The following is a 72,089-nucleotide window of genomic DNA, read 5'->3' on the forward strand; positions in this document are numbered from 1 at the left end:
ATTTTGTCGCACTGGGAAAGAGAATACAGAAGTTAGGACAATGGTATCTATATTTCAGGAACATGTGGAATCAATGAATTGTAAAGAGCTAAAACTGGCCAGATAAGAAAGCCTCCAGATAAAGGGCTACTTTAGTAATAAATTATCCTTTACACCAAGAAAAATGAGTCAATGACTGGCAATAAAAGAGGCTGTGGACAGCACAATATCTTTATTGATTATATATATAGGCAGAAACATAGGAGAACTTAAGAAAATTGTACATTTTATTAGAGTGGCCATCTGTACAGACTCGTGCAATTCATTGCAACTGGGAGGGAACACTGGAGAAAGATACTGTTTGAGGTTATTTTGAGCTTTCAGTGTCTGTGGGGTATCCAAGGGAGGAGGCCTGGAAGACAGGCACATATTCATCTCTGATATTCAACACAGAAATATTTTAAGGAAGATAGATGTTAGGGAAAATCCAGTATATGGTGGCTATTGGAATCACAGAATTGGTGAATTATCCCTCTGAGAAGAGAAGTGAGTAATGGGAAATAATAGTATCTTATATAAACATCTCATATAATTACATATATTAGGTAATATATTATATAATATATATGTATTATACAGTTTCAAATATTCTTTATTTTATATGGTGTCATATATATTTTGGTTAAATGGTTTCTATCTTAAAGAATTATACACAAAATAAGAAACATGAAAACAGAGGCACCTGGGTAGTTCAGTCGGTTGAGCATCCAACTTCAGCTCAGGTTATGATCTCACAGTTCATGTGTTTGAGCCCCGCATCAGGCTCTGTGCTGACAGCTGAGAGACTGGGGCCTGTTTCAAATTCTGTGTCTCCTTCTCTCTCTACCCCTCCCCCACTCGTGCTGTCACCCTCTGTCTCAAAAACAAATAAACATTAAAAAAAACCATAAAAACAGCAATACACTGCATGTAGAGTACTTAATCACAAGAGTTTCATAAACTGCTTGGAGAATAGGATTGATGCTGTACTAAAACCCTGGAGGCATATGTAGGGGGACAAGCAGGGATCTACTCAATCAAGATAATCATACACATCAAACGGTGCTTGGTTTTAAAAAACAGACACTTCAGGAGCTCCTGGGTGGCTCAGTGGATTGAGCATCCAACTCTTGATTTCGGCTCAGGTCATGATCTCATGATTTGTGAGTTTGAGCCCCGTGTTTCGCTCTGCACTGACAACACAGAGAGTCTGCTTGGGATTCTCTCTCTCTACCTTTCTCTATCTGTCCCTCCCCTGCTCATGCTCTCTCTCTCTCTCTCTCTCTCTCTCTCTCTCAAAATAAATAAATAAACACAAAAAACTTAAAAACCAGACACTACATCAAGTTGAAATATTTATATAACTTTCATTGCAGCTTTGAGTAACATTCAAAATAAATAACAGTCCAAACATAAAAAAATCATAAGTTAGAGTTAGAAAGAAATGTCAATATTTTAATAAGACCTATGCCATAGAAAATAATATGAAAGAAGAAGCCAGAATGAGATCATTATGAAGAAAATGTCATGCTAAGATGAGTGTTTGTTATATATTCCGATCATTTAAAGTTAGCTTTCTGGAGCCAAGCATTGAAAGAACACATTCTAATGAAAAACATGGTATATTATAAAATCAAAGCCAATAGTTTGTACGGAAGTTTTTGTATATTTATAGCATGAGAATTTACATCTATTATTTTACTTCCTATAACTGTGACCTACATTTTCTTTAAGTTTTCCTTGAATATTTGGCTTTTCATTGTTTTTTTAATAATAGGATTGTTTCCATAAACTAATAGAAAATTGTATTGACAGAGTTTATTTCTGTTCTTGCTATTATAACCATGAGAGGTAATCATTTTAAAAAATATGTACTTTTTTAAGATTATTCATTTATTTTGAGGGAGGAGAGAGAGCACAAGCTGAGGACAGGCAGAGAGAAAGAGAGACAGAATCCCAAGCAGTCTCCATGGCATCAGCACACAGCCTGATGCAGGGCTCAAAATCACATACTGTGATTTCATGACCTGAGCTGAGATCAAGAGTCAGACACTTAAATGGGCTGAGATCAAGATTCAGACGCTTAACCTGACTGCAACACCCAGGTGCCCCCAAAATATGGAAATATTTCTAATGTTCTCTATGACTATACCACAATATAGGTTTTGAGCTCATTATATTTACTCTGGTTTTCATATCTTTAAAAAATATATACTCAGAGGAGCCAAGATGGCAGAACAGTACGGAAGTTTTTTGTGTCTCGCGTCCATGAAATACAGCCAGACAAGCACTAAACCATCCTACACACCTCAAAAACTGACTGGAGGAATAACACAACAATCTGCACAACATGAACCACAGAATTCAGCAGGTACCTGGTGCGGAGAGGTGAACTTGGGGAGAGAGAAAACGGCGGTGAGCAGGGAGCTGCTTTTGCAGGCAGAGAGAGGATGGAGACTGGGGCCGGGCAGGGCAGGGGCGGGGGAATATGGGAAAAGCACCCCTCCCTAAAAGCAGCTGGAGAGAAAGGGGAAAATTGGAAACAGCCTCAGGGACTAAACTAAAAAGGGAGAAAGGAGAAAGGAGAGGGTTTAAATTCCATTAGGACTGTAAACAAGGGGAGTGCAAAGGCTGCAACTCCACAGCTCAATACCTGACGGTGCTCTGGTGGGAAAGGTGAATCCCCAGGAAAAGAGTGGGGTCTGGGAGGTTCTCAGGCCACATGGGAAAAAGCAGTTCCACTGCTGGAAGGACATTTGGTAGAGACTGTTGAAGCCACCTGGTCCCAGCAGAACACAGAAAACAGTCACATTCGCTGGTGCACGAACAAGGTTGTTAAGGGTGAAGTCTGGTGCCAGATGTGTGCTACGATTTTCAATAATCCCTGAAAAGCTGCTGCTACACTATCTCACGAACTTTTTCTGGGGCGGGCTGACACCTGGCCGCAGTCTCGGGGCACCGGCAGCAGCAGGGTCCTGCAAGCGTTCCTGGGTGCAGCTGGCATTAGGCCATTGCTTGGTGAGACCCTCCCGAAGAGGGGCGGAACAGGTCAAAGCCGCAGTCCTTCAGAAGTAAGGGGCCGGGGAAAACAGCTGCATCTAAGACAAAACTCAGAAGAGAGGTACTGCCTGGGGCTTGGTCACAGACAGTGAAGAAGCGGGAAGTGGACGAAAACTGAAGATAGAGGTGGGTGCGTGATTGCTGATGAGGGAGAACAGAGTTCTGAAAATAGAGACTGGTAGCTGGGTGACGCCATTTTCACCGTCCCGTGCATGTGCATAAGTACCTAAGAGCGCTGCAACAATCCACCCCAGGAGGCTAGCAGTGCCATCTAGTGGAGAACAGAGCCATTACACTGAGCCCCGCCCAACTGGGCCAACCTCGCTTTTCAAGAACATAAGTCTCACTGCCTACTTAGTTTATGGACTATAAAGTGCTATGCAGTCTGACTCCTAGGGGAAAACAAACTAGTTTCAATCCTACTTCTATCTGTTAGCAGGTCCATCTATTCAATTTTCTTTCTTTCTTTTTCTCTTTTACACTTCTTTTCTTTTTCTGAATACAGAAAGAGAAAAAAATCATTTTCGTTTTCAATTTTTATTAAAAGTTTTCTTTAATTTTTTCACTATATATTTTACTTTTGTGTAATTTTTTTTTCAAATCCTGTCTTACTTCCATCATTCTATTTTACTCTACTTCAGTGTATTCACCTTTTCAAATGTTCAAACAATTTCCTTTTTTTCCTTTTTTTTCTTTTTTCTCTTTTTCGTTTTTTTTTCTTTATTTGAATGCAGAAAGAGAAAAACTTCGTTTTTACTTTCAATTTCTATTAAAAATATTTTTCTTTAATTTTTTCAAATATTTTTTTGCCTTTATGTAAATTATTTCAAATTCTATTTTACTTCCATCATTTTATTTTGGTCTACTACAGTTTATTTACTTTTTGAAATTTTCAAACAATTTTTTTCTCTATTTTTTCTTTTTCATTTCTTTTCTTTTTCTTGAATACAGAAAGAGAAAAAATTCATTTTATTTTTAATTTTTATTAAAAATATTTTTCTTTAATTTTTTCTACTATATTGTTTACTTTTGTGTATTTTTTTTAAATTCTACTTTACTCCCATAATCTCCTTTCAGTCTACTTCAAGTATTAATTTTTCAAATTCTCAAACGATTTCCTTTTTTTTCCCCCTTTTTTATCTCTAATCTGTCAAACCACTTTCAACACCCAGACCAAAATACACCTAGGATCTAGCATTATTTATTAGACTTGTGTGTGTGTGTGTCTAATTTTTTTAATTTTAATATATTTTTTTAATTTTAATTTTTTTAATTTTAATTTTTCTAACTCAATAATACCTTTTCTCCCTTCAAAATGAAAAAACGAAAAGAATTCACCCCAAAAGAAAGAGCATGAAGAAACAACAGACAGGGATTTAACCAACACAGATACAAGCAAGATGTCTGAACCAGAATTTAGAATCATGATAATACGAATACCAGCTGGTGTTGAAAATAGATTAGAATCCCTTTCTGCAGATATAAGAGAAGTAAAAAATAGTCAGAATGAAATTAAAAATGTTATAACTGAGCTGCAATCACGGTGGATGCTGTGGCGGCATGGATGGATGAGGCAGAACAGAGAATCGGCGATACAGAGGACAAACTTATAGAGAATAATGAAGCAGAAAAAAAGAGGGAGATTAAGGAAAAAGAGCATGATTTAAGAATTAGAGAAATAAGTGAATCATTAAAAAGTAACAACATCACTATCATAAGGGTCTGAGAAGAGGAAGAGAGAGAAATAGGGGTAGAAGGGTTATATGAGCAAATCATAGTGGAAAACGTTCCTAACCTGGGGAAAGACACAGACATCAAAATCCAGGAAGCACAGAGGACTCCCATTAGATTCAACAAAAACCGACCATCAACAAGGCATATCATAGTCAAATTCAAAAAATACTCAGGCAAGGAGAGAATCATGAAAGCAGCAAGGGAAAAAAAGTCACTAATCTACAAGGGAAGACAGATCAGGATTGCAGCAGACCTATTCACAGAAACTTTGCAGGCCAGAAAGGAGTGGCAAGATATATTCAATGTGCTGCATCAGAAAAATATGCAGTCAAGAATTCTTTATCCAGCAAGGCTGTCATTCAAAATAGGAGAGAGAAAAATTTTCCCAAACAAAAATTAAAGGAGTTTGTGACCACTAAACCAGCCCTGCAAGAAATTTTAAGGGGGACTCTCTGAGGGGAGAAAAGATGAAAAAAAAATACACACACACACACACACACACACACACACACCAAAAGCAACAAAGATTAGAAAGGATCAGAGAACACCACCAGAAACTCCAAACCTACAAGCATCATACTGGCAATAAATTCATATCTTTCAGTACTCACTCTAAATGTCAATGGACTCAATGCTCCAATCAAAACACATAGGGTAACATAATGGGTAAGAAAACAAGATTCATCTATATGCTGTTTACAAGAGACCCACTTTAGACCTAGAGACACCTTCAGAATGAAAGTAAGGGGATGGAGAACCATCTATCATGCTAATGGTGAACAAAAGAAAGCCGGAGTAGCCATACTTATATCAGACAATCTAGACATCAAAATAAAGACTGTACCAGGAGATGCAGAAGGGCATTATATCATAATCAAGGGGTCTATTCACCAAGAAAACCTAAAAATTGTAAACATTTATGCTCCAAATGTGTAAGCACCCAAATGTATAAATCAATTAATCACAAACATAAAGAACCTCATCAATAGTAATACCATACTAGTAGGAGACTTCAGCAGCCCACTCACAACAATGGACAGATCATCTAATCAAAAAATCAACACGGAAACAATGGCTTTGAATGACACACTGGACCAGATGGACTTAACAGATATATCCCGAACATTTCATCCTAAAGCAGCAGAATATACATTCTTCTCCAGTGCACGTGGAACATTCTCCAAAATAGACCAAATACTGGGACACAAATCAGCCCTAAGTAAGTACAAAAAGATCGAGATCATACCGTGAATATTTTCAGACCACAAAGCTATGAAACTCGAAATCAATCACAAGGAAAAATTTGGAAAGGTAACAAATATTTGGAGACTGAAAAACATGCTAACCAAGTAGTTAAAAGAGGAAATCAAAAAGTATATGGAAGTCAGTGAAAATGGTAACACCACAATCCAAAACCTCTGGGACGCTGGAAAAGTGATCATAAGAGGAAAGTATATAGCAATCCAGGCCTTCCTAAAGAAGGAAGAAAGATCTCAGACATACAACCTAACTTTACGCCTTAAGGAGCTGGAAAAATAACAGCAAATAAAGCCCCCAAACAGCAGAAGACAGGAAATAATAAAAATTAGAGAAGAAATCAATGCTATTGAAACCAAAAAACCAGTAGAACAGATCAATGAAACCAGAAGCTGGTTCTTTGAAAGAATCCACAAAATTGATAAACCACTAGCCAGTTTGATCAAAAAGAAACAGGAAAGAACCAAAATAAATAAAACCAAGAATGAAAGAGGAAAGATCACAACCAACACAAAGAAATATAAACAATAATAAGAGAATATTATGACCAAATATATACCAGTTAAATGGGTAATCTGGAAGAAATGGACAAATTCCTAGAAACATATACACTACCAAAACTGAAACAGGAAGAAACAGAAAATTTGAACAGACCCATAACCAGTAAGGAAATCGAAGTAGTATTCAAATATCTGCCAAAAAACAAGTGTCCAGGGCCAGATGACTTTCCAGGGGAATTCTACCAAACATTTAAGGAAGACTTAGCACCTATTCTCTTGAAACTGTTCCAAAAAATAGAAATGGAAAGAAAATTTACAAACTCTTTCTATGAAGCCAGCATTACCTTGATTCCAAAACCAGAGACAGACCCCACTAAAAAGGAGAACTATAGACCAATTCCCCTGATGAACATGGATCTTTAACAAGATATTAGCCAACTGGATCCAACAATACATTAAAAAAATTATTCACCACAACCAAGCAGGATTTATACCTAGGATACAGGGCGGGTTCAATATCCACAAAACAAATAATGTGATTCATCACATCAATAAAAGAAAGGACAAGAACCATATGATCTTCTCAATAGATGCAGAGAAAGCATTTGACAAAATACAGCATCCTTTCTTGATAAAAACCCTCAAGAAAGTAGGGATAGAAGGAGCATAACTCGAGATCATAAAAGTCATATATGAATGACCCAATGCTACTATTATCCTCAATGGGGAAAAACTGAGAGCTTTCCCCCTAAAGTCAGGAACAAGACAGGGATGTCCACTCTCGCCACTGTTATTCGACATAGTATTGGAAGTTTTTGCCTCTGTAACCAGGCAACACAAAGAAAGAAAAGGCATCCAAATCAGCCAGGAGGAGGTCAGACTTTTACTCTTCGCAGATGACAGGATATTGTATATGGAATACCCTAAAGATTCTACCAAAAACCTGCTAGAATTGATTCATGAATTCAGCAAAGTAACAGGATACAAAATCAACGCACAGAAATTGGTTGCATTCCTATACACCAACAATGAATCGACAGAAAGAAAAATCAAGGAATAGATACCATTTACAGTTGCACAAAAAACCTAGGAATAAATCTAACCATAGAGGTGAAAAATCTATACACTGAAAACTATAGAAAGCTTATGAGAGAAATTGAAGAAGACACAAAGAAATGGAAAAATATTCCATGCTCCTGAATAGGAAGAACAAATATTGTTAAAATGTTGATTCTACACAAAGCAATCTACATATTCAATGCAACTGCTATCAAAATAACACCAGCGTTCTTCACAGAGCTAGAACAAATAATCCTAAAATTTGTATGGAACCAGAAAAGACCCCGAATAGCCAAAGCAATCTTGAAAAAGAAAGCCAAAGCAGGAGGCATCACAATCCCAGACTTCAAGCTATACTACAAAGCTGTAATCATCAAGACAGTATGGTACTGGCACAAGAACAGACACTCAGATCAATGGAACAGAATAGAGAACCCAGAAATGGACCCACAAACGTATGGCCAACTAATCTTTGACAAAGCAGGAAAGAATACCCAATGGAATGAAGACAGTCTCTTCAGCAAGTGGTGCTGGGAAAACTGGACAGCCACATACAGAAGAATGAACCTGGACCACTTTCTTACACCATACACAAAAATAAACTCAAAATGGATGAACGACCTCAATGTAAGACAGGAAGCCATCAAAATCCTAGTGGAGAAAGCAGGCAAAAACCTCTTTGTTCTTGGCTGCAGCAGCATCCTACTCAACACGTCTCTGGAGGCAAGGGAAACAAAAGCAAAAATGAACTCCTGGGACCTCATCAAAATAAAAATCTTCTGCACAGCGAAGGAAACAATCAGCAAAACTAAAAGGCAACTGACAGAATGGGAGAAGATATTTGCAAATATCAGATAAAGGGTTAGTATCCGAAATCTACAAAGAACTTATCAAACTCAACACCCAAAAAACAAATAATCCAGTGAAGAAATGGGCAAAAGACATGAATAGACACTTCTCCAAAGAAGATATCCGATGGCCAACTGACACATGAAAAAATGCTCAACATCACTCATCATCAGGGAAATACAAATCAAAGCCACAATGAAATATCACATTATACCTGTCAGAATGGCTTACATTAACAACTCAGGCAACAACAGATATTGGCGAGGATGCGGAGAAAGAGGATCTCTTTTGCATTGCTGGTGGGAATGCAAGCTGGTGCAGCCACTCTGGAAAATAGTATGGAGGTTCCTCAAAAAACTAAAAATAGAACTACCCTACAACCCAGCAATTGCACTACTAGGTATTTATCCATGGGATACAGGTGTGCTGTTTTGAAGGGAAACATGAAACCCCATGTTTATAGCAGCACTATCAACAATAGCCAAAGTATGGAAAGAGCCCAAATGTCCATAGATGGATGAATGGATAAAGAAGATGTGGTATATATATACAGTGGAGTAGTACTTGGCAATCAAAAGGAATGAAATCTTACCATTTGCAACTACGTGGATGGAACTGGAGGGTATTATGCCAAGTGAAATTAGTCAGAGAAAGACAAAAATCATATGAGTTCATTCATATGATGACTTAAGAGACAAAACAGATGAACATAAGGAAAGGAAAGGAAAATAATATAAAAACAGGGAAGGGGACAAAACAGAAGAGTCTCATAAATAGGGAGAACAAACTGAGGGTTACAGGAGGGGTTATGGGAGGGGGGATGGGCTAAATGGGTAAGGGGCACTAAGGAATCTACTCCTGAAATCATTGTTGCACTATATGCTAACAAATTTGAATGTAGATTTAAAAAAATAAGAAATAAAACAAGTAAAAAAAAAAAAATATATATATATATATATATACATATATATATATATAAAAGCACACTACATAGTATGGCTTATACTATTGTATTTCTTCAGTATGTATTTATTTCAAATGAAGTATTTTTGATGACTATACTTAATAGTCAATTGATAATTGTGTTTTAGAAACTTAGTAGTTGGATAAAATTTCATAGCATGGAGAATCAACAATTGATTGAACTGTTTCCTATAATGGACATTTTTTTCTAGGTCTGTTTAAATATTGCAAATACTGATAAAATAAATATTATTAAATATATCTTATATCTTGGTGCATTTGTTAATATAAAATGGATATAAAAAGTTAACTGTCACAATCATAGATTAATAATTTTTAAAGTATAATTAATACTGCCAAATAATATTCCAAAAATGTAATAGCAATAAATAATCCTTGTAGCAAGATAGGAACATGACTCTATGTATATGCTCTCACCAGCCTTTGAAATTAACTCACTTTAAGATATTTAAATATTTACTAATGAAAATAAAATTTACATGAAAATATAAAATATATGCCAGATAGTTTGATTCAGCCTTGGATGAAAATATGAATGAAAGTAATGTTGAATTTATATTTATATAACTCTCACTGCAGTTTTGTTTAACATTCATGGCTTATTGTAGTTATTGAGATATTTTTACTGTAAAGATTGTTGTCAAAAAGTTGTTGGTTAAAAATATAACGGATAAGTTTAATACAGATTCACTGCACTTGCACTATAAATGCACTAACCAAATAAAGTAAAAGTTGTTTTAATTTTATGTTCGCACATTCAATATGTCACAAAGAATTGGGCTATTTATTTGCAATATTCTCCTGTGAACTTTAATTGCAGTGGGTTTATTGTTATCCACTATTCAAAGCAATTCTTATATTTGATATTGTGTGATTACTACTATAACTATATACATATCTGCATTGAACTTTTTACATAAAATTGAATTATTCATCAAACTTGTTATATTATAAGTACTAACAATGACTGATCTTTTTATAATTATTCCTACCAGTATCCAAATTATATAGATATCTTCAGAGTAATAAAAATCATTTTTAAGGTGTTCTTTATTACTAGATTTATGAAAGACAACATACATTTGGAATAAAATTATTTTACACAAAATAAAATATCATTTTTTCATAATATAAATGAGGTAATGTTTACCTTTTAGCTCTTTAAATATTTTTATTTATATCTAGTAAGTATTTAACATTTGCTTACTTTCATGTAATTTTTTTGTGTGGACATCTTTTCACATTGGGATATTAACACTTTGTCCAGGGTATATATATCATAATTATTTCCTTTGTAATGTAACTTATTTACTGATTTTGGTTTGGTCTTCTTCCACACAGAAAATAAATCAATAATTTATTATTTTACATATTTTTATATTTCTTGCATCCCTTAACTGGGTCTTCACTGGAAACAGTTACATAAATTCCTTTCGTTTTTTTCTCATGTTACAGAGAATGTTTCTCATGTTACAGCAAATAAAGTCTTACAAATGAAACTATGAAACATTAGAAAAAATTAAGAATAATTTATATAACTGGTTCCAATGAAAACTAGAATACCAGTGGGAAATAATGGTTAGTTGAGTCAGTCCTAATTGATGAAATTATAGAAAAATACTAAGGTATATATAATTTTGTATATGAAATGTGTTTGGGAGTTACCTTGATATTATAATGGTAATTAATGTCATTATACTAGCATTATTTTGAATCTGAATACATTTTGTTTTATTTGAAAAATCAATTGAAAATTCTCTGAAATATATTCTTCCTTTTTAACTTGTGAATCCTTTTTACCAATTCCAAGAAACCATTTGAGAATTATGGTTTTAGTTTCTGTAAATTTCTATAATAAAGTAATTTCTATTTTCATATTGTCTTTAAATCTAGGAAAATTGCATGCCTCTTCATATAATTCAAGGATCCCTAGTTATTTTAATAAATTTTACAGTTGTATATAGAGGACCTAAATATTTTCTGTACAAATTTTTCCTATTTTATGTTTTTCCATTATTGTAAAAGGGATTTAATCATTATTTCTAATTGTTGGTATCGTCATAAAGTAGAATGCTTGTATTTTTAACATGTTATTTTTCTGTTTCCTAGAATTATCTACTAGGACATAAGACTGAGGTCAAAGATGCAGTAATTACCTGACATCTTCCCATTCATGTGGGAATCATCCTCTTACACACTTATTAAAAGTGTCTGAATCATCACTGTTTTCCTAAACATCATCATCTTTCCAGAATTTAGTTAAATAATGGTTAAAATAAGAGCCATCCCTCTACTTTTTCTGATTTTAATCACTGGGTCTTTATTGTTTTGTTTCGTTTGTTTTTAAATTGCATTTTATTTCATTTTGCTTATTTTTCAGGTTTTAAGTTTTTATTTAAATTCTACTTAAATATAGTATAATGTTGAGTTCAGTAGTTGAGTTTAGTGGTTCATCCTTTACATGTAACAGCCACTGCTTAACACAATGAGTGGCTTCCTTAATATCCACTACACATTTCACCCATCTCCCACCCACTTCCCTCCAGCTTGTTCTCTATAGTTAAGAGTTTCTTATGTTTTGCCTCCCTCTCTCTTTTTTTTTCCTTTCTCCTATGTTAATCTGTTTTGTTTCTCAAATTCCACACAGGAGTGAAATCATATAGTATTTGTCTTTCTCCGACTGACTTATTTCACTTAGCATAATGTACTCTAGCTCCATCTACTTATTACAAATGGCAAGATTTTGTTCTTTTTGATGGCTGAGTAGTATTTCATTATATATATATACCACATCTTTTTTATCCTTTCATCAGTTGATGGACTTTTGGGATCTTTCCAAAATTTGGTTATTGTTGATAATGCCGCTATAAACATTGGGGTGTATGTGCCTTCTCAAACCAGTATTTTTTGTTTACTTTGGGTAAATACTTAGTACTGTAATTTTTGGGTCATAGGGTAGTTGCATTTTTAATTTTTGAGGAACCTCCATACTGTTTTCCAGAGTGGCTGAACCGGTTTGCATTCCTACCAACAGTATAAGAGGATTCCCCTTACTCTTCATCCTTACTAACAACTGTTGTTTCCTGAGTTGTTAATTTTGACCATTCTGACAGGTGTGAGGTGGTATCTCATCATAGTTTTGTATTGCATTTCCCTGATAATGAGTGATGTTGGGCATCTTCTCATATGTTGCCATCTGGATGTCTTCCTTGGAAAAGTGTCTATTCATGTCTTTTGACCATTTCTTCACTAGATTATTTTGTGGTTTTTGGTGCTGAGTTAGATAATTTCTTTATAGATTTTGGATACTACTTTTATCTGATATGCCATTTTCAAATATCTTCTCCCATTTTGTAGGTTGCCTTTTAGTTTTGTTGATTGCTTCCCTCACTGTACAAAAGTGTTTTATCTTGATGAAGTCTCAATTGTTCATTTTTTCTTTTGTTTCCCTTGGCTCTGGAGGCTTGTCTTATAAGAAGTTGGTATGGCAAATATCAAAGAGGTTGCTGTATGTGTTCTCCTGGATTTTGATGTTTTCCTATCTAACATTTAGGTCTTTCATCCATTTTAAATTTATTTTTGTGTATGGTGTAGAAAGTGATCCAGATTCATTCTTCTGCATGTCACTGTCCAGTGTTCCCAACACCATTTGCTGAAGAAACTGTCTTTTTTCCATTGGACACTCTTTCCCGCTTTGTTGAAGATTAGTTGGCTATACATTTGTGAATCCATTTCTGGGTTTTCTATTCTGTTCTATTGATCTATGTGTCTGTTTTTGTGCCAGTACCATACTGTCTTGATGACTAAAGCTTTGTAATATAGCTTGATATCTGGAATCATGATGCCTCTGGCTTTACTTTTCTTTTTCAAGATTGTTTTTACTAGATTGATTTCGGCCGAAATAATTAGTTTTATTATACTTAATTTGTTTCATTTTATTTCTTGTTTAACTTTAAATTGAAATTAGGAATGATTATCATTTACTTTGTACGAATTTTAGCATCCTGTGGAACAATCATTCAGCTTTATACCTGTGGAACGATCGTAAGTTTTATATACTTTGTTCATTTAAAAGCATATGTTGATATATTTCTTAAATTGAAACAGCCTTGCTCTGCTGTACTTGATTTTAACTACTTGATCATAATGCATATTCTAAGAATATGCTTTTGAATTTAAATTTTATTTAATCATATTTTCTTTGTAACTATTATATCTACGATAATTTTTATCAATATATCATGTTGAGATGCTTTGCCATTAACTGTAAATATCTTTGATTTTCACATCAACTAAAACGGAGCTATCTTCTTTCCACCACAATAGAAAATTTTAAAAAGTGTTTTAAATAATGAAAGAATTTTTGTGTTAGGTGTAAAGAAAGATGTCTTAAGGTGAAACACTAAGCTAGTCTACAGAAAGAGATACTTCATATATGTCATGGGCTAATTTGTACCACCCCCAAAATTCATATGTTGAAGTAATAACCTTCAGTAAACAGAATGTAACTGAATCTGCAGATAGAGTCTTTAATAAGGTAATTAAGTTAACATGAAGTCATTAAAATGGGTCCTAATTCAGTATGACTGTCACCTTCATGAGAAAAGATTAGGACACAGACACGTGAAGACCATGTGAAGACAGAAAACAATCTACAAACAAAGAGGAGAAACATCAGAAAAAACAACCCTTATCATATCTTGATGTGTGACATCTAGCCTCCAGAATCATGACAAAATAAATTAAAGTAGTTTAAGTTACCCAGTCTGTGATATTTTTTTGTGACAGCCCTAGCAAAACAATACAATATAACATACTTTTTAAATTAAACACTAATTTATTTTTGATTCATTGAATATCTAAAATGCCATATAATTTTTATCAAAAATTTATTTTTTAGAACAGTTTTAGATTCATAGCAAAATTAAGGGGATGGCAACAGAGATTTCCCAGATAACCAATGCCCTCTACATGCATAGTCTCCCCCATCATCAACATCTCTTTCGGAATGGTACAACTCATGAAACTATGTTGATGTATCGTGATCACTTAAAATTCACAGTTTACATTAAAGTTTATTCTTGGTTTTGTACACTCGATGCATTTGGACAAATGTATAATGATATGTATTCATCATATGGTATCATTCAGAGTATTTTCACTGTCTTAAATCCTCTGTGTTCTGCCTATTCATCTCTCCCTGCTGCTCAAATGCCTGACAACCACTATTGTTTCCATTGTCTCCATAGTTTGCTTTTTCTAGAAGTCATACAGTTGGAATTATACAATATGTAGCCTTTTCAGATTAGCTTCTTTCACTTGGTATACAGATTTAAATTTCTTCCATGTATTTTCATGTCTTGCTAGCTTATTTCTTTTTAGCCCTGAATGATATTCCATTGTCTGAATATACCACGGTTTATTTATCCATTCACCTACTGAAGGGCATCTTGGTAGTTTCCAAGTTTTGTCACTTATGAATAAAGGTACTATAAACATCCACATGCAGATTTGTTTGTAGACATTAGTTTTCAAGTCCTGTGAGTAAATACCAAAGACCATGATTGTTGGATCATATGGCAAGAGTATGCTTAGTTTTGTAAGAAACCACCAAACTGTCTTCCAAAGTGGTTTGTATCATTTTGCAACCCCCCCCCCCCAATGAGTGAGAGCTTCTGTTGCTTTACATCCTCAACAGCATTTGGTGTTGTCAGTGCTCTGGAATTTGGCCATTCTAACAGGTGTGTGGTGGTATCTCATAATTGTTTTAATTTGCATTTCCCTGATGACATGAGATATGGAACATCTTTTCATATCTTTATTTGCATCTAAAGCATACCAAGATATTTGAAAACCATACCCAACACATAGGCCATGATAACACAATTAACCTCCACTGTGCTGAATTCTAATTTCCTAAGACTCAACAGGGAAATAAATGCAGGTCTAGAAATTAAAGAATCTCAATGTCTTCACTTCATACCTTTTCAGAGCAGAAAAGTAAAAGGATGATCTTATTTTGTAGAGGATTTCTGCCTCTATCTACCACTTTTTCCTTATTTTCACTGATGTGCCAGCAATCCCTTTTTCTGTTTCAAAAAGGCCATAAGCTGACCGTCTCCAATTACCCTGTAAGTAGCCATCCTTCTTAACATCCTCCCCACACTGCTAAATCAATGACTTTTCATTTCTCAAGTTAGTAATTTAGAAAAAAAGGAAAATATGATCTGAATAATATGCAACTCAAGTGAAAATCCTTGGCTTCTAGAGTTTGTTGTTTTTTGTTGTTGTTGTTTGTTTTGTTTTTATTACAACTCTCTCATGGATTTGTTTCCTTTAACAAAAAAATAAAATTAGTGTATTGAACCAGTTCCTATGATTTACTTCTTGAGGGAAGCGACAGATAACCACAGTTTTAAAACATATGCTTCATCCCTTGGAAACTATGATAGCAATTCAGGAAAGATATTGGTAGCTAATTTTGAAGAGAACAACTACAAGCTTAAATGGTTATTTACGTTTTCTTTACAGAATGTCGGGCAGAGACCTTGTCTTTTTCATCTTTTCGTCTTAACTGATTCTAATGCAGTAGCTTGAACATTGTAATTGCCCAATAAATATTTGTAGAATTAAGTTGAAATTTTTATCTCTTTAAATGACTCTTCTTGACACATTCTGACCAGTGGTGAGTTTAATAAACTGAACACTGCCTCAAACTTAAACGTTGAAAATAGCATTTCAAATTTAAACTAAATTTGACAAATTCTGATATGTTTTTAGAATAGTGATTACAACATCATAACTTTGTTATAAACAATTAATCTTCTGACTTTTATGAAAGAACATATTTATCATCTAAATGTTATTGAATCAAAAATATATGGTTTGGCATCAAACTGTTTCACAGAATGATTGACCAGTTTTTAGGATTCTGTCAATCCAACTAAAATAAATACATTCTTAAAAAAATGTGAAATACTTAAAATATTAATGGATCTTATACTTCTAATTTGGAGTATTCACAGTTTAAATGCACTTCAAAAGCTACTTAAAGTATACGTGATGATTTGATTGTTCAGATATAAGAAGATAGCTAATGGCAATAACACCAAGGTGTGCAACTCTGCATTTAAATTTATTATATTCTTATTTATTGAAATGATTTTTATAATTTGATTTAGTGTATATAAGCTATGTTTAAAGTCACACTTATTCATCTAAAATAAGCAAAATATGTATTTGGATAAGCTTTTTTTTGAATTTCTAGACTATTTTTTTTTCCTAAGGAAAGAAGCTGATTTACCTTAAATAAATAAAATAACAAATAGAAATTATCTGCTCTGGTGAATTAAGTAATGAGGTCTAGGAAATCATTTAAATCTTATCTATTTCACCAATGATTCTCAAATAATGGGAGGAGCTTATCCAAGATCCACTCATCAAAATCACTTGAAGGAATTATTTTCCTTCAAATTACACATAGAATATTTTGACCTATCTTCTATTTCCTCAGGCGGAAAATGAAACATAAGCTAATCTTTGAAAGCTGAAAGTGTTCTCTGGAAAGTTTCCAGTACCTAAGACAGAACATTTCTCTAGGTCTTCTTGTTCCTATTTCTCTTAACCACCTCCGTTTGTTTAGGTATTTTACTTTTGGTCCAACACTGCCCATTGCTGATCCTTCATTATGACCCATTTGGTCCATATACAGCTCACTGCTGATGGTAAGCTTTTCTGTGTTGCTTAGTTTAAATTCTCAGTAGACAGAATCTGCTGGGTTGTCTTCTGATACACCACAGATTATTATGGAATGCCTAAGATTTATTTATCAGAAGGCAAGGTTTAATCATCTGTGTTTAGAGAGAGTTCATGTAGCACATCAAACTGCCTCTCCCCCCCACCCTTCAAGTTTTTATTAAATTCAAGTTAGTTAACCTACAGTGTAATATTACTTTCAGATGTAAAATTGAGTGATTCATCACTTATGTACAACACCCAGTGCTCACCATTAAGAAGTGCCTTCCTTAAAGCTTCTTTGGGCAGGGCACATGCTATAGCTACATCTATTACAATCCAAATATTTTGTGTTTTACCAGCAAAAATTTACCTAGTGCCTACTACATATAATATATTCTGCTAAATTATAGTAAACACATAAACTCTTTACTGTGAGATTACAGTAAAATTGGGAGGACTGAATGCATCTATAAAACCATGGATAGTGATAGAGAATATTAATGTAAATTATATATATATATTGATGATTTGATGATTAAGTAATTTAGGGATTCAGAAGTAAAAATAATGTCATTGTAGACACTGTATGGTCAGGGAAGATCTGTCTGAGGGACTATGATTCAAGCTGAAACTTTATCAGTCAGAGGTGGTTGCCTTTCATTCAAAGTGATCGATAGAGCACAGGTTCTGACGAGTCTTTAAAATATATCCTTATTTCTGTAGGACTTCCATTTGTATGTCTCATATGACAAAAATTCCCATGAATAGTTCATTTATACTGTAATTTAATTTTGCATATTTTTTTCCATTAACAACACTAACTCCTTATGAAGGAATCAATTCCAGATTCCTTCATAGTAATCAGCACAGTACCAAGAACCACACTTGTGTTCAGTAAGTATTTAAGTATTTTCTCACTATCTCATTTTACCACAGATACAAGAAATATACTTAAAATATATAAAACTTAAAAATGTGTTCTATCTTCACATTTTCCTACTTTATTTACCCACCTATCTCATAAAACAGTGACTTAAAAGTTTAGTAAGTTATAATGAATCTAACATCCCATAAGAAATGAATTTAGTACTTTTCTATGTCAACATATTTGAACTAAACAGAATTCCATTTCCTGCCCCCTCAGCAACATTTTTATATAAGCTTTCAACAGAAGATATTTTCTTGAATTTTAAATGTTAAGCGCTTTTCTCAAATATGAAATAGACTTAATTTTGTGATCTCCAATGTTAAGTCACATTTGAAAGATGAGAACCTGAATGTTTTCTAGCTTGAGAAAAGTCTTTAGTTATCTATTTTATACACTAGATTTGATTAAGAAAGCCATTTATTTTTGTTTCCCCATCCCACAATTTTAAAAGGATATAAAATATATAGAGATGTTTTTGTTATTTCCTCTATGTTACCAATTTAATGATATCATTTTTATTTGAATATTTACTTTTTCCTTAAAATAAATATTGAATATGAAATGCTGATGTTACTTTATTGCCAAAAAGAGGCACAGCAGATCTGGGAAGCAGTCCAAAGTGCTTCAAAGTGACTTTTGTGCCAAACTAAGGCTTTTTACCTGAAGCCATCAGTTTCTGGAGAAGAAAAAAAAATTCATCTTTGAAGATAATTCAGGTACATTATGAAATGATTAAACTCTTGTGAGTACAATTGAATATGCCACCTCAGTTTTATCACCACCCAAAACATCGTGCTCCCACTCCCTGGATGTGTAGGCAATTGTGATGCAGAGCCACCTCTGAGAAATGTGCAGTGCTACAGAGCTCTCCACTCTCTCCTTGTGGCTGAGAGCACACCACACAAAGGAAGGGAAAAATTGAGGCAATTGATTTACAATCAGAGAGAGTTGATTTCTAGTCAGTGGGTGGGAATTAATTGGCAAAGGTTAAAAAATTAAATTATGGGATAGAGGTTAATCATTCTTAAATTAAGTTCAGTACATACTGAGGTCCAGCTGACTGCAATCACTGACAATTGCTCTTTAATTTGATTATATTATGTATTTTAATACTTCATAATGGCACAGATTTCAAATGGAAAGTTAGAAACCATAAAAAATAAGATTAATTCTATCTCTAAATGTATATGAATCCAGTAAGTTCAAATGCATTCCTAATATATTGAGCAGCTTATAGCTCTCGACAGTTCAGTTCTTTTCCCATATATGTTACATTTTCTTTTGGTAGGAATATTTTTCTTCATTTCACAAATAAAACATCTATTTTTATCAATTCTTTTAGTGAAATTTTCCCTCTTAAGATCCTGCTGCCCCTTAGGAACTCCAGAAGCTGTCAATAACTATACAATATTTGTGAGTTTTCCGTTATATTATCTCTCTACCAGTAAGTTCCTCTGAGCTTTCACTTCTCTAGTGAAATTAAAATGCTCAGTGACTTTTGACAACCAGGTAGGATTAGGAATGCCTTCCAACATCAGCACCAAAGTTTATAACTGTATACCGGCAACTAAAATCCAATAAAATTCAAATCATGCCTTAAGGATTTGCTAAGTGAAATGAGCACTTACGAATATAGTGAAAAAATATATTTTCCAATCTTACCACTAATATCAGGTATTCCTGAATAAACAGTGTTTTGACAAATATCATGTCTCAGTACACTGCTGAACAAAGACTAATTAACTACAATTACATAGGACAGGTCTCCTCAGAGTAGTGCAATCAACACCACTGAATAGTTCTATCTTGCAGGACAGGAATTAACTTGAACAAAACATCAACTATAAATGGTCGGTACCAAGATTCTGAGGCCAAAGATGATCAGTAGGATTTTCCATATAGAAACAACACAAAGAATCTGAACCAGGGTTGAGATGACAATAATAAAAGACTGTGACCTAGAATATAAAGGCAAGGCTGTAAACAGAGAAGTATGCCAAGTTAGGAGTTAGAAAAATAAGAATTAGATGGAATACTGTATGATAAAGAGGTAAGGAGAGCACTTCAGAATGAACATCATGAGTTCTAAGAGAAAGCTGGGGTGCCAGGTGAATGTCCTGGGGGGAGTGTGGGCAGATTAAAACACGCATGTACAATATCCAGTTGAAATACTAAAAACTGGAAGGACAGCATAAGTGGGTGAAGTCTTTAAAGAAATTCCAGGCCTTTCAATATCTTGTGAGATCACACCAGTGAAGACTGACAAGGAAAAAAAAAGACAATTACAATTCCCCAGAGATAAGTAAGATTCTTCATAAGGGAACACCAAAGGTATATTAAATGAGGGATCATTCACTATAAAGAAAGTCAGAACTTAGACATTAAGAGATCAGAGTAATTCACCAAGGGACTGAATTTCAATTTGATGACAATATGTTCTTCCAAAAAAGTAGAAAAAAATAAAGAAAAAGAAATCAGAAAGAAAAAGAAAGAATATCCAAATCAGTTGGGGTATGTTTTTATCTGTAATTTTGACTGGAAAAGCAAGAAATACTAGACAATTTAAGAAACCCAGAAACATAAAGGAGGATCAAGATGAAGCAATAGCACAGCTGGATTTGATATCCATAATAAAAGATCAGGATGCCATAAAGAAAGAAGGAAGTAGAAAGTTTTTCCATGAAAGAGAGCATGAGTTAATAAAATGATACTGAAATACATAATCCAGGATTGAGTTAACAGAATGAGATAAAGATGCAAGATGTCTTGACAAAACATATTTTAAACATAATGTCCAGAAAATTTCTCAGTACATAGGGTCTCAGGGGACATATATAGGAGGTACAGTAATATTCTAACTAATGTTTCGAAAGTTTGAAGAATAGAATTAATCTTTTATTCTCTCTCTTTCACTCTCATGATTTATGTATGAATTTGTACATATATATGCATATATATAAAAAACTATGCGTGGTAGATATGTAAGATATGTAGTTATTTTCAATCACTGCCTAATATCTACTAATCTAATATCTTGGCCATATTATAATATAGTCAATATTTCCAATTTGATAGGCATTCATGTTGTTTCTAGTTTATCTCTTTGTTCTATTTTTCCCCTTACAAATTAACCTGCCATAAATATCTTGTGTGGGTATTGATTCTATTGGTGCTTGTATTACTCTAAGATGGATTTCCAAATTTTTCAAGTAGGGATAAAATGACACAGAGGCATTTAAAATAAAATTTGAATAAATATTGTCAGATTATCCTTTTAAAGATGTGTTTTATTTTCACCTCTGTCAATCAGAGCTGAATATCATTAAGTTTTTAATTGTTGACCATTTGAAAGGTGGAAAAATAACTCCCCTTTGTACCTTGCAAACACTAAAATTTATTTGTTTTATTTCTCTTTCTAAAACAATTAGTGTGGTAATGTGTCATTTGACACATTTATTAATATTTACATTTCTCCTTATCCCTACCTAAATTTTGCTCATTTTTTTCTCCTCATAATCTTGTCCTCATTATTTTATCTTTTTGTAGTGGTGATCTGTATCATAGTGATAGCAAACCTTTCTCAGAAGAGTGGCAAACAGATAAGCTCAGTCTATGATGTACCTTTTTAAACATTTACAATATATATTTTTTGCAAGTATCTGTTTCTCTTTGAAGTAGGTTTGGAATCACATTCATATAAAATGCTCAAACTTTAATTTGAGCACTTTTCCCTCATACATAATATCTAATAAATTCAGAGGTAATCTTGTTTGGTAAATTGGCCATATATTTAGTGTTAGATCTAAAGGAAAAGTACATACATTTGTCTTTCATTCCACAAATTCCCAACAAATTCCCAATTCTCAATTCTGAAGTATTTATAGCATCTTGACTTCTCAAAGAAAAACAAAATGTTTCATCAAAATTCATATTCTTGCATATGTAAATTCTTTTAAAGAGAAAAAGTCAATTGTACATCAAGTTAAATATGCATTTTTGTTATTCTAGTATTTACTTCTAGTATTAAAGATAGAAGGCACTAAAGTTCTATCAATAGCACACGTTTGTCAGGTGTGAGAGGGTTAAAACATTAAACTATTTCCAGCTTTTAAGGAGTGTCATCATCTGTTGTTTCTGTTTCAAAAGTGGCTTATTTCACCACAAGTGAAGTGTTAGAAATTATAGCACAAAATTTAGGAACAGATTCTGGCTAACTTCTTTTAAATAAAAAGCTAGCCAAAGGAAAAATTGAATTCTTGATGAGTTTAAAATAATACATTTTTAGAGGAAATATATTTTGATACCTTAGAGCATTGGTTTTCAGTGCTATGGAATACAGTCCACAGACCAAAGGCACCAGTATCACCTTGCATTTTTAGAAATGCAAATTGGGCAACACTTCAGGTGCACAGAATCAAAAACTAGAGGTAGAGTCTATCCATCTGTAATTTACCAAATCTTCCAGGAGGTTCTCATGCAGTTTAATTTTTGACAATCACTGCTCTACCCCTCTTAGGAGTTTTCAGTTGGCCTAGCACTCAACGACTGTGTGTGTGTGTGTGTGTGTGTGTGTGTGTGTGTGTATGTGTGTGTGTGTGTGTGTGTGTGTGTAATATTTATTATAAGCAGTTAACTTAAATGACCAATTTATGTGGCTACATAATTTTATTATAGAATCTACTGTAAGATAAGTGATGAGATAAAAAGAAACAATGGAAGAAAGACTAATAAAGCAGGTATTATACTAATAGGAGGGAAATTTGGGAAGTGAATGGAAAGGAGACAAGAGGTTTTTGAGATATTTAAAAATTTTGGATTTATCTTAAAATTATCTATTTCGTAACCTTTAAGAATACTTAATGGAACCTAGGAAAACAAAACCCCCAATACAATTTTCTCAAGAAGAAATATATATGGTATATATGTATGATTTTCATTTACTTCTAATGTTTATATAAGTGACAGCCTTGATTGTGTTCTTCTTTACTTGTCACACCATGTCCCAGCTGTCCACGTGCAGTTTTTGTCTTTCTTATAAAACCTTAAATGCTGATTAATAAATTTGTAAAACTTGCCAACATTTTAACCTGCATATCTGAATTTTTCAATATACACATATGATATTACTAATTCCCTTATTAAGTTTTTAGAATTTTTATAGGAGATAGTGTAGGAGAAAAAAGCACTCAGCATCTGAATTCCTTTTTTTCCCCTCATCTCCCTGACCCACTTTAACTGAAGAGTAATATATTGTATATAGAATAACATGATAAGAGATGAAAGCATGTAAAAGCTAACTGATTTACTTCTTGATGTGTAGGGAATATAAACCTTCCATAACTGATGCCAAAACAGAAAAATAGCCCGTGCTAAAGGTAACTAAATTTCACTCAGTGTTATTGCAGAGCCCATACTTTGTGCTGCGCAGGGCATGGTATGCAGGAGAGGTACAACTGAACAGCAAACACATCTTGGCCTCAGTTGGTATATCAATATTTTTTCATGGAAATTTTTTGAAATGGCCTTTAAACAGTACTGATCCTAACTATATAATATTAAATATATGTATTTTGTATTTATTTGAGAGAAAGAGAGAGAGAGCACAAGCGGGAGAGGGCCAGAGAAAGAGGGATAAAGAGAAAATCCCAAGCAGGTTCTAAACCATCAGCCCCAACACAGGGCTGGAACTCACAAACTGTGAGATCAAGACCTGAGCTGAAATCACGAGTCAGAGGCTTAACGGACTGAGCCACCCAGGCACCCCTAAATCTATTTCAGAGAAACAAAAAGTTCTATGAAGCCAAAAGCCAACATTTAATGAAGGAATGTTCATAACTAATATTCTGTAAGAAAATTATAAACTGTATCAAAAATTCCACATTATAGATCTCTATTATATGTCATGTAAAATTTTTGAAAACATGGTTTGGAAGACATGGAGTTAATGTCTTTTAATGTATTCTAATGTCTTTAAATTGAATGTGTCTTTATCATTGCATATTGCCATAAGAAGAGTATCTGGTATATATGAACACTTTATTAAACTTAAAGAATGAACCAGACTGATACATAAAATTGGTCAGTAGTGATCTCCACTGTGTAAAAGGTATTTCAAAATTTGCATACCCCAAATAAAATTATTTATTTATGACCTCATATGGGCTCCTGCATAAGTATGTCACATATTAGCAAATGCCACCAACCATCTAACTAATTGCTGATGTCAAAACCCCAGGGATTATGGCTATGATAGAGAAGCTTTTACCATATCAATCTTGTGACAAGAAAACAATAAAAGTTAGATAATGAAAAGGAGAGTCTGCTATAGTAAATAGCACCTGAGAGAATATTTTCCAATATTCTGAGGAAAAAAATCTGGAAAGTTCACTGAGGTAAGATCCACATGTTGCAAGAGCTTTCCCAAGTCTTAAGTCCTCTGAGCTGGATGGAGGCTGTGAAGCCAGTCAGAGCCAGAGCCAGAGTAGGAGACTTTTTAATCATGTCTTGAATCTGACCAGACAAAATTTGAAGTTCATACTTACAACACCACCATAGGTTTTGGGGTCAAAATTTTGGAGCAAAAGTAAAAATACTAAAGACAACCTGACAATTTGCACCAGTTTTTCACTTGAGACATTTATGGTTTTTAAGCTGTAGTATGAAAGAGGCAAAGAAGCCAAGAAAGAAGAGGCTAATAAGCTCAGTAGAGCTTGAATCAGTTTGAAATAGCCAAGGAAAGGAAGGATGTAGTTTAAGGTCTGCCATGAGGGAGGATTTCTAGTAAACTATGCTCACCTTGAGGGGGCGGGAGGGATAGGGTGAGGACTAAATAGGGATAGATCAGGTATCATAATTAGACATAGTTTGCAAGTCTAAAAAAACTAATCTTTTACTTATTGAGATTATTGTTATAAGACTAAAAACACTACCAAAATAAGGCAAGCATATTATAAATAATATTATTAATAACTATCCTTCATGTGGTAGGGAAAAGTAATCAACTGAAAATATTAAATTGTATTTCATTTTGATTGCTGTACCAGCTTTTGTATTATTCTCTAAATGATAATTATTTTTAGTTGGCATCTTTTTCCTAAGCAAAAACAAGAGATATGTGTTTTGAGAATCACAAGGCACTAAGAAAATAAGTTCATTGACAAGATTATAAAATTCAGAGTTTTATAGTTTATTCTGGCCTGTATCAGTCTTGTTATAAAACAGACTGCTTTCGTTTTTTTTCCGTTATTCATTATAGTAATGTGAAACAAGTTCTTCAAAATTGAGTAAACAGTTCATATAATTGATAAATGAACATATCAGTACTTTTAATTTATAAATTTCATTTATCATTTGATTAATCAAGCCTTTTAAAAGTTTTGATTATGCTTATTCAATTGCAAGAGGAAAATTAAATATATCAATCCCATCTTCTTTCCCTGTAGCATTTCCTCATTATAAGGGGTAAATTTTAGTTCAATATGAATGCAACCACGCCACAGTACCCATTAAAAATAATGGAAATTGCTCATCTAATTTGCCACTGACCAATGGAAAATTTTTCCCATAAGGGTAATGAAATACATAAAACTCACTGTGGGAGAGAAACTCATAATAGACTTCTTTCCTAGACTTTGGGCACCTGGAAAAAAAAAAGAACAATGATCTTTAAAACTGTTTAACTTATAACTTGAATATTCCAGGAGATCATTTAATAATATATTATACATATAGAAAAGGAAGAAAAGCAAAATTTGAATCAAAGAAAAATATAGACAAAAAGAAATAAATCATCAAAACTAGGAGTGGAAAAACAACGTAAAATTGCTAAATCACATACAGAAGATCATTTATTTTATAATTTCCTTGGTTGGGGCTTTCCTATATGATGTATTTTTTTTCTTATTCAAAGAAAGAATGGACTGTCTAGAATAAAAGTACTATAAGACATTATCCGTAACACAAGAATTACAGGATTAAAAAATTATGTAATACTTTATTTAGAGACAATATAAAACACAAAAGCAATTGCAATTGTTTATATATTTCATGTTCAAATTCATCTATCTCAGAAAATGAACAATTTCATATTTAGTTTTCTGGAACAACACAATAAAATATTAAAATGATAAAACCAGAATTTTAATTATAATACCATTATCTGGAGATGAGTTGAAATTTTAAATAAATGGAGCCAGTTTTTTCCTCAAACTTCTCTTAGATCTCCTTGTCCCTTCTAACTTTATTCTAAAAATAAAAGTGAATATATTTATATCTTAAATATACACACCTTTTTGTGTATCAACTATATCTCAATAAAGCTTTAAAAAATAAAATATATTTGAAGCAAAGGTTACTCATACTTTACCTCACTTCATGCATATTATAGTTTAAAAAATATAAAGGAAGAACAATTTGTTTTACTTTTTATCGACCTTCTGATCAATAATCATTTCTTTTTGTTGTTATTGCTAGTGTTGAGGGCCTCATGTATTTCCAATGACTCAGCATTGTTTGTTTCCTCAAATTTCTAATGTGTGTTATTTGGACACATCTTCTGTACAACCTCACTGACACTAAATGAGTTCAAGATCTCATCTCGTCTTGCCTGTTTATTTTTTTTTTAGTGTTTATTTATTTTTGAGAGACAGAAAGGGACAGAGTATAGGTGGGGGAGGGACAGAGAAAGAGGTTGACACAGAATCTGAAGCAGGCTCCAGGCTCTGAGTTGAGCCTGACATGGGGCTAGAACCCACAGACGTTGAGATCATGACCTGAGCTGAAGTTTGACACTCATCCGACTGAGCCACCCAGATGCCCCTTGTCTTGCCTATTGTAATAAACCGCTTAACAGACTACCCTCTATGAATGTTCTTGTTTTCCAACCATCTTTTCCATGAAAATCAGTTAAATAAATAGACAAATAAATAATTTTTTGAGAAAGAGAGAGCATGAGTGGGGAGAAACAGAGGGAGAGGGGGACAGAGGATCTTAAGCAGGCTCCACATCCAGCACAGAGCCCTATGTTGGGCTTGATCTCCTAGCCATGAGATCATGACCTGAGTCAAAATCAAGAGTCAGAAGCTTAGCCTATTGAGCCAACCAGGTGCTCCAGAAATCAATTAACTTAAAAGTACAGTGTAAATCACTGATTCTTTTCTGTTGGGAAAAAAAAATCCTTATTATACTATATTACCTACAATTGGGCCTTCCACTCTAACTTTCAAAGTCATTTTCCAATGTAAATTCCTATGCACACCCCCACCCCGGGTTTTCCATTTTCTACTAAAATCCATGACTGTGTAGGCATCCAAGAATCATTCTTTTCCTCAGCCTGAGATTTTTTTTTTTTTACTTTGTCCTCAGAATTATACACATCTTTAATATTCATGCTGGAAGTTCTATTTCTTTTTGGGATTAATCATTTTCTCTAAGTGAAACTGATCATCACTTACTCTATATTACCATGTTCAAATACTATTTTGGCCTTACTTTTATGATGGCATCAATTTTATACCAGCTGATGTAACATTTGATTATTTACATGCCAATGGCATCTGCTACATTCCCAAATCTTGGTGGAGTGACACCATGATTTCTTCATTGACACATTCAGAGCTGCTATCAGGAATGAGTGGGCAGTGTAGGCAATCAATTATTGCTCATTTAATGTCAGTAGATGTTTTTCCCTTTCCATTCAGTCCCATCAAAGATCCTTCTCCATACCATGCTAAAACATCATTCAATGCCTGATACAAAAAGACTCCAAGAATTCTAAAGACATTCCCTAGTGAGAAAATCTAAAAAAAAACACTAGCCATTCCTTTTATATATGATTTCATGCTTCAATGGTATTTTGTGTGTTAAGATATTTCATTTTATCAGGTTGATGGTATTTAGAGTAAAAATATTTTTTCCTTTTTAGCAATGATTTTGCTTAAACAAACTAAACATGAGGGGAAGATGAATATAGATCATGCACTTTGGAAATATGGTAAAATGTTCTTTAAAGAACTTAGTACTCCAAAAGGGAAAGGCTACTTCAGGGAGTTAAGCTTTTCTGCCTGTGGAGAACAGAACTGTGTTCTATGGCATACAAGAGCTTTATATACCACCATCCACCAACACCCCTGAGGAAGAAATACTTCTCCGGGTATCTTATCATTAAAGTCCAGGTTTAAAAATGTTTTTATCCCTTTAAAATATGTTCCCCTTTCAGAAATTAAGGTTAAAAATAAAATGTTTCCTTCCTAAATGTCATTTTTTTTTACCATATCCATTACATACAATAATCAAATATAAGGCAGTAAGTATAATCAATGTCTTCTCATTCTACTTTTAGTAATTATTTTTATAATTAGAGACTTTGACTTCCTTATGTATGCTTAAAAACACAAAGAATAGATTTTAATTAATTAGAACCAACAAAAAATCAAAATAAACTCAATCAGTTTAATTAAGCTGTCTCTGTAACCTAATACAATGGAGTTACCATTAAAAAATAAATTTTACCCTGATTAAACATGTAATACTAAACTGTATTATTAGTCTTGTGCGCATGTTCCTTGAAAATAAGTGTGATGTGTGTTATTCATTAATTATATAGTAAGCCAGTTTTGAAAATGAGGAGACAGATGGGAGAACATATTCTGAATAAGAAAAATGCTTTTTCTCTCAGTCTAAGACATGATATATCATTAGAATCAGTCACAACCTCTCCTAGCTTACTATCAATGCATTACATGTATTAAGAGTTTCATGGCCTTAATACAATGTGATTTTATTAGTACTAAAAGAATTACCTTTGAAGTTATCTTCAAATTATCACAATTATAGTATTTTAATGTCAGTGAATAAAGCAGATTATAAAAAATTAAAAGTAATTCTATACATTTAACAAGAATATAGATTTATATATTTATAATAAATGTGTAATATAAATGATATATTAGATTTAATGTTTGCCTGTAGTTTTCTTCGTGAAAAAAATCATTTTTTAAAAATAATTAATTAGATATCAATTTTTCTGCTCTATTTTATTCTATGAGGACTAATGGAATGTGATCCTATGGTTTTGCTTCTGAAAGGAACTTTTTATCATCATTTCATCATCAGCTATACTGCCTGTATTATAGAGATTATTATTAAAGTCAGTATTTCCTGAGATCACTTATTCTCTAAAAGTTTTTCTGCACTGCCTTCTTCTCAAGAAGTGAGTATTTCCTTTTAAACCCCCTGATGGGTCTCCTGTTTGTGTAATCGTCAACAATTGATACCTCAGTGACTCTTCTGTTGCTCTGATAATATCATTTAGTTTCATAGCCATTAGAGGACAACTCTTGCAGCATTTGATGCCACTTTTATTATATTTGCGGCAATGAAGAACTTCTGAGATTTTTGTGAGTTCTTTACATTGAGTAAGTCTAAGCAAAAAAGACTGTTTAAACATTATTTTTAGATTTTATAATCTTTCTATTCCTTTGAACTGTTTTCATATTTAAAAAAAATATATCGGGGCGTCTGGGTGGCTCAGTCAGTTAAGCAGCCGACTTCGGCTCAGGTCATGATCTCGCGGTCCGTGAGTTCGAGCCCCGCATCGAGCTCTGTGCTGACAGCTCAGAGCCTGGAGCCTGTTTCAGATTCTGTGTCTCCCTCTCTCTGACCCTCCCCCGTTCATGCTCTGTCTCTCTCTGTCTCAAAAGTAAATAAACGTTAGAAAAAAAAAAAATATATATATATCATGATATATATATATCTATATCATATATATATATATATATATATATATCATGGCCAATATAGGCCAAGACTATAACCACAAGCCACTTTTGGCCACTTAATTTAAATTTAAATAACAGATTAAATAAAACTTAAAATTGGTTCCTTGATCAAATTAGCCACATTTGAAATGCTTAGTAGTTACATGTGGCTAATGGCTACTAATGGACAGCACAGACTGTAAAGTGTTTCATTGCACACAGATCTATTGAAGAGAGCAGATAACAGTTAAATGAGAATGTAGAATGTAAATCTTCTCTTTAGCATCTCATTACACTTAGATACTCATACTTAACTTACCATCATTTTTAATTAATGTTTTAAAAAGAAAAATACACTCCCCTCCAAAATGGGAAACACAAAATAAATGGTAACAATGATTATAAGCTCCCACAGGCAGTGAGTATCACTTAAGTACCTTCTTCCTTGTTACTTATGAAGTCTATAGTTATATGTTTCAGACACATTTTAGAACATTCTGCTATTCTCCCAGCTTTCTCACTCAAAGCTGGTATGACTGGCCTTTGCATATGGGTCACTGAATTCTCTTTTCCAGGGTCTGTATGTAAACAAATCTTCAACTTCTAATTGCCATCAACTTCTGTATGAAGCAAAGAGAAGGAAAAGCCAGTCTTTATGCATTGCCCCACCTCCAATAGAATAGCTCAAGGTCAAACTCCAATAAATCTCACTAGGAAGCTAGGGTGAAAAAACAAGATGGATTGGGGGTATCTTTGGGAAATCTGATGTTCTAATCCTTTTTTGTCTCCACCAAATGGTAAGGTGTGAGTTTGAGGCAGTTTCTGTACTGCTCAGTGCCAAGCTGTCAGGTTTAATTTCTCAGTGCTGTCAGAACACATTTTACCACCACTTCTTCCTAACTCCCCCCACATCATTTGTTGCTTCTAATCTGCAATAAAATGGAAAAATGGAGAATCTAACTTTTTAAGATTTAACAGTGCAAATAGAGCTCAGAGTGAGAGCCTCTTAACTGCAGTGTTCTGTGGTTCCATTTAAGTTATTCCAATGCTTCATACACTTTCACATTTCCCACTGCCCTCCAGAAGGTTTAAGTTGATGGACATCTAACCTAGAGTCCAATGCATGCTTTACATTACATGGTATTCAGGTAAGTACCTTGTACAAATCTCCTTAAAAATAAAAATAAAAAATAAAAAAATCTCCTTAAAATCAGAAAGCCTGTTAGACTTTGATCTTTTAAAAATATTACTCCAGAATCTCAAACCCTCCTAACCATCAAAGGAGGAAGCCTGCCATGTATACCAGTGAATAACTCCTTTATCATATAATCAGTCAATCTGATTTCCTTTCACCTACTCGTGTTTGACCTGCACTGAAAACTAATGATGCAAGTAAAACTGGAGTTAACAGATGTGAACACTCAACCTCAAAGAGACTTCATTGCCCAAAGTCACACACTTTAAGGGATGGAACTTGAATTCATATTCAAATTTTTAGTAGATTATGACTTGTATATTTTTATAATTTCAACTTGTTCAGAATAAAATTCTAGGAGAAGCAGGAAGATTAGAAGGAATTTTTATCATGAAACATTTTATGTAAGTGAATATTCTAAATGAACAAACTTTGTCCCATCAGGTGCCAATGATTTATTTTAACTTTTTTTTTGATAGAAATTCTTCCAAAAGGCAGAAAGTACATTTCACTTCCTTCCTCAACAGAGGACACAGCACATTATGTAGTCTTTTTCTTGATGACTCATCATCATCATTATGTATCTCCATTCTTGTTCTCTGCTAAAACACACAGCACATTTCTGCATATGCTTGGGAGTTTCTGTATTCCTCAATGTCAGGCTGTCAGCTGTAACTTCTCAATGCTGTCAGAATGCCTTTAACCAACACCCCTCACTACTGCCTCCCACGTCTAATTTGTTGCTTCTAATCCAACTGTAACTTCTAATCTGTAGTAAACTAGAAAAATAGATAACCCAGATTTTTAAGATTTATAGGCCAAATACAGCTCAGAATGGAGGTGGATGGCCTGCTTTAATTTCGGAGGTTCTTGTAGTTTCTTTGCATTGTTCACACTTCATACACTTGTGTGTTCTGCTGTCATCCAGAGGGTTTAAGAAGATGGAAATCTAACCTGTAGTCATTTAGAGGTGATTTACAGTGCTCTTCTTATGCAAGGTGTCTGTAGGTATACCACACAGGCATTTGTAAAAACATTTTGCAACTATTATCTTGATAGTTATATCAAACATTATAAAGTGAAGAATGTTGCATTTAATCTGCCAGTAAACCAGTTAAGAGAGCATGATTTCATTAAACCCATCTCCTGCCATCTAAAATGAATAAAACACCTCTTTGGAGTAATATACTTGTCCTGTAATTTAAATTATCTTCCAGATGAGTAAATCTTCTAACATGAATCTGCCCTTAAAAGCCTATGTACTTTAAGAATGACCTATGGATTAAGTCTTCTTGGGAAACTTTCCACGCCAATTTGTCCTTTTCATAGTCTGCCAAATTTGTGTAATTCATGAGCGTCTTTTAAATATCTACTTTATGTCCTTTTTTATTCACATTTACTGGAATATCCAATTAAAAAGTAATTTTACATTTTCTGTAAAATTCAAATATTAATGAAATAAATAAGAGTGGAAGTGTTATGTATTCCATATTGAAGAGATAACCACATTATAATGCATACATTCTACACATTTAAACCTAAAGAGGAATGTTTCTATAATTATTTCTCATTTATTTTTTAATCTTCTTTATAAGAACATAAAAAATTTTTAAAACAAAACCCACTATACTTCCTTTAAGAAAACATCAGTAATCCACATGTGTTTATTTTTAAGGAATTGACTTTCATTTTAATTGGAGTGAAATCTTTGGGCAAGATTGTATCATTTATCATTCAGAAACTTAAGTAAGACTTCCTTTGTATTGGGCCATGATGTCTTTCTTCACACCTGCAAAATAAATTGTATATAACCAGATTGAAAGGCCTAACCTAGAATGTATTATCTAGATACAAGACTTGATCACCTACCCTATTATCCAGGCTGAACTAATAGGTAGATACTTGATCTGGAGGCAATTGTGGAGAAAGAGAGAGGACTAACAAAAAATCAGGGGCCTTTTAACATCAATCTCAGAACCACCCTCCGATTTAAAGTTTGTGACTTCTTTTATGCCAGCAAAAGATAGTATTTGAGGTACATAATATCTGTTAAGTAGAAAAGAAAAAAGAAAAAAAAAAGGAGAATAGAGAGCAAAAGTGTTCAACAAACATTGTCCTCACTCTATTCACTCTAAATGAGCATTTTACTAACTAGTTTTGCCTGTGGAAGACAAGACTATATGTCCAGAAAATTAATGTGTAGGCTCATTACTGTATAGCATATGTAGTCACCAATCAATGCTGAATGTATATATGACCAGATTTTTAAAATCAGGGTTGAAGCAAATATTTAAGATCATCCTAATGGTTAGGCTGTCTATGTGAAAACTTGTTTTACATGACCGCTATCTATCAGGGACCAACTTTAGAAAATCCCTGTCACGTACCACATGTAGTAGGGACTCTCTCTTTCTAGAAGCAACATAACTGAACAACTCTGAAAAAGTTAACATTAAATCATCAATCAACTCAGTCCCTTGTTTAAGAATAATTTTGACTGAAGCTGAGAAAGAAGGGATTAACGTATTGGAATGTCTTTTGTCATGCTGCTCAATACACACACACAAATTAACTTCTCAAAATGAATTTTAAGTATTAAAAAATTAGCCCAAATATGCTTCTATTACAAGAACAGGCAGAAATATACCATGAGCATATAAATGAGCACTGACACTTGGTAGTAGTATATATATGTGTTTTATAAGTTTGGATAAACTTAACCACTTATAAATTATTTTGAGTTATTTATATCAGTAACATCTGGATAAATGGTTCAATGTATTTTTTTATTAAAACATTTAATTTGACAAAATTTTGGAGAACTTTCCAAGAGTTAAGTTCAAGATTATCTGATTAGAACAATGTCTTTGCTGTCAAGGCTGTTATTTGTGTACTTATTACAAGAAATATTTGTATGTGTTGTTCTAATTGAACAGAATGAGAGAGATGGGAAGGACAGAAGGTAGTGTATGTGCACAATTATCTAAGTCTGCACTGCGTTTGATGTCAAGGATAGGAATGGTAAACGTGTATGTAGAAAACTAAGGTTTTTAGAGTATATTTCCTCTTTTTTTTGTACATATCACTAAACTCTGAGACTCTATCATAGAAACCAAACAAAACATTTAAATCCTGCTACCTCTTAGGCTGAAAAAAACACAATATTTGCAAATCACATATATGACAACAGACACATCTAGAATATGTAAAATCTTATGAATTAAAGAAAAAGTGGGGATGCCTGGGTCACTCAGTCGGTTAAGCTTCCAACTTTGGCTAAGGTCATGATCTCATGGTTCATGAATTCGGACCCACGTCAGGTTCGACACTGACAGCTCAGAGCCTGTAGCCTACTTAAGATTCAGTGTCTCCCTCTCTCTCTGCCCCCCACCCACTTGTGCGCTTTCTCTTTCTCTCTCTCTCAAAAGTAAAATCGATAAACATTTTAAAAAATTAGAAAATGAAAAAAAAAATAAAAAATAAAAAATAAGTAAAAAATTAGAAAATGGTCAAAAGATATGAACAGATGTGTGAAAAGATTTCAACACCGTTAGCCATTAGGGAAAAACATATTAAAAACACAAGACATCACTAATCACCTATCAGAATGATTAAAATTCTTAAAAAAGTGATAACATTTGGCAAATGTTGTCAAGAATGCAAAGAATCCAGGTCACTTACATCTTACTGGCAGGAATGAAAATTACAGCCTCTGGAAAAGACTCTGGTGGTTTCTCATACAACTAAACTGAACATGGGCTTACAATATGATCAAACAATTAGAGTCTTAAACACTTATCCCAGAGAAATGAAAACTTCCCGATCACACAAGAATCTGAAGAAAAATGTTTACAGCAGCTTTTATTCATCATAACCCAAAACTGGCAATAACCCAAATGAATTTCAAGAGGAGTATAATTAAAATACAGCACATCCACACCATGAAATGTTACTCAATAATAAAAAAGAATAAGCTCTTGATGCATATAACAACTTGGATAGATCTCAAAGTAATTATGAGTGAAAAAGCTAACCTCAGAAAATTTCATTTAAATAACATTCATGAAATGACCAAAATTATGGAGATGGGAAAAAGATTAGTGGTTCTTAGGGATTAAGAAGGTAGGAAAGGAAGGATGGAGCTGTGGCTATAAAAGGATAACACAAGAGATCCTTGGATAATGGTAGGTTGAATCTACAAATGGAACTAAATACACACACACACACACACACACGCACATAAAACTGATGAAACTGAAAAAGGTGGTGGATTATGTCAGTGCCAGATTCCTGGTTATGATATTGTATTATTCAGTTCCATAAGATGTTACCATTGGGAGAAATTGGGTAAAAAGTACAATGCTTTTCTCTGTATTTTTCTTACATTGCTTATGTATCTACAATATTCTCAAAGTGAAAAGTAACAACAACAAAAAGTTAAAATCTTTCTGATTCAGAATTCTAGTTAGTTTCTATCAGCTGACCCAGGGTTGATGCTAAAGTAAAAAACTCTTTGCTATCACTGATCTGGTTGTAGAGACAAATCAAACAGTGCAGGTTAGTTGTGAATTAGTGTGCATGATGCTAATGGTACAGGGTACAGGCTCTGACAGTAAATAAAGCTGTGAGTAAAATTGCTGAGAAGATTTCCTTCCCAACTCTCTGTGAATTCACCTATGTCCTTTAAGACACAGATTCTTCAATTACAAAATGTATAAAACAGAAATAACAATACATATAGCACTGTGTTGCTATGGGTATTGTACAAAATCTCTAATATAGAACACACACACATGCACACACACACACACACATACACACACACACACATATATATATATATATATATACACATGCATGTAAATATATATACATACATAAAAATTTTAAGTTACTGTCTTTATTATTTCTACTCAAGCCAAGTGGTATCAAGGGGATCTACGGGAGGTATGTATCATAGTAAAATTTTACAGAAGGAGACCCAGTTACAGAGAGAACTCAAAGCCAAGGAAGTGGAAGGAGAAACGTAATAACCAGAATATTAAATATGGAAGAACACATTGACAGCAAACTACACATTGACAAATTAGAGAAAAGGAACCAAATATAATTATGGGGATATTAAAACCAGAGCATCAATATTAGCCATGCCAAACCACTGAGATATATATTTGTTGCTCTCATCTTTCTTCACCTATTACAAAAACTGATGTACACGTTTTGGTTTAGGCTAGGCATACAGATTATGCTATGATGTCGTAGGTTCTAGGATGGATCATACAAAGAACAGAGTTAAGGGAGCTGATAGGTATGATAATGTGTAAGTATCACTTTAATATCAAAGAATAAAAATAACATTAAGTTTTACATGATAATAAGAATGCAATATGATATATAATATATAATTATAAAATTACATATGTAGTACTTTTGTGTACAGCAAAGATTTATTGATATTTCCCATTTTTACATATGTCTTCATTAGGAAAATATTTGCTATGATTTCATGTATAAAATATTTTTAAACTGTAAATATGTTAGCATTTACATATAGAATATTAAGTGTTCCTAGGTGTTGGCTTAAATCAGAGTGCACTCAAACAGTTAAATACTGATGATAAGATTTCTGAATTCAACCACCACATGGTTCACTCTAGAAGTATGGTTACAACTGGCACTTGACTCATAGCACACACATTTCAAGTAAGTGTGAAGTTGGTCAAAGAGGTGACAATATATATGCACTAGAATTGATGTATCGGGGACTTTGATTTCACTTTGTCATCATCAGTTTTTTTCACTAGACCCATACTTTTCCTAACTTTGGCTTTCTAAGAAATCTAACAATGAATTCCTAATTCCTAATAATTGCCCCTGCAACAAGAACTTTTTATTCAAATCCTTTCTAATAAATAGGTTGTTTAACTTAACTGTTCATTTATTTATTCAGTTTTTCTTCCATTCAATGTTGATTCAGACTAATTCCAGATTTGCATTATACTTAACAGCAAGGAACACTTAACAGTCTTTTATTTAAGGTGGAATCGTCAAATAGATGACAAAGCATTTTATCTCCTTCTTTACATCTTATTTCGGGTTGGACGTGATTAGAGCAAAATACTTTGTACTTTCTGATGTAAAATAAGCAGATGAGATGGCAAGTCCTCTCCCCTGAACTAATTCCAAAAGACTGGCTCTTACTTGTTTGGGGATCACTGGCTCAAGGAAACCATCATGTATTATTTGGGGTCTGATATGATGTCTCTCAGAAAAGTATACCCACAAAATTCAGAAAAATTCTCTCAATGAAAATGATGGAAAAATACAAATTCAGCAGCTGGTCCACTCCTGCCTCTGGAAGACAACAGGGATTTTCACAGCAGTTGATATAAGCTGGTTCCTATCAACATTTTATTAGATAACCTTTGCGATCTTTCTGTTCTTCGTGTTCAGCGAATTCCCTAGTCTTGGTTCATTTCTATTTACATTTGGCATAGGATCCAGGACACTTTAATTCTTTTAGATTGGTCAGCAAGGGATCTTGTAATGTTTCTCCTGTCCTATCCACATTCACGTACCTAAAACTTCTCAAATTTTAATCAGAATATGACCACTGGGGATTCTTGTGAAAATTCAGACAGTCATTCACTAGGTTTGGAATGAGACCTGAGATTCTGAATTTGTTACACATTCCCAGTAATGTCAATGGTCCTGGTCCACAAACCACATTTTCGTTGAAAGAGTAGAGACACTACCCTCTGAAATGATACTATGATTGCCTGAGTAGGGGAAATTAGGAACTTTGCTGTGGCAAAATATATTTCAAATTATAAGCATGTCATTTTTTCCATATTTTCACTCTTTACAAGGACGATTGGGTGCTTCTAAAGCTATTTTTCCTGTTTCCAGTTTATGTATTATTAAAATATCTTGTATTAAAACACCTGCATAACTTAAGGAATCATATATACTCAGTGATTAAATTTTAAAAGAAAAATAATAAAATAATTATATTGTTGAAATACAGCACTTTTTCAATGTTACTGAGGTATAGTTGGCAAATGAAATTGTAAGATTTTTTAAGATATTATAACTGTACATCGTGATGATTTATATATGTACACATCGTGAATTAATACATCCATCATTTCACATATTTTTATATTTTTGTGTATGTGAGAATATTTAAGTTCCACTCTTTAAGCAGATTTCAATTATATGATATTATCAATATAGTCACCATTTTATACTTTAGGTCCTCAGACTTTATTCATCATACAGCTGAAAGTTATGGTGTTCATTTTTCATTTCCTCTTAGAGAATAATACTCTAACTAGCTCAACTCTAGCTAACTTTGTTGTGCTATCTGTATATTTTCAGTTATATGCAATATTTACAACTACAAACAAACCAAAACAATACAAATATTTTATTGTGTTTTACTACCACCTTAAAGCATTCAAGAAAGATACCAGCGGATGTGGCCTACCCCTACCGAGGTCCAGCCTTTGTGCTGTATTTCTGAAGGGACAGCACTAGGACCTAGGGAAGAACTGTCCTTTTCTGAGGCCTTGCTCCAGGATAGCACACCTGACAGGAAGCTGAGAATTTCCTTATATCCCCTGCCTGGGGAATAGAACTTTAAATGCTGTTTTAGAAAAGAAAAGGATGAAAAATATACAATAGAGTTGTTACAGTGTTCTCTTATTATTGTTTTGTATTTTAGGCAACTGGGGGTTTAAATTTATAACAGATATGAAATTTCTATCTCAGGGTTTCTTTCTTTCTTTCTTTTTTGTACAGCAGGATAGAGGAGTTTTCTTCATTTGCTACTTGTACTTAAGTTCACAAGCCAATATTTTCTATAGTCCTCATTGAACTTTTTATGCATTATATTGTACTTTACAAGTTGGTATTTTGCTTTTCCAAAATGCTTTTCCATTTTATAAGTCATTGCCATTTCAGCCTGTCAATTTGTTAGTCTTGAAAGTGTTTTTAAGCATAAGAATAACAGGTGCTGGTCTAATTAGAAGTTTCAACTTAAGGAAATAATTAAATATTAAAGACATACTAAAAGATAGGACTTTGGGTAGGCTCCAGAAGAATCTTTTCAAATATAATCTCATTCACTAGTGACTCACAGGATATGTAACATTAAATATAACTGAAATATACTGATAAATATGCATTATTCAAAACTAAATCATGCTTGTCCAAACATTTATTATTTTTCTGTTATGGAAGCTATTTAGAGATGTTATAGTAAATTTTATTTCAAAAAACAAAATAAAACAAAGTGAATGCAGCATCCAGAGCTTTCTAATTCACTCCTACTTAGATTCTACTTTGGAAGGATGCTTTTAAATATTCAATAAATTAATAGAGTTTCATGCTACTCATTGAATTTTCTCAGGCATCTTAAAATATAGAAGGGGATATATCAGGTAGATATAATAAATTATTAGATGAAACAAGTTAGAAAATGTGAAGGATGTTTAAAGAAACCGATGTCAATCTGCAAAAGAGGAAGAGATGATTGCTATGTAAAATTGTAAGGAAAGATAACATGAGGCAGAATCTTCTGATCAATTTCCTGAAGGGAACAGAGAATACAAATAGTTGAATTAAGGAATGTAAAATTCTGGGTTGAGTAAACACAAAAAAAAAATAGTGTGAAGACATGAAATCCATGTAGGCTGAAGGATATAGGAATACAATAAGAGAATTCTATACCTTTTAAGCTGAAGGTTGGGAGGAGGATTTTGCAAATAACTAAAATAGGGAACAGAGGAGGAGAACAAGTTTCAGAAGGAAAAGAATGACTCACACTTTTAATTATGCTGAATAAGATAATGGTTTTTATTTTCTTTTCAGTCCCAATCAATTTATGCACATATACATGACTATATGACTATATCCAAAATGTGTATCTATGGTGAATACCATTTGATTTTAGCCTATAAAACAACAAATGCAGTTGACAATTTCGCCAACCACCCAAAACTCTTTTTTTCTTTATTTTGGAGTCTGAATAGAAAAAATGTAATCATTTATTAGAATACTAAATCTCTCACTTTTTACTCATATCCCACTTATCTTTTTTCAACTGGTCTGCACAAACAGATCCTGAAAAAAAGCACCAAGATATAATCTTTTACACAATGTGCGCAACTCTGACATTTTAATGTCATCTTATTTAAAAATGCATATAGAAGATAATGCTATATTTTAAAATTTGAGTATAAGAATATAACAGCTGGAAGAAATAACTTAAGATTAGATCATTGAAAATTCTCTCCTTAACAAAAAAAAAATGCTGTTTCTTAAAAAATGAGGGAATATTAAGCAAGCATGGAATAAATAATAAGAACATAAACATTTTGTGGGAGTTAGGCAAACAAATGGGATATTCTTTTTGAAGCAATTAATTTCCTAGAGAAATGAGAAAGATCACTTTTCTCTTTCTTTTGTAATTGAATAGTGAGTCAAATAAGATAATCCTTTGAATCATGCTGTTTTCTTTTTAATTGGTCTATTAGCAGTTATTAAGAACAGGGCAAGAATTGAAATACATGAGTTTTATGAAGAAAGTATCAACATAACAAGTATCCAAAACATAGAGGTACATCTAATACGATAGGATGGGATAAAGTAGCTTTGCCATCAGATTGACTGAAGCCTACCTCCTGGCTTCATCACTTAATGAAGTGTGTGAATTTGTGAGAATTTGTAAACCTTCCCATGCCTTATTTTCCTTATATACTAAGTAAGATAATAATATCTACTTCACAGTATTACTGTTAGAGCTACCATGTATAAAACTTTTAGTTTTGGTAATTCCTGAGCTGATTTTAAACCCTGACCCTAGCAGGGATAGGAAATTGATGCTGTAAACTATGAATACTCCAAATAACAATCATGTTCAACATAGAAAAGCAAAACAAACACAAAAGCAGATACTTTAGATATAATGTGGACATCACTTCTAGGATTTCTCCCCTAAAGACTTCTTTCATTATTAGTGACTTGCCACCTATCTAAAAAAGGTAATCTGTCATTTACACCCACAATATGGCTTCCATTCTATGGCTTCCTGCTGCCCAAAAGCTCAGTCATCTTTTTTTTTCCCTAAAGACATCATGTGATTTCCTGTCTGAATGCATTTATTCAAACATTTCTGTGATTTGGATGGCACACTATATTCACTGTATTCACTAATCTTCCCCAAGACACAAATAAGACCTTTGTTGTGATGTCTTTCTGAATATTCTTATTCCCCTTGTTATTATCCTAGCCTGAAAATATATAGCATTTTATTGGTAATTTGCCACTAAACCATGTTCTGACAGGTGATATATGATGAAACGTTTACTTACATTACTAATTAATTCATTTTAAACTATTTATATGTACCAGATTTCTCTTTACAGGTTCAAAGATTACTTTCAGAGATTATTGCCAATGAGTGATCTTGGAAAAATTATTTAACACAATTTTTTATCAAATTTTATAAACCATAAAACTGAGACCCAGAAAAAAAAAACTAAGTGACACACTCAAGGTCATATAATTGTCATTTCTGGGATTCAAACACAAGTCTATTTGTGTGTAAAGCTGATACATTTCCATTTATCATTGCCTTTTAATAAAAGTAAGATGAAATTTAAATGTGATAATTTGTATTTCAATCATTTAATTTGTGGAAATTTCTTGAAAGCAAAGCATTTCACAGATCACAACTCTTAAAATAAATTTCTCAAACTGCATGCAGACATATACTTCATACAAACGACTGTTCTACCATTGCTACAATGAAGGAGAAATATTTATGTGTGGTACATACTTATGATTAATGCATGGCCAAATGCCAAAGTAAGCATTACCTGTTCTGTTGGTTACACACATGTATAAAGGAATTGGGGGAGTGAGAAAAGAGTATGGCCTTTCCCCCATATATACCAAAAAGGAGATTATCTCTATTTTATTTACACTGAGAAAAGAATAAATCTCTAAATCTAACTGTGCTGTCCAATATGGCAGCCCCTAGCCACACATGGCTCTTGACCACTTGAAACATTCCTTAACTAAATCAAGGTATATTTTACACACCAGATTAGAAAAACTTAGCAGAAAAGCATGTAAAATGCTTCATTAATAATTTTACATCGATTGCATGTAGGAATAATATTTTGTATACATGAGATAAAATAAAATATATTAATAACATTCATTGCACCTTATTAATTTTTTTACAGTTATGCCCTATAATTTTTTCCAGATTTCAATTTTTTTCTTCCACAAATACATTTGTTGATTTCTGTTATGAGTGTTGCTATAACTCTTTTTGTAATTTGCAGCAATAAAATAATTTTAAACATAAGCAAATCCCTTTGTATTCAGCAGTTTGAAAATTATCAGAATAATCATTTTCTTTGTGCCAAAACAGCTACATTAGTTCTGAAAGACCTGTGTTCATCATTATTACCTCTTGAACATTATTTTCATTGTTCATCCAATGTTCAGAAAGATTGCTACATAGACAGTTCATAAGATCAGAGCTTCCAAGGCTGTATTACAAAGAGAACATGCCACTTTCATTGGTTTTGACTGATAGAGTTTCAGAGAAGACTTAATAATGGTATCCAGTAGAATTAAGTAAGGGTTTTTTTTTTTGTTTTTTTTTTTTGAAATTACACCTGGCAAACAAGAGCCTCAAAAGTAATTCTCTGAGTTTTCTACTTAAATAATAATAAGTCCCCGTCAATAATCTGGACTTAGCATCAGATCATAAACATGCTTTAAAGAAAACTACCCCCCACAAATGCCCCCACAATTCTTCCTTCAAGGTATTTTAGTGCAGCATTTAATTTTCTGTAGAATTTAATAATTGTAAAACTTTAAACTTTAAAACCTAATATTCATGAGTTATTTTTGCTTCAAAATAATAAAACCAACAAAATATTAGCAAAATATTCACAGTAACAGAAAATATACATTTTCTTTCAAAATTTGTTATAAAATCATGATAGACTCATCACTGGAAATCAGGTTAGCTAAATACCTCAAATTCTGAATTCATGTTAGTATTCTTCAAAGATACTATTCAAGCTCTCTATCAAAAAAAATTATTTATATGAAGAGTGGTAGAAATAAAAGATGAGAACATCATTATTCTCTGAAAAGTAAGAACAAAAAGAGTAATGGCTTGGAAGAAAAATGCATGAACAGTAGAATAATTTTTTAATCCCAAGAAGCCAAATGATGTGGAAGATGGGAAAGAAGGAAGTTAGATACACTTTCTAAAATTTCCCAAGTAGGAGCCAAATTTAAGCTATATCTACATAGTTTCAAGGCTGGCTTTAATTCTTTTAGTGATTATTTTAATATTGCATCACCAGTGCTTTTGATGAAACAAAGGACTATATTTTGTGGAAAACATGCACATTAACTATTCTAAGCCAAAACAAGCAACAGGAATCAAACTTTGATAGTGAAGACGTTTTAAGAACTTCTTAATAAATTTATTTATTATAAATTTTCCTTAGGTTTATTCTTAAATTGTGTCTCAACTTTCTTATATGTTTTCTGTAAATAGCAGAGTATGATAAAAACAATAAAGACCAGACAATACATATCAAATAAAAACTCTCTTAATAGAAAGCCTTGTGTCATAGTTTATTTATTTTTGTTTGTTTGTTTATTCATTTATTTTGAGAAAGAGAGATACCACTAGGCAGGAGGTGGGTGGCATAGAGAGAGGCGAGAGAGAATCCCAAGCAGGCTCCATGCTGTCAGCACAGAGCCCAATGCAGGGTTCAGTCTCACAAACTGTGGGATCAAGACCAGAGCTGAAATCAAGGGTCACTTAACTGCCTCAGCCACCCAGGCACCACAGAGTTTATTTCTTAAAACATAAAACTAGGTACATATTACAACCAATGAAAACTTAAATATAAGTATTTCATTCTACTAAAAACAACACGTATTTTTCTGTAAAAACATATTTCTGTGTTATGAATTTTTCCTTATGCAATTAGTAAAGGAGGAATGTGTGGTAGTTGCTTTGATTCATAAACCACTATTTCCGAAAAACTAATGCTTGGGGCCACCAAGAAATAATAGTTGAAAGACAAGAACACTAGAATAACTGAAATAGAAAACAGGAATATTCATCTCAGTTTCTTCCCTTTGGGAAGTTAGACTTTACTTAGGCTCTGGCTTTGATTGGTTTTTCTTCAGTTTTCACATATATTTCTTGAAATGTTTCATATCACTTTAAAATATCTTACAAAATATGATAATAATTTTATAAGGATTACCAATGTTTCAATTTGAGCTCTTGTTAAAAAGTTACTTAGATGTTAAGTGGTCTTCCTCAGGTACTCTTTCCTCAAGCATTGGTATAGCAAAAGGGTTACAGGATCCCTAAGAACCGTGTAGTGGGAGACTGTGGAAATGACCATGCCTGTTGGAATCTTACAGGAAAATCTGATAATCAATGGGAAAGGTTATAATCGCTCCACAACAACAAATATATTGTCAAAATATTTAAAACAATGTCAATTAAAAGTGTACAAGGAAGTGAAAAAACAGTAAAACTGATCTTTACATATACAATATAATTTAATAAAGATGAGGTGAATGCCATTGCATACTCATTCACTGAGAATTGAAGTGTTATATTTCTATATAAAAAAGAAAAGAATAGTTTGAACAGTGCTTGACTTCTTCTTGTAATATAATTTATATGAAGCAAGCATGATTTCTATTGTTTGGAAAATTGTCATACTCTTTTTCACATTTGGATTAATTTCCAACATTTTATGTTTTGAGCTTTCAATATAAAATAACTCTAAATGTTCTTTTAATGTGTCATTTTTGCTGGCATTTTTCTCCTTATCATCAGGACCACTTTCTTCATTTACATTGGTTAAGTTTACCTTCATTAATTCTTCCAGTATATCTAGAGTCCATTCAAATGGAGACAATGTCAGTATTTCCATCATTGGCACTTTCTCCTGGAACTTCATTTATGTTTGGTATAAATTTCCCTTCCAGTGTTATTGCTTTTTTTTTAATGTACTTTTTGGACAATTCCATATTTCAATTACCTATTTTTGTAAAACATCATACGAGTTTGTCAAGGGGAGACAAAAAGGCAACACATTACAAGCTTTGCTGCCTGTTTGTAAAATGCTCAGGACCAATCACTGACACATTTGGAAAGGAGTGAGTGATTAGTCATCGATCATGAAATGCATTTTATTTACATAGTGATTAGTGGACTGCAGCAGCCAAGTTTGTACTTCATGCAATTCCTCACAGTTAATATACTGTGATTACTAAAATTTGAACTGAGTTGTTGGGGGACTGGTGTTATTTAACTAAACCATGGTAACTGAAATCCCCACATATTCGAACTATGCAAAATGAGTTCTGTGTGTGTCACAGCAGGATACTTGTATCACCCGCATAATATTTTAATTCTCTTACTTCTACTTGATCAAAATATCCTTTAAGAAGAAATAGACTGAATTGGAAGGCAAATGTATTGACAGACCAGCTGTTGGAAACCTTTGTGTGAAATGCTAAGAATCTAGAAAAAAGATCAAGCAACATTCTGGTGTAGGGGTTGGTTGGTACAATTTTTGCATTTCTGACATCATTCTTCTATTTTGAAGCAGTTATTGGAAACTCTATTTGAGAAAATAACAAAAATTATTGAATGACACATATTTAATTACTTCATATCTTTCTACCTATTACACAATTAATTACATATAATATCTTCTGGAGTATATGTTATGACTAGTTCTGTGGCTATATTAACTGTATTATAAAATTAATTTACTATTCGCCAGTTTTGTCTCTATAGAGAATGTAGCTTATAATACCAAATAATAACATCAACAGCAGAAAAATAATTAAATAATAAATGATTAAATAATAAATAACTAAAAATACAGATGTTTACCTCAACCTTTATGAGTATTTTGTATACATTAAGTCATTACTCTTTACCAAAACTCTAGAAGATTAATATAATAATAGCCATAGCTGACAGATGAAGAATCCTAGAGAGAGAGGATAACTAACTTGCCTAAAGTAACACACAAGAAGTGGCAGAGTCAAGATCTGAATCTATGATATCTGGTTTCAAAGTCCGGCTCTTAAACTTATGTCCATAAATGTAATATAAATCTGCACCTGTTTTCCACTGCTGGCATTTAATCCAGCTACACCTGTGGCCACCTCTAAGTCTACAGAGCTCCGTGGGGCCGCAAGCTGAGTATGGCATGTTTAATGCTGAACAAAGGACTGAGTTACTGCTGAGCAAAATAATAAACAGCACAAATTAACTAATATTACTTGGAGAAAGCGAAAATCAATAAAGTAAAAATGGACCAGTGATTTTGTGGGTCACCGTTTGATGGAATTGCCTTCCTTTCCTTTTTTTATTTATTTTATTGGTTCTCAATCAGGATTAAAGTGCTTTGGGCATTTCAGGAACCTATAGTAGATTTAGAACTGTTTTCATTTTGCATCTAGCAGTTGACCTTTAAAGCTTGTTTCCTCTTGGAGTTTTTGTTTTCCTACCCAATTAGGGTTGTCAGATTTAGCCAAAATCAACCAAGAAAGGAAAAATAGTAAGTTCAATTAAATTTTCATTTCAGAAAAACAATAAATACATATACATATTCAAAGAGTGGTTAATAAGCATTAAATAATTAACGTAAAGCAGTAAGTTCCCTCATACAGTCATGATGACCATCAGTAAACACCATATAATAATTGCCATTATTATGTTTTAAAAGAGCTTGATATAAACACCTTTTTTTCTCCTTCACATTCATTCATGGAACAGAAAAAAAATACTTAATGTTTGCCTGAAAAAGTGTAGTATTAGGTTTTTCTGACACTTAGAAAATATAACTGCACAATTAGTGAAGAAATCTACACCAGCGAAAGATATACTAATTGTCAAATTACTGTAAATTGTCGTATGCTTGGTAAAGGAAGATTTTTGACCGTGAAACACATTTTTTGCCATTAAAATGATTTCTGACTTTTACCCTGTTATTATAAATTCATGAACATTACTTCTTCTGCCAGACATCCACAGGGTGGCAAATGAAAATCCCACAGAAAGCAATCTTTAAATTAAGACCCTGTCACTAAGTTCCAAGTTTCATCTAAAGGCCTGGAAATTTCTTTTCTTTCTTTTTTTTAAATGCTTATTGATTTTTGAGAGAGAGAGAGATTGAGAGAGGACCCAAAGTGGGCTCTGCGCTGACAGCAGAGAGCCAAATGTGGAGCTTGAACTCAGGAACCATGAGATCATGAGCTGAGCCGAAGTCAGACCCTTAACCAACTGAGCCACCTAGGCACCCTTGAGCTTTTTTTTTTAAACTGTGATAAAGAAAATTACAAACCTTTTAAAACATTAGAATTGGTTAAAAACTATCAATGAGAGAGAAAACAGCTAAATTTATTATGTGATGTTTAATTACAATTACCATATTTTTATTAATTCCATCAACAACCATCTGTTGAGACATCCCTGGTTGAAGTTATGCAACTTTGACAATAAATTGTTTTTATTTTTCTCTCAATTTTTTTCTAATTACTACATGACCAAAGGAAGTCTTTTCTTTTTTTAAAAAGTTCACATTTAGCACCTTTCACCAAAATTACCTGCAAAGTTTAGAACTAAACCAACCATCCACATCAGCTTATTTGGGATATGCTAAACTGTTTCCAATGTAGTAAATCCAGAGAGTTAACTTTTAGATATTTCTACAGTTTTGTTATCATATTTATCAGTATAACCTGCTCAGATTTTGATTAATAGTGAATAAATACAGATAAGAATGGTACAAGTTGACCACGTCTAGTTCTTAGAAATAAAATTTATAAAATACACCCATGCAGAAACATGCATTATCATCTATGGTATCTAGAACAGAAAGAATGACTAAAGAATATCCATGTTTTAAGAACATAAAACAAAAGAGATAGATCTGGAATACTATGGATAAGTATATTAAATACATTCCCTTCAAAAGACAGCAGATGAGGGGCACCTGGGTGGCTCAGTCAGTTAAGCGTCCGACTTGGGCTCAGGTCATGATCTCGAGGTCCATGAGTTTGAGCCCCGCGTCGGGCTTTGTGCTGACAGCTCAGAGCCTGGAGCCTGTTTCAGATTCTGTGTCTCCCTCTCTCTCTAACCCTCCCCCATTCATGCTCTGTCTCTCTCTGTCTCAACAATAAATAAGCGTTAAAAAAATTTAAAAAAAGACAATAGATGAAAAGATATCTGAATTTTTATTTCTTAATATTGTGTGCAATTTCATTTACTCTCAAATTATTACTAATCACTTTTGAAGAAAGGAAAAAAGAAACTTGTTTTCTGACCGCATGATGAGATGGCAGAACCACAAGGTGGAAACAACAGGGGTCATTGAGTCATAGCATGAAAGACAAGCACCTGTGAAGAGTTATCTAATTCTCATCTGACAAAAATAAAACTGTGTTCAAAGTCACTAAGGTTTAAGGGTTTCTCAATTCCTTCAGTACAGCTTATTATTTTAACTACTAGGGTCACTTTTCTTTTTCTACAAAATTAGGTATATTTCAAAAGTGGTAGAAAGAAAATATAACTAAGCACATTTATTTTTAATTCCTCCCTCCAATCAATTTTACTATTGTTGCCATACATTTTACTTTTACATGTTATAAGCCAAAGCTAATTATCATTAAGAGTAGATAAACACAAGAATATAATGTCTATTTTTTTCATTTCCAGACCTTTCCATTTCAGCATAGATTCAGATTTTTGTCTGGTATCAGAGTCCTTTTCTGAAAAAAGTCTATTTAAAAGTGCTTGTGGTATATGAATTCTGGCTATGAATTCTCTCAGATTTTTATTATCTGAAGAATTTTTTTGGCCTTCATTTTAAAAATATGTTTTTGCTGAGTATATAATTCTAGGTTGACAATTTTTCCTTCCTTTTGGTACATTAAAGATGCCATGTCATTATCTTAAGGTTTGTGCAGGGTTTTTTTGGTGTATTTACTTATTTTTGAGAGAGAGAGAGAGGGAGAGAGAGAGAGAGGGAGAGAGAGAGAGAGAGAGAGGATGAACATGGGAGAGGGGCAGAGAGAGAGGAGAAAGAGATAATCCCAAGCAGGCTCCATACTGTCAGCATAGAGCCCAATTTGGGCAAGGCTCCAACTCACGGAACTGTGAGATCATGACCTGAGCCAAAATCAAAAATCAGATGTTTAACCTATTAAGAAACCCAGGCACCCCAAGGCTTGTAATGTTTCTGACAAGAAGTCTGCTATAATTCTTATCCTTATTCTTTTGTATGTAAAATGACTTTTTCTCTTTAACTTTCTCTTGCCTATAAAGTTGTTTCTCTTTATCTGTTTTCAGCAGTTTGACTGTAATTTCTATTTATAGTTTTGGGGGGAGAGGAGTATTCATCTTGCTTGTATTATTCTCAGCTTCTTGAATCTATGCTTTGATGTCTTTTATTATTTATTCATTCATTCATTCATTCATTCATTTGCAAAATCTCACCTTTTTCTGTTCCAATAGTATTTCTGCTCTTTTTGGTCTCTTTTCTCTTTCTTGGACTCCAACGATACAAATTTCAGAGTGTATGAAAATTTCCTATCATTATGGATGCTCTGGTCTGTTTTTGCCATGGTGGTATGTATTTGCTTGGGTTTTTTTTTGTCACTTTTTTTTTGTCTGCATGTTTCATTTTTCATCAGTTTTTACTGGCCTATCTCTAAGCCTCCAATTCTTTCCTCATCTCTGTTCAGTCTACTGGTGAATACACTGAAGGGATTTTTCATTACTTACATTGCATTTTTTTTATTTCAGAATTTTTATTTAGCTCTTTCTTATATATTCTTTCTGTCTAATGAAACCCCCCCAACTGTTCATCCATGTTGTTTATCTTTTCCATTACAATTTTAAGTATATATTCATAGTTATTTTAAATTTCCTGTTTGATAGTTCAAAAATGTGTATAATCTGCATCTGGTTAAGTGTACTCCTCAGGTATTCTTGCTTTTTGTGTTTTTGTTTGCTTGTTTGTTGCTCACTTAAAGTCAACATCGTACGAGGAATAGAAGACAGTGAAATCAGGAGTATTTACTTCTGGAAATAAATAAGCTTCTTTTGTCACTTAGCACTGTGTTAACCTACTAAGTAGTTGAGCTGTGTTTATCTTGCTTATATTTTTACCTTCAAGGCATCACAGTTTTCATGTTTGAATAGTGGGACACTATTGTCTTGTATTAAGATAGTATTCGAGATGTTAAATAATGTGATTTAGTCTTTGTACCTCATCCTTAGATTTCAGTCATTCCTGTTTGCCTGTATCATGGAAGGAGTATTTCTCCACAATATTCTTCCTCCACCAGAGTAGACTCTCATTGCTTCTAGGCCTGTGGTGGGAGTAGGGAATTGTTCTCTTGTCTTCAACTAGTACCTGGTGAGGCTTTTCCTGACCGCCTTATTTAAAACCTCATCCCTCTTGTAATCTAATCTCTTCCTATGACTTTGTAAGCTTAATTTTTCTCCCTTGTATTTATTACCATGGGATGTAACATAGTTTGTTATTTTGCTTTTTCTTTCTTCCACACATTTTTCTCTCTTTTTTTGTTGTTGTTGTTGTTGCCAGATCTCCGAGGCCTAAAATGGTACTTGGCACATATTCAGTATTTTGAAACCCTTATTGAATGAATTAATGAAATCTGGAGTCATTTGAAAATACTATGGGTTTCTTTCTATAAAGACCTGAACATTTTCATTCACAATAATAGCAGTGTAAAATAATATAGACAATTAAAATTTAGCTTTTATATTTTTTCCCTAATTGTTAAGGAGTCTCTGATGTTCTCTGAGTACTTTGTGCTTACTCTAATAGGAGAAAGCCTACTAATGGTGGTTTAACTTGCAAATAGCCACAATAAAATGTAATCATCTTAATAGCTAGCAAAAGGATTTCTCAGGAAGAATTATATATCATGAAACAACATCTTGAAAAGTAGTTGTGTCAAAAGGTATAATTTCCTACCCTCTCCTTTCTTTTCAGGATGTGTTATTATAATGTGCCAAAGCTACAGAAGAATATCAGAGGCATTTGGGTAACAATTGTGGTAGGGAGAAGAGAAAAGAAGCAAACAAAAAGTGGAAGTTAAGATGTATCAAATGTGATCAATTCCCAGAGTCCTCAAACTCTCTCAGCACATGGTGACAAATTCATATATGTGGTGGTAGAGATGTGAGGGGTTTTGGTGAATCAAGTCATGAATCACGTGGAAGATGGGGAAGAACTGATATGTAAAGGAGACAGGGATAACCATTGAGAATCACTAGACTAGGGTAATGAAAAGCTTAGAAATTATAAGACCTCTAAAAAATTAGCAAACATCTTTGAAGGATGTCAAAATTCTAGAAACCCTCGATTGTGGTTTTACATCCAGTTTCACTAAGATGTCAGGTAATAAGGAACACCTCAAATGACTTGTGGCTTAAACTCATGCAGGATATAAAGGCCAAAGAATCTGAGAAAGTACAAATAAATCTCATAAGAGGCTCAGCAGCAATTCTAGAAAAAAGAATATAGAGTTGTAGAAGGCAGCCTAAACTTCCATAGTTTAACACTGGTGTTAAACATAAATCCCTGAGATGTACCTCCTGATTCCCTAATACAGTATGTCTGAAGTGGAGTCTAGAGATTTAGTTTTGCAGCTGTTGTTGAAAAAAAAAAAAACATTATGTAAGCTACGCCATAGAAATTAGCCCTGACATTTTATGGAGTTAAGTGGTGTGATGATTAATTTGTTTTAGAAAAACAGAAAAAAAATTAAGGGATGCGTGTGTGGCTCAGTCGGTTGAGTCCAAATTCGGCTCAGGTCATGATCCCACAATTCGTGAGTTCAAGCCCAGCATTGGGCTCTGTGCTGACAGCTTGAAACCTGGAGCCTGCTTTGGATTCTGTCTCTGTCTCTCTCCCTGTCTCTGTCTCTGCCTCTCTCTCCCTCTCTCTCTCTCTCTCTCTCTCTCTGCTCCTCCCCCATTCATGTTCTCTGTCTCTCTCTCAAAAATAAATGAACATTAAAATTATTTTTAATTAAGTGATTATCAGTCTACCACTTTGAATTTCCTTCTCAAGTTATGATGGTTTGGGTGATGATGATCCTCTGACAGATTGCCCTCAACTAAAATCAAGTCAATTCTGTAAGTGCTCTGAAAGTGAAAAACTGATATGGATTCATGTCTTTTAGTGAAACTCATGCTGGGGCAATTCATATTGAAAATGTGCATTTCATGTTCCTATTTAGCTTTCAAAATTAAGGTTCATCTACCATAAATATGAATCAGACATCACCTGAAGATAGAGCAGAAATTATTCTTGAATAGATGTTTTTTTCTCTATTTGTATTATGTTGCACATACATATATAGCTTCATAATCAGGGACTCATTCCTTTTATAATATTTTGTACTGAATTTATAGGTATAATTTCTCACTACTATGGGTTTTAGAAGAGCATTATCTTCTTGCAGGCTGCTATTCAGTAATATCAGGGAGCCAAATCATTCTCAGTTAAATCTCCAGTAGAGGTAATCCTCCCTCATTTATCTAACTAGTAAATTGAAAAGAAAAAAATCCTATAACCTAACAGCATGAAGATTAGGTATAATGAAAATTTGCCAGACATTCGTATAAAATGACAAATGTTGGTTTTCTCAGATGCTTGGTTCCCATTAACTTTAATATAAATTACTCAAGACAAATGGCAACATTTGGCATGTTTATCACTACAAATCGAGGAGTTTGGTGTGTCCTTACTCTGAAATATTTCATATACTTCAGGTAGGACAAAAAGTGGTCTGTTTACTCAATAAATTTTCCATTTCTAAAATCTAAAAGTCACTTTTCTTTTTACTCTTTGACTCTGCCATTTATTTATGAAACATTCAATTCTCAAGTCTGAGTTTTGGGAGTTAAAATCTTATCATTTCATGCCCAGTGTTTAATTTTCATGTAGCAAAAAGAATAAACAAACTTAAAAATAAGTTAATAAAAATTAAGCCCAATCATTCTGTCATTTAAAATCTATTAATATTGCCATGTATATTACAACAATTACACTTTCATATGTTGCAACGTATTCTTATGTTCATGTATCAATTATGAGAACATGTAAGTAGAAATCACATATATTTTAGTTGACATAATTTGAAACAAGACCTAATATTTATAATTAAGATTTGGATAGGTAGTATTTTTAAGTAAACTTCTTAAATTATTTATTAAATTATAATAGATGATTTTGTAATTTAAATACAAAACTGTATAAAGTCTTGTTTAAACACTGATATAAAAATGATAAATTTATTTATGTACTGGACAATTCCACTTAATAATTTGTGTAAAACTTTTAAGCAATTTTTAATGATCACACAATCCTATGGAATATATTATGTATTTATACATTCCTCAAGTACATAATGGAATATGAGGATATGTAAACAACCAAGTGGATGCAGTTCTTACATTGAGAACAATCACTGTTCATTAGTAAACTTAGTAGTGCTTCAAAACATTCTTTAAGCTAGACTTTTCTGGAATATCTGGTTGTATATTCTTCTCTGAATATTGTTTGTATGCCATTATGCCCATTATACCCCCAAATTGTCTATGGTGGAATGATCATGCTTCTTGGTTCAGATTGTTATACTACTTCGGGTGCCTGGGTGGCTCAGTTGGTTAAACATTCTGACTTTGGCTTAGGTCATGATCTCACTGTTCATGAGTTCAAGCCTTGCATCACACTCTGAGCTGACAGCGCAGAGCCTGCTTGGGAATCTTTCTCTTTCCCTCTCCCTCTCTCTGCTCCTCTCCTGTACTTTCTCTCTCTCTCATAAATAAAATTTAAAAAAATAAGATTGTTATACTACTCAGAGGAACCTTGATTTCCTAATACATATTTCTTAATGTATTTATTTTACTTCAGAGATTTCACCCTTTACTTCTAAAGCTCTTGATGTCCATTTTCCTAGAAATTTCTGGAAAGATCTGAATACTTAGTCAACTTCCAAAAAAATCCTTCTATAGAAACTTTCTTCACAAATGGATTTTTTAGTGGTTGTATGGTAAGTGTGAAAAGAGTGAAAAGAGGTATGTATGCTTTGGGAACTAAGAATATGTTGTTGTGATGCTCAATGAAAAAGTCTTCAGCATCATTAGTTATTAATGGTATCATTTTCTCAAATTATCAAAAACATGCAATGGATTGAGGAGCTTGAGGCATTTTAGTTTAAGTCTCCCAAGACCATGTGTATTTGGACTACATGCAGTCATGTTAACTATTCATGTTACCACACTGACACTCATGAAAAATGGCTGGTAACTAGAAGCCATGATGACTCACTATATCCTCTGCCATATCTTCAGAATTTATTTTATAGACCCTAAAGCATGAAAAACAAGAAATCTTGAGCTTAGTCAACTATGGGTATGGCAAAAGAGCAAATTTAAGCTTTCTGTTTAAGTGAGCATTGTTAAAGTTAAACAAAAAACTTATACTTTAGAGGCTACAGAAATTCCTGTTGAGGAGAGCCAATTTTATAGTAGAGATTTAGAATTAAGAAAGTTTGAAAGAGGGAATAAAAATGAAAAAAAAAGTCAAAATGTGTATTTTAGATTACAACACCCTTCTGACATAATGCTAGAAGTATGCTGCAGTGTCAAAAATGTCAACAGGACAAGTACGGTCTTAACCCCTTTAGGAAAAAATGCCATTTCTTCATATTTTGTACCAATACATCTCTGATTATATAATAGAATCCAGTGGGAAAATAAGATATTCCTTATAGCTAAATTTTCTGAAAGACTCCATTTTTTAAAGGAAAGGATTAAAAAGCCACACTGAGTAAAAAGTATGTTGCAGACAGTCAGCATCAGCCTTTAAAAATGGCAGCTTCTATAAGAAACTGCAGTTTGAAAGGCAGAGCTGGTCACATATCACACATTTACCTGCTACTTACTCCTACATGTGAAGTACATAACCCTATTAGCAGCAGTGCCAACAGATCCTCAAACATAAAGGACCCTCATAGCAGTTGTGAGAACAATCAGACAGCGTGGTCCTTTTTCATGTTGGAAACCAGCATATTTCAGCTCTGCCATATTTGTAGGGGTTTTGGCATCTGTTCAGAATCTTTTTAAATGTGCAGAGAGTACTCTTCATTTCTTCTTCCATTACAGTTCTCCCATCAAACAAGCCTACATCGCTGAAGCCCAAAGGAATCTGAACCCTTACATGAAGATTAACGTGTGCTCATCCAAAAAGTAGAACTCCATGGCAGGCTTTGAACTAGTCACCCAGGAGTTATTACATGCTGACACTGGTGCCCTGGAGGCACACGCTCAGGTGGAAATGCAGCTGGCATCTGATTGTTTCACAAGTGACACTGAACTCTGATTTGAATGAGGCAGAGGTTGTGTATAAACCTGCTCTAAGAATGTCAGACTTGCAGTCATGAACTCTCGGCAATGACCCTCAGCAAAACAATGTGTTTGACTTTTTGCTCCCTCAGCAGTGCTTTGCTAGCATGCATTGTATTCCAGCAGAAGATCATCCAAATGCTGGTAGAAATGATGGACTCACTAGGAACCCACAACCCCCACGTCCATTTAACGGGTATTGCAGAACCATTTTACAGTGTGTTCCCGCAAACAAAAGCCCTCCAACTGGTAAGGATGTATTCCAGGACAGAGAGCTCAGAAGGGTGGGAGACATGACACCATTAAAGTATACTGAAAACATTTTTTTTTGTAGTCTACAAGGTTGTCAGATAAAAGACTTTGAGTTAAAGCTCTGTTACGGCAGAGCTTGGGAACAGTATTAGCTGAGAGAGCTGTTTCGATGCTGTGATCTGCAATAGTATAGTCGAGTTCAATCTGTGCAGAAGAAATGGGCTCTCTGCAGGGTAAGCCAGCTACAAGCTGGGCTGGGTTCTAGCAGAGGCAACAGGCTTGGCTGAAGCATGAGCTTAATGTACAAAGTGTGTGTGCTGATCAGAGTTGGAACTGTTTAGCCAGCTCATTTCTCAGCAGAGTAATACAATCTTGGAAGAAGCATCACTTCAATTTGGAATGGAACTGAAGGGATTCGTGTTTTCTGTGCTATCACACTGGTGATGCCCAGTCTCTCTCTTCTTTATTCCTCAATCCTGCTTCTTATGGTCTTCATGGGGAATGAGTGAAACTTAACAGGAACAATTCCACATGTGATTTATTATCATTATGGATTTTTTTAGCCCTTGTGATATGGTTAATTTTATTCTAGAGGCCTGTTAATAACAAAAGAATAAATGAATGAATGAGTGAATGAATGAAAGTTTCCCAAACACTCTGATGTTGCTGTTCACCTGTCCTAAATCTCAGAGTGACCTGAATGAAAGGTAAGAGATGTGCAGCCTCCCAGAGCAACTAATGTTGTTCCCCAAAGGGCATCTGGAGAAGGATTGTCTCATGTAACAAGCGCTAAATCAATAAGCTCTAACTCCTGTTTACAATTCTTATTGTCCCATTTTATACATCCCATTATTGGTTGTGTCCTTAAACTAGATAAAGTTGAAGCTAGTTTTTTTTTCCCCTGTGCTCTTGCAAGAACACTTCATATACCACCTTTCTACTTCATTAACCTGAATGTGCTATAACTGTGTATCTTTACTCTTTTTCTCACCAGGATGAAGGCATTCAGAGGACAGATATTATTTATCTTTGTATTCCTACAACTAACATTTTGCCTGTGACATAGAAGATACCCAATAAATGATGGTTGAATGAAAGCTGAAACACAAATCTAATATGCGCAAATGGATGTTATTTAGTTTGCCTGTCTGGAACTGTGAATTTCAAAGTATTTTATTTAATTTTTTGCTCTTTGACAAGAGGAGCAATGGGCAGCATTAATTAATTAATCAGTATAGATTTATTACTGTGCATAGTCTACAGAGAGTTGTAACAGGCTGAGCCCCAGGTGCGGGGCAATGACTTGGCAGAATCCCTCCTGCTCCTACGTTAGTCCATCATCCTTCTTATCCAAAAAGGGAGGCTAATAAATTAGAACAGCAGTGACAGCTACTTCTGCTCACTGTTTACCATGTCATAAGTTGTTACATCACAGGCACATTAAAAAAGAACTCCATAGTTTTCAAATATTATAAAATATGAATCAACACACACTGTCTTTTCTTTAATGTATTATTTTCTACAAGCAGAATAGTTTTACTGTGAAAAAGAATGTGATTTGAATGACTCCAAAACAAAATCTAGATCAAAATAGGTCCCTCATTGACCCTGTCTAAAACTGCTATTTCAATATTCAATCTGAATTATGGAAATGAAGTTTAAGTGTAACTGATATGGGACAGAGCTAATCATTTGAGACATTATCAGTTCCTAGTAACTTAGATTGAGTTAGTAACAGAGATATGTGGGGTTGAAGGTAATGTTACATACAGATGATCAAACTTCAGTATGGAGAAGTTGAGTCTTTTTTTCCCAATTATACAATACTGAGAGAGATAAGACTAGAACCTGGATATACTGGTACCTAATGCAAAATTTTCACTAATCCAAGCTAAGTCCAGAGTAGAGTAAGAAAATTTGCATGGGATGTATAATAGGAATGTTCTGGTTTTTCCTTCCGGGTGGTTCACTTACTACCTGTATGATGTGAAATATCTGAGGCATGGTTTTCTCATCTATACCAAAAAGATATAATTGACTTCAAAATGTTTATAATTATTGAGATTATTTATATGAAGGTTGTTTGTAAATGAGAAAGCACTACAAAATATATAGTGTATTATCACTTCCAAAGCAAGAGCAGATGAAATCCAATTGTTCCCTTCTCCAGTGAATGCTCTCAATGTTGTCTCACTTTACCCATATAGCATTACATTTATTTATTTTATAAATTTCTTCATTAAGCATGAATCCTTCTGATTTGGTAAAGTTATTCAATATTATTGAACTCCATATCTTCTTTTTTGTAAAAATTTAATAATATTTTCTATGTCTTGGGTTTTTGTAAAACCTAAATTATACATGTTCAAAAAAGAAAACACAGCATGGTGCCTAGTATATAGTAAGAGCCAAAATATTCTTCCTCTTCCTCTTGCCTTATTTTTAAAGTTGCATTTATGGTGGTCAAGTTTGGGTAGTGTTGAATAGTCTCAGGTTCTTTCTGCCTTCCCAGAATGGTTCTGTATATTTGAGAGCAGGGAACATTTTTCCCATTTCGTAAGTACTTATTGTCTAGGTTGAAAACACATACTTAGCAAATAGAAATCAATCAGAAGTGACTTAAGCAGTAAATAAATGTCAATAGGATCTGTTACTCTGGAAAGAGTACAATCAAGGTACCATCTGAATTCTCCAGACGATAAAAGATGGGCATCAAGTTGAAGGAGATTAAAAAAAAAAAAAAATAGACTGCGGAACTGCTGAAGATAAATCTCAGACCTCATCTAATTTACAATTTGACCTAAGTATTTCCCTGCCTATAAATGTGACTTTACTCTAGGAACTAGGTTGAAATCAGCGTCCTAGAAGATATTCCTATTGGATGTCCACAGGAATGTAAAACACAGACTTTTATGAATTAGGTAAGTTGCACTAATTCTTGAAAGTAATAATACATCAGAAAATTTCAGTGACTTTACAAAACTTAAGTTTGTTTCTTTCTTATATGTAGTCGAGTTTTAATATTCTTGGCTCAGCAGCTTTGCACAAAATTGTGACTCAGAGACCTGGGTCCTTGCCATTGTGTGACACTGCTCTCTGACAGAAAATTTCACAACCAATAGAATATCACATGGCAGTTTTTAATTTCAGGCTTGGGGGTGCTGGATATTATGTGGGCATCTCTGTTCACATGACCCACCCAAAGCAAGGAAGCTAGGAAATGACTTCATGTGAGTCCACGAGAACAATGAAACTATGCAGGGAATATATACATTGTGTCTGCTAGAAACTACCCTTCCAGTAACCAAAGATTCTTTCATGGTAAATAAGCAGCCCCACTTGATTGCAAAAGCTTTGAAAAATGTGATTGTCCAAAGTAGCCAAGAAGAAAGAGAAACTATTTAGTGAACACATAGTGTTGCATGAGACCTAGAAGTAGAGATGGGAAGGACTTCCCTTTCTGGGAAAATTGCTGCTTATAAAAAGAATATGAGAAAAAAGCATAAGAAAATACACTTCTGCCAGCTATTAAGAAGGCATAGCATTAAGAAGGACAACCAGCAGTGTCTGATAATAAAAGGTAATGCTAAATTATTTGGTGTTCCTGAACAACTATTTCATTCCTGCTTCATTTGATACACAATATGTTATTTTCTTGGAATATCCTTCCCTACTTGGCTGATAGGTAAATTCCTAATCATTTTTCAAAATCTAGTTTAGCCATCAGACCTCTATTAAGACCTACTAAAATTCTTTCTTCCCAAAATTCACAGAACATCTAACAACATTACAGCCACCCCAGTTCATACTGCATTTTATTTCTGTATTTGGTTACCTGTTTCTTGTTATAAGCTCTGAGAAAACAAACTGCATAAAGATTTCTTTCTTTTTTAAACCCTCACAACTAGCACAGGGCCTGGAATATAGCAGATGCACAATAAATATCTATTTCTGTTTTGAATTTTTAGTTTAGTTGTCCAATCATTGACCAACTTTCCTTATCAATCCACTGCTTCACACAAATTAAAAGAAAAAAAAATTATCAGAGGCACCTGGGTGGCTCAGTTGGTTGAGCATCTATCTGACTTTGGCTCAGGTCATGATTTCACAGTTCATGAGTTCGAGGCCAATGTGGGGCTGTCAGCATAGAGCCTGCTTCTGATCCTCTGTTCCCCCCTTTCTCTGCACCCACCCCCATTCACACTCCCTCTATCTTAAAAATAAACATTAAAACAAGAAAGTTTAAAAGAACATTTTATCAAATGATTAATAATGTCTTTTCTAGAAAAAATCTTTGCCATAAGAATTAAGATGACTAGACTATATGTGCCTCTTTTTTTTTAGGCTAATTAAAAAAAAGAGAATATTGTAGGAGGAAATAAATGGTTGGAAGATTAGGACATAACTGAGCAAGGTGAAGTTAGAACATACAATTTTCAGTTGAACTGGACATTTAGCTACCACATCCACAAAAGCTGAAAGGACTAAAAAATTCCTTGAGACACATTCCATAAGCCTACTTAGTGTGCTATATTATAATTTGAGACAAGTACCTCTTTTTATCTATGATTTTGAACTTCTTATCCTCAGATCATTTGTTGGTTAGAGAAATTTTTATCTTAAAGTATTTTCATAACAACTAAAAGTCCCAATATCTTCAAATTATGTTTGTAACTTCCTAAGAAATGATAGCCCACTGGAAAACAGAAGATTTAGAAATATGTAATATATAATATATAACATATAACATATATATTATATACATATACATAATATATATTATATATAACATATATAACATATATATATAATATATAATTCCTAATTTTCCACAGCTTGATACTGTGCAGGTTGTGAAAAATTGGTATTTTTAAGTAATTATGCTTACTGGGTCTGCTTTAGTTGAAAACATGACTAGTTTATTTTCTTAGAGAAATATTATTCTTTGCATTATTGCTGGACTAAAGTGTCACCTACACTGTGCAAATTAATTCTGAATACTAATTAAGGTATTTTTTATGTTTTGAGGATAAAGAACAAGGATTTCAAGTCTTTTTTGTTGGATATAAAGCTATAAAAAGTAATAAGCAGTAACAAGTAAGATGAAGCTTGCTACTGATAATATAGTTTCTTTCCCTGCTTCCCAAAAGCCAACTACAAAACATCGAAGTCATTTCCTATTGCTTTGTCTTCCTTCAGATTATTACATTGGATCCACAGAGTCCCCCAAACACAAGATTGTTGGCATTGGTTCCTGAATCAAATTCCACTGAGAAGGAAAGATACCAAACAAGAACATTAAACTAAGAACATGATATTTTGATCTGATCATTTTGAGAATGCTGGCTATTTAACAGAATATGTTTGCCAGTGATTCTCATTTTGTGATATTAAATATAAACTATTACATTTTAGTTTTTTATGGCAAATAAGTAATCTCAACACATATCCCAGATCCTCATCTATTTTTGAACTTCACTAAAACCTTAAATTTTATTTCAGCACCCCTTGTATTCCCCCTAGCTTTATCATTCACTGAAATCAGTTTCCTATTTAACATCATTCCGGAACAAAGAACGTATTTCCTTAGGAATTACTTCTGGCTCTCTTACTCTTCCTAAGTCAGTTATTCTTAACTTACATCTTGCCTTCCAGGTCCAATGGTTTCTATTGTGTAGGCTGTTTGCCTGAATAGTCTGTTCTTGAAGTTGAGTCCCATGATAGTGTTCATAGTCTTCAATCACAAACCTTCCAAATAATGATTTAAGAGTCTTTATGACTTTTTAAACCTTCCAAAAGATTTATAATTCTTAGGCTCTTCTACCTACTAAAAAAATGTAATAACTGTCACTTTATTCATGTTGATTATTTCTTAGAATAAAATCATAGAAATTAACTGTACAGTCAAGTAGACATAATTTTAGGATTACTCATGTATTTTGGACATGAGTAATTCATGAGTAACTCATGAGTAACATGAGTTGCCATACAGAAAGGTTATATTTACCTGTTCATCTATATTTTCATCCCGCTTTTCTTTTTATGAGTTTGCCATTTAAACACATCTCTACTATATTGTATATTACTTTTCTAATAGCTGATGCAACTATATTAGTAAAACAAAATTATTTTAGGAAAAAAATCATTACTTTATGTGATACATATGGACAAGAGCTTTAATTTACAAGAAAGTTCTAACAATTATACATTTGAATGTGCTTAGTAATATTTCAAAATATATAAAGCAGAATTTACTGGACTACAAGAATATTAACAATTTACCACGATTTTAGGGATTTTATTTTATTATCAGAATCCCTATTCAATGTAATATTTGATATATCAAAATAACATATGTAATATTTATATTAGTTATGAAGCTTAAATATAATATAAATTCATCAATAGAATAATTTATTTGTTTAAGAAGTATAATATGATCAATAGCCTATATCTTTTCACAAGGTTATCCCACCCATTAATCCCCCAAACTCAATATTATTTACATTATTGATTACATTCAATCAGCAACTGTTATTTTCAGTCATATATTTAGCTAATATGTTTGGTTTAGTGCCCATATAAACAAGCACTTAACCAGTTTGCTTTCATATTCTAATGAATGAAATATACTTTTATCTGAATACCAATGGGGGTACTTCAACAGCTCTGCTATTACGCACAATCTTTTCAAACAAGATATTTTTATTTATTTATTTATTTATTTATTTATTTATTTTTATTTTTATTTTTTAAATATAATTTATTGCAAGTTAGCTAACATACAGTGTATACAATGTGCTCTTGACTTCCAAAGTAGAATCCCATGGTTCATTGCTTATACATAACACCCAGTGATCATTCCAACATGTGCCTTCCTCAATTCCCATCACCTATTTCCCCCTCTCCCCCACCCCTGACATTAACCCTCAGTTGGCTCTCTGTATTTAAGAGTCTCTTATGGTTTGCCTCCCTCTTGGTTTGACACTATTTTTTCCCCTTCCTTCCCTCCATGGTCTGTTAAGTTTCCGAAATTCCATATATGAGTGAAAATATATGATATCTGTTCTCTCTGAATGACTTATTTAACTTAGCATAATACCCTCCAGTTCCATCCACATTGCTGCAAATGGCAGGATTTCATGCTTTCTCATTGCCAAGTAGTATTCCATTGTATAAATAAACCACATTTTCTTCATCCATTCATCAGTTGATGGACATTTAGGCTCTTTCCACAATTTGGCTATTGTTGAAAGTGCTGCTATCAACATTGGGGCACATGTGCCCCTATGAATCATCACTCCTGTATCCTTTGGGTAAATTCCTAGTAGTGCAATTGCTGGGTCATAGGGTAATTCCATTTTTAATTTGTTGAGGAATCTCCACACTGTTTTCCAGAGCGGCTTCTCTGTTTGCATTCCCACCAACAGTGCAAGAGAGTTCCTGTTTCTCCACCTCCTCGCCAACTTCTGTTATTTCCTGAATTGTTAATTTTAGCCACTCTGACCAGTGTGAGGTGCTATCAGTGTGCTTTTGATTTGTATTTCCTTGATGATGAGTGATATTAAGCATCTTTTCATGTGTCTGTTGGCCATCTGGATGTCTTCTTTGGAAAACTGTCTATTAATTTCTTCTGCTCATTTCTTCACTAGATTATTTGTTTTTTTGGTGTTGAGTTTGATAAGTTCCTTATAGATTTTAGATACTAACCCTTTATCTGATATGTCATTTGCAAAATATCTCCTCCAATTCTGTTAGTTGACTTTTAGTTTTTTTGTTTGTTTGTTTCCTTTGCAGTACAGAAGCTTTTTATCTTGATGAGGTCCCAATAGTTAATTTTTGCTTTTAATTTCCCTTGCCTTCAGAGACATGTCAAGTAAGAAGCTGCTGTGGCCAAGGTCAAACAAGTTGTTTGTTTCCTGTTTTATCCTCTAGGGTTTTGATGGTTTCCTGTCTCACATTTAGATCCTTCATCCCTTTTGAGTTTATTTTTGTGTATGGTATAAGAAAGTGGTCTAATTTCATTCTTCTGCATGTTGCTGTCCAGTGCTTCCAGCACCATTTGCTAAAGAGACTGTCTTTTTTCCATTGGATACTCTTTTCTGCTTTGTTGGCCATATATTTGTGGGTCTAATTCCGGGTTCTCTATTCTAGTCCATTGGTCTATGTGTCTGCTTTTGTGCCAATACCATACTGTCTTCATGATTACAGCTTTGCAGTAGAGGCTAAAGTCTGGGATTGTGATGCCTTTTGCTTTGGTTTTCTTTCTCATCATTACTTTGGATTTTGGGGTCTTTTGTGACTGCATACAAATTTTAGGATTGTTTGTTCTAGCTCTGAGAAGAATGTCGGTGCAATTTTAATTGGGTTTGCCTTGATTGTATAGATTGCTTTGGGTAGTATTGACATTTTACCAAAATTTGTTCTTCTAATCCACGAGCATGGAATGTTTTTCTATTTCTTTGTGCCTTCTTCAATTTCTTTCATAAGTTTTCTATAGTTTTCAACATATAGATCTTTTACCTCTTTGGTTAGGTTTATTCCTAGGTATTTTATGGTTCTTGGTGCAATTGTAAATGGGATCGATTTCTTGATTTCTCTTTCTGTTGTTTCATTATTGATGTATAGGAATGCAACTGATTTCTGTACATTTATTTTATATCGTGCCACTTTGCTGAATTCATGTATCAGTTCCAGCAGTTTTTTGGTGGAGTCTTTTGGGTTTTCCATGTAGAGTGTCATGTCATTTGTGAAAAGTGAAAGTTTGACTTCTTCTTTGCCAATTGTGGTGCCTTTTATTTCCTTTTGTTCTCTGATTGCTGTGGCCAGGATTTCCAACACTATGTTAAACAATAGTGGTGAGAGTGGACATCCCTGTCGTGTTCCTGATCTCAGGGGGAAAGGTCTCAGTTTTTCCCCAATGAAGATGATATTAGCTGTGGGCTTTCCATATATGGCTTTTATGATGTTATGGTATGTTCCTTCTATCCTGACTTTCTTGATGGTTTTCATTAAGAAAAGATGCTGTTTTTTGTCAAGTGCTTTTTCTGCATCTATTGGCAGGATCGTATGGTTCTTATCCTTTCTTGTATTAATGTGATGTATCACATTGATTGACTTGCAAATATTGAACCAGCCCTACAGCCCAGGAATGAATTCCACTTGATCATGGTAAATAATTCTTTAAATATATTGTTGAATTCAATTTGCTAGTATCTTGTTGAGAATTTTTGCATCCATGTTCATCAGGGATATTGGTCTGTAATTCTCCTTTTTAGTAGGGTGTCTGTCTGGTTTGGGAATCAAGGTAATGGTGGCTTCATAGAATGAGTCTGGAATCTTCCTTTCTGTTTCTATTTTTTGGAACAGTTTGAGAAGAATAGATATTAGCTCTGCTTGGTAGAATTTGCCTGGTAGAATTTCCCTGGGAAGCCATCTGGCCCAGGACTCTTATTTGTTGGGAATTTTTGATAAGTGAATCAATTTCTTTCCTGGTTATGGGTCTGTTCATATTTTCTATTTCTTACCATTTGAGTTTGGTAGTGTGTGGGTGTCTAGGAATTTGTCCATTTCTTCCAGGTTGTCCAGATCGTTGGGATATTTTTTTTTTAAGTTTATTCATTTATCTTCAAAGGAGGGGGGCAGAGAAAGAAGAAGAGAGAATCCCAGACAAGTTCCACAATGGGCATGGAGCCCATCAGTGCGGAGCCTGATACACCAAGGTTCCATCTCACAAATCATGAGATCATGACCTGAGCCAAAATTAAGAGTCAGACGCTTAAAGGACTGCACCACCCAGATGCTCCCAGGGAATATCTGAAATGCATCCAAATCCATTAGCTACAGTGAGAAAGAGGGCTTGGGAATAACTCAGTCAACAAGATAGGACGTTTTTACACTTTACGGATGGCATTGCCACTATCACAAGGGATAGAACTCAGTGCAAAGTTACAATAAGCCCCTGATAAAGAACAGAAACAAAGGGTAAGCACAATTGAGCAGACTTTAGGCCATCATCCTAGCATGGGAAGCCCTGGACAACAATCAGCCCTTTCTGTACATTTACACATTTTTGGACTATTGCCAATAGTCTGGTCATCTGGTACAGTATGGCAGCAACAACTTTTTTAAATGTAAATTATAAGAAATTATTGCCTCAAAGACATCCAAATTATTAATCGAGGTCACACATGCATCCACACATATTAAAGCCATAACCTAATATATTTATCAGGGTATTTTGTGTGTTCTTTGGAATTTCGGGTACTATTGATAATGACTAAGGGACTCATTTCATTTCTCAAAATACACAAGGCTGGACCCTTGGATAAGGTATTCAATAGAATATTTACCTCCCTTACTGGCTTTAGCCTTCTAGTCTCATAGAGTGCTATAATTACTTGCTTAAACAAGTTTAAATTCAATTAAATAAAATATGGCTCATTTCATTCATTAGCCAAACAACACAGGTAAATTATAAATAGTCCACATACATGTTTGATGTTTGAATGCTGAAAGCTTCAGAGCGCCAAATTTTCCTCTTTCCCACAAAAAGCCCATATTACCTCTTTTGGTGCTAGTGGGAAGTTAAAAACCACACAAAACCCAGCCAGCCCCACACTGAACCCTCATCCCAGCTCTTCTCCCTAACTAGAGTAAAACCACAAACTCTCACGCTTACCATCCTACTTAATATTGTAGCCTGAACACCTATTCCAACACTCTCAACTCCCCTTTATCTATAAGAGGAGGTAATATTTATCATGCATACTCTTTGTCATTTTTACTGAATTTTAAGTTCCACTGGGCAATGATATTTTGTTCTGATTTTTGTTGTTTACCATGGTTCCCCATGACTAAAACAATGCCTAGAATAGTACTGAGCACAGTAGGTGAAGAGCAAAGGTCTGCTGAATGGACATTAAATGTACCACTCTCATCTTAATTTTGTAATTAAAATCAACTTATTTAAAACTCAAGCCATCAAAGTGGTGGCTGGAAACAAATGTGCATATCTATCCTTGCTCTCATACAGTGGAATCCTAGGCTGGTCACTCTTCTCTACTGACAATTTGTAGGCTAATCTGGCATCTCCTTAATTAGATCCCCTTTCAATATTACTAGCCAAATCCTCCAATATTTTGTCCCAATTATAAAAATTTTCATTTCCTTCATTGTAGTCCCTGATTTTTAACAGGTCATGACATAATTTACATTTCTTTTTTTATATACAATTTTTAAATGTTTATTTATTTGGGGGGGGGTGGGGAGTGGCAAGGAGACAGAAAATCCCAAGCAGGCTTTGTGCTGTAAGTGCAGAGCCAAATGGGGGACTCAATCCCACAAACCATGAGATCATGACGTGTGAGACAAAATCAAGAGCGAGACACTTCACCAACTGAGCCACCAAGGTGCCCCACATATTTCACATTTCTTTGGTAAATTTGATGACACTATTTCTAGAGGGGCTGATATTATGTAGCATTTAAAAGTATTTCTTAAGACAATATTATTCCTTGCTTCTTAAATTATTTTTTTTACTGATAAGTCCAAGGCAAAATCATTAAAATTGGACGTTCTATACTATATTATGTCAATTCAAAATAAGTTCATTTCTAACCAATTCTACAATATATATTGTTATAAATTTTCTCATAGTCTGAGAAAAATGTTGATCTCATACAAATGGATTCAAATGATTTCGGTGTGATTAGGGATTTGATAAAATCACAAAAGTCAACTGATAAGTAGGTTTCCAGAATGAAGATCAAAACCATGTAGCTGGTCTTTATCTATGGTTTCAAGACTATGTATTTATTTTACTGAATTATGAAATGTATTAACTTTTCCTGTTTTGATTCTAGTTTCTGAAGCAGCATTAAAAGTTAAAACTGGGTTCTTGTTTAGAAAACTGTACTGACAAGTCAGCTATATTAACTACAAATGCCAAGTACTTTAACAATAAATACCATTTTATTTATTCTATAATGTCTTCTTTTCTTTTCTAGCATTGATCTTTGAGTTCCAATACTCTATATCCTTTTTTTATTAATAGAACACTCTACTATCTTAAATAAACCAGTGATTTCCAAAGGATCTTTATTCTATACTACAAACCCCTGATGAAATCTTCCTTATTAAAATTGACATTTTTTTCATTCTATATTGTAATGGCATAACTATTATTTTTTTATTCTATCTGGAATAAGCCACTGTCACTACAACTTCACTCCTTATATACTATATATAAAACAAACACATCAAGTCTAATTTAATAACGGTAATCATGAAACACAGAGTAAAAATAATATATCATGTATTTCTTGCCTAAGTCTTCTGATATCCAGAAATATTTTCTCCCGACCAGAAAAAAAAGCAGATTGGAAGATCAGATGTGGACAAAGAGTATAGCTATAGGACAATGGTGCCAGAATGTAATAGAAAAGAATCACTTAGGAACTAGATTTATTGTCAGAACCTCTGTGTGTAGGCTCCAGGGTCCAGCTGCATCTGCTTTAACAGGTTCTCCAGGTTAATTGTAATGTGTACATAATTTGAATAACCACTGGTATAGAGAAAGATCTGAGTTAGAAGCATATCTTTTTCACTTCTACCTATGAGATACTATGGTCTGAATGTTTATGAAAGCCCTCCCCACCCATGCAAATTCATGTTGAAATCCTACCTCCAAGCTGATAGTACTAGGGGGTAGAGCCTTTGGGAGATGCTCATATCATCAAGGCAAAACTCTCCTGAAGGGAAGTAGTCCCTTATATTAAAAAAAAGGCCTCAGAAGCTCCTTTGTGCTTTCTGCCATGGGAGAGCACACTGAGAAGATGGCCATATATATGAGGACGGGGGCTCTCACTGGATATCAAAACTGCTGTTCTCCTTAATCTTGGACTTAACAGCCTCCAGACTTGTGAGAAATAAGTTTCTGTTGTGTATAAGACAAATAGTCTATTTTTTGTTATAGCCCAAAGATTAGAGACCATTAAGCTTTGAGACTACGGGTTATGTGACCTCTGAAATATAGAATATCCTCATCTGTATAATGAAGCCAGTTATGTCTGTACTGAAGCTAGGTGTAGGTAAATGTGTGTGTGTGCGTGTTCATGTGTGTGTGTGTGTGTGTGTGTGTGTGTGTGTGTGTTGTGTGCGTTCATGGATGTGTTTATGTGAGAAAGAGGGGGGTTGAGAGAGACAGGGAGAAAGAGAGAAAGTTGAGGGGGGGAAGAAAGAGAGAGAAAGAAGTAAGGGAGAGAAGTGAGAGAGGGAAAAAGAGATGGGGAGAAAGAGAGAGAGGGAGAGAAAAAAAATTAATTGTAAAACTTACTTACCACAGTATATATCACATAATAGCTTCTTAACAAACACCAGGTTCCCCCGTGCCATTTATTACACATCCTGCTCAATAAAATCTGTTCTCACAATAATTAACGATTTGAAAAAACAAAAACAGCTAATTTGATTAACAATGCTATAAGGAAACTTGCTAAATTATCAGATTCATGCCTTATTCTATGAACTATTCCAGCGGGTACAAAATGGGGACAGCACATCTGAACACAGTAGCATAATCACATTTCTATGTGCAGGAAGTATCACCTTTAAGGCCCTGATCAGGGCTCCATATGTCAGCTCTTCCAGTACTTTAGATGTCTTGCTTAACATTGTCTCAGTCCCCTTCTGATGTCTTCGAGCTGGCAATACCAGCAGTGGGGTGGCTTGAGGACCTAATCTGGGCCTGCTTTACCCCTGGGGCCAGTAGTGCCTTCCACAAAATCTGCAAAATTCCTTTTCTTGGCCAGGTGGCTAGGACCAGCCTGAATTCCCCCAGGCACTAGTGTTTGTGCCATGTATCAGAATGAACTTGCCACTAAAGTAACAATAGATTGAATTGACCCTTATTCTAAATCCTATTAAAATTCAAGGGTACGATGCTTTAACTATGAGCAATGGTTTATATGACATGTTAGTGCTGCTTTTCAAATGTGTTATTATAAATATGGTTCTCTTTTTCCTTTTACCTTTATTGTGTCCTTATTAAATCACATATCGATATGTTGGAGAAAAAGTGAACAGTTTAGCATTGTGTAGCTTTTATTTATTTTTTTAAGTTTTATTTAAATTCCAGTAGTTAACATACAGTGTAATATTAGTTTTGAGTGTAAAATATAATGGTTCAGCACTTCCATACAATATCCAGCACTCATCACAGGTGCACGCCTTAATCCCCTTCATCTATCTAACCCAGCTCCCATCTACCTCCCCTCTGGTAATAATCAGTTCTCTATAGTTAAGAGTCTGTTTCATGGTTTGCTTCTCTCTCTTTTTTTTTCCCTTTGCTTATTTGTTTTCTCAAATTCCACATATGAGTGAAATTGTATGGTATCTGTCTTTCTCTGACTTACTTCGATTAGCATAATATTCTCTAGCTCCATTCATGTTATTGTGCATGCAAAGCCACCCATCATCTTACCACCAACCACTTATCATTAGCTTCTACTCCACCTACATTATGTTGTTTATAACTGGAGCTTCACATATAAATAAATACAAATATACATATATATTTATATATATATATGACAAAAATGAAATAAAAGACATGGTTTTGAAATTTAAGTTAATAATTTCTAAACAACTTGCCATATTGATAAATGGAAACATATATTTTATTTGCATAATTTGTTTTATTCTGTTTCAGAATTTATTTAGTTACTACCCCACTGGGTATTTTCATTACTTCCAAAGTAAGTAACATGTTGATAGACAATAAGGTACATTTGCATTTGTTTTTGGTTCATTTTGGCAATGATAATAGTGCTATGAGTCAGAAAACACACAGTCATATATTTGCTGATGGAAGTGTAAATTGGCACAAATATTTTGAATGACAATTTATAAACATGTATCAAAGCCTTGAAAAATAAACCGCCTACCTTGGACTCAGCAATTATTTTTCAACAAACTGATTCTGTAGGAAAGGAGTGTAAGAGTGAAGGGGGGCATACAAAAATATATTTCAGACAATTATTTATATCACTAAACTATAAGTTACAGTAAATTTCATTATGCTTAAAAACATACATAATAAAAATAAATTTTCTAAATGAATACTTACTATTTTCTTCCCATACTTCAGATAGTTTACATAGCAATACTTTGGTGGTTCTTTTTAATATATATTTATTTAATTAGTGCTTACTTTTATGCAAGCAGAAAGAAAATACTGAGGAAGAAAACATATATGACCAAATATATTGTATATCTCAAAGTAAAATAAGAAACATTAAAATATTATGAATTTTTGTAATAGTGCTCAATTGTTTTTTTATTTTTGGAACATGAAGCCAACTTTCAAGCCCAGGTATAAAAATGGAATAGGGCAAATTAGTATATTCTTTATTCTAACTTAGAAAAACTATATCTAAAATGGCAAAAAAAAAAAAAATAAAAATAGCATTTGCATACATTTAACTTATAATATACAAAAACATTCCCTATAGAAAATGTCTAGCTAAACTGTATCCATAATATCTAAAATATCCCAAGAAACTATTTAACATTTCATTGCTAGAGTGTGACTCATTTGTTAATATCAGGAAATTTCTACCAAATTTTAAAATATTTATCCATTAGTGTTATTAATTAGACTGATAATTAAAAAAATCATGGAATAGTAATTCATGCAACTTATGAAAATTTAAATGAGATTTTGAGAATATTGCAAAACTAGTCTTTTATTTATTTTTTTAACATGGGCTGAGTACAGGTGCTTATGAAATTGTGTGTGTGTGTGTATGTGTGTGTGTGTGTGTGTGTGTATAAAAACTAAGTGAGTATTAACAATAAGTATTAATTGGTTTAGATGATATAAATTTAATATCAATATGGTATTCCTAATTCAATTTTATAATTACTAATGTGGTTTACAATATAATCATAAAGGAACATATGCACAGGTGATTAAGCATAATTCCTGAAAACAATCTAGAAAATGATTTGCTATTACCAAACTTTAAAATGATTTAAAGAAATGGGATTTTCATGATGTGTTCTTCTTGACATCCTGTTACTTAGCCTTATAGGAATTCCTGCCCATCACTCAGCACACCCTTGGTCAGCATAGCTCCAGTTACCATGTCAAAGTGTTTTGTTTTGTTTTGTTTTTTTACTGATTCAGGAATTTAAAATTTCAACCATAGAGTTTTAGAAC

Source organism: Panthera uncia, assembly GCF_023721935.1.
Source record: "Panthera uncia isolate 11264 chromosome B2 unlocalized genomic scaffold, Puncia_PCG_1.0 HiC_scaffold_24, whole genome shotgun sequence".
NCBI lineage: Eukaryota > Metazoa > Chordata > Mammalia > Carnivora > Felidae > Panthera > Panthera uncia.